The following is a 72,089-nucleotide window of genomic DNA, read 5'->3' as shown; positions in this document are numbered from 1 at the left end:
GACACAGACCCCGGATGCTGTCACAGGCATATGTGACTGGTAGATCCTGTGAACCTAGAAAAATAGACACTTGAATGCGAAGAGATTCACATGAGTAATCACAAAAGCACCCACTATAACTTTTCACTTAATACTCATAAAGTTTAGCAATTCTCCCTCCACATTCATTTTCATTCCTTAGCTGTTGGACAAATTATCTGAATTACATAATTACAAAAGTAAATACAATATATGTTGGTCACTGTCCCATCTTCTGTACCCAAAGCAATGGCTACCATAGATTAGAGGACCAAGCCATCTTTGTTGGACAAAAGAGTGAAGAATAAATAGATACAGTAACCAGTATTCTCAAAAGGCACACAGCTCAATTAGTTATAGCAGGTCTTCATGAACTTAATAACTTTGGGCTTTTATAATGCCATGGGCATCTATCCTATTATTTTATAGTGGAGAATTTTTGGTCACTTGAGATAGTTGATTAAGGGAAGGTTAGTTAATAATACATAAAAGAAGATTTGTAAAGACTGTGTGTGTGTGTGTGTATGTGTGTGCATGTGTGTGTTTATATGTGTGTGTTGTCCTGGTGATTGAACCCAGAAGCTTCACACATGCTCAGTCATCACTCTGCCACAGAATTACACCCCAACCCAAATTTGTAAGGATTTTTATCTCATTTTTTTCCTAAAATAAGTTTAGATATGAGTCTACAACATTTTCACAACTACATCAGACCTGCTTAAGACTATAATTAAATTTGTTTCAGAACTTTATATTTTGATGTTAAAAAAATTATTGGTTCTTGGAGAATTTCATAAAATATATTTTGATCATATTCACTCCCTCTGCCGTATTCCCCAAACATCTCCCATTTTCTATCCATAAAATCTATGCCCCTTTTAACTCATCAAACCCAATTTGTGCTGCTCCTATACTATTGTGTTGTTGGTTGTTTTGGCTCTTTTGTGGGGGCCCGCCACCCAGATCCCAAATAAATCCCACATGGAGGCTTATTCTTAATCATAAATGCTTGGCCTTAGCTTGGCTTGTTTCTTGCCAACTTTTCTTAACTTAAACTTAACCAGTCTGTCTTTTGCCTCTGAGCTTTTCCCGTTCTTATTTCTGTAAATCTTACTCTTACTCCATGGCTTGCTGTGTAGCTGGGTGGCTGGCCCCTGGAATCCTCCTCCTTCTCTGACTACTTCTTCGCCCAGATTTCTCCTTCTATATATTCTCTCTGCCTGCTAGTCCCGCCTATCCTTTCTCCTGCCTTGCTATTGGCCGTTCAGTTCTTTATTAAACCATCAGGTGTTTTATACAGCTCCACAGAGTTAAACAAATGCAACATAAACAAAAGTAACACACCTTAAAATAATATTCTACAACACTGTTGGATGTGTGCCTGTCCACTAGAGCTTGGTTGACCTACCAGAGAGTCCCACCCCAAAGAAAGCTGACTTCTCCATCTCTCCCAGCAGCTATCAGCTGCCAACAGCTAAGGGTGGAACTTCATTCCCTCTTCCCTTTTCACTGTGATGTTTTGTCTGGCTTGAGCTTATGCGGGAGTTGTACATGCTGTCATGACTGCTATGAGTTCATATGAGCAACTGCCCTGCTGTGTCCTGAAAATACTGTCACAATGTAGTCATCCAACACATCTGGCTCTTACAATCTGTCTGTGCCCTCTTCAGCAATGATCTATGAGACTTGGGAAGGGAGGGTGTTAAATAGAGGTCCTAGTTAGGTATTTGGAGATCAAAAACTTTTCTAAAATATATTCTGTATTTCCTTGTTTCTTTAATAGCATTTCACCTTTTCTTGATGACTCAAGGTTATGAAAAGGACTTACTATTGTGGGACTCAGAATAATTCCTGTCTGTAAGTACGAAGCATGGGAGTCATCAGCTTGTGTGCAGAATGTCTAGACTGCACTGCAGTGGCAGTGGTCTGTAATGTGCCATCTTCTAGCAGTAGATTTTTTTCCTACTGAGGAAGGAGACGGAAGATAAATTTTATTGAGATTTGCCCACAGTGTTTCTATGAAAACGAGCAATTCATTTTATTTATTGTTACATTTTCAGACTATATTATCATTATTATTTCTAGCTCCCTTACCGGAATTTGAGTTGAAGGAGGTGAAGCAATGGTTACATTTGATTTCCTTTGTGTCCCTTCTCCACAAACATAATGTTCTGGTCCACGGTAAATACTCAGTTACTATTTATGGAATTAATTCCATATAATTCTTAAAAAGCAGGTATTAGCCACTTGTTTTAAAGGAAGAAAGTGGGATTCAAAGAAGTAAAAATAACCACACACAGTGAGTGGCCGGCTTGTATTTGATAAGGTTTTTGGTCTCGATTTGATGCCCATGTTCTCTTTGGGTACAGAATCACAGTTACCTATAGTGGAGGGTACTTCAGAACCACATTAACCCCTGTAATGCCGTGGTCCTCAAACAGTGTGACAGTGGAGACCAGGATCTCCAAAAAGAGGAAGGCCCTGCATTGTCAGATGAACAGCTGTCTCCAGCTTAGCCCTTACTTCTGAGCACAACACAACCTCCACTAATGCCAACATGACCTGATTCACAGCCTTTGCAGGACACTCATGAGCATCACATGGTAGGTCCTCGGGGTAGGTGTCGTTGCTGCCCACCTCGTGTGCCTCTGTGCCCTGGGAGGATTTTGTACCATTTGGAGTTCAGCACATTCAGGTTGACAAACCTAGAAATGAGTTCTCTGTGGCTGGTGGGAACAGCCCCAAGTCACAGAATTTGAATGCCAAATTTGGAAGGAGTTTTAGCAATCATTTAGTTTAAATTCCTTTTGTTTTGTTATTTTGTTTTCATATAGAAACTGAGACCAGAACAGCTAAGTGACTTGGCTGAGCTCTCCGAGAACCCCGATCATGAGAGATATGATGCCATAGATGATGATGGATGGGGAGGGAGAGGAAGGGTAGGGGATAAAGCAGGCCGGAGGCAGTGGTGGGAGATCAGGGTTGGAGAAGATTGGCGAGTAAGGCTGCAGCAATTCTGAGGACACTGTCCACCCAATCAAGCCAAAATAGGAGGCTCGGGCCGAGTTGGCTAGAGCTCTGGCAGGATACCCTGGCCGCCAAAGAACAGGCTGCCTGGCATCCAAGCTTGGACACTTGCAAAAATGAGGCTTGGTTAAGAGAGTACAGTGGCTTCCACACTACCAAGCTAGGCAGCAGACATCTGCCTTCACTGCAGATTTGGGCAAATTCCCTGTAGGAGAGACATTCTGCTGCTTGCAGAAAGCCAGACCTCTGAGGACTTTGGCCACCCCATCCCAGAACGTTAGAGAGGAAGCAGGAAGATGCCCCAATGCTCTCCCATCCTTGCACCTTCTTGCCCACACACCCCATACTGTAACCTCCTCTAGCTGAAAAGCCTGACTGAGGGGTACCTGCAGAAAAGTGGATCGGACAGGCTGCCATATGGCTTTCAGGGTAGGGATATAAAAATACAAGGGTAGTCATTCAGAAACACGTATATGAATCTGAACTATGAAAGCTAGTTAGAAAGGAAGGAAGGAAGGAAGGAAGCACTTTAGTGATACATTTAGGAGAGAGATCAGAGATCAAGGTCAGGTGGGTCTGAGAGTCGTTCAATCATTTGCTGCTTTGGCAAAGTTGGCTGATGAGAACCTGTGTCCTGGTGCTACAACAGGGAATAGAGGGTATTATCAGGACAGATGAGCAGTTCCCGCCTTGGAGACATTCAACACCCAGGGTTTTTGCATATGCATGTGCATGGGGTTGGGGATGCAATGCAACAGATGCTCCTGGTGGCCGATAAATGTCTTCCTTGGCTCTTGCTTCTTCAACACATGTCCGTGGGCCATGCTGAGCTTATCTGCAATTCTCTGCAGTCATCTATTCAAAGCACAGCTCAGACCAGACCCCCAGGGTCCACTCTGTGCTTTCAAAAACAGCCCTTAGTCCCAGCCCTCACCATTAACAGAGCTGCAGTGCACTCCTTAGCTGGTCCTTCCCAGGCTAGCCTAACTCTGCATGACTTCTCATCAGGGTCCTGCCTGATAAACAGATCATAGCATGACACACATCAGTTCTCTGCATTTCTCTAGCATCTATCTACTTCCCTACCTGGAGTCACTCTCAAGAAACTGCCTTAGCTCAAGGTTGATTCTTGGGTGGAGAGGGGTGTTCCACCCCAAGCCACAACCACTGGGAAGTGGGAATGTGAACTCATTTAAAGGATTGAAATGGAAGAAAAGCAGGAAGAAGGTGTTGTTAGGTTGGCCATGCTGGGCATGTTAGGCAAAGGGATCTGTGTCCAGAAAAGCAAGAGAGACTCTCCCTGGTGCAGGAGAGAACATAAAGGGCCCGGGCATGGGTGGATGCGAGTGAGTGCAGCAGGTTGTGGGAAGGGTGTGAAGGGAGGGGGCCTATCTCCTATCCTTGGAGGCCTCCCTACAGAGCTTTGCATTTCTCTTGAAAGCTGATGCAAGGCTTGGTGTCAAATGGGGCATAAGAACAATAGGATCTGCAGAGTAAATCCCTTCAATCCAATTTACTGGCATGAAGATTGCAATGAATGAAAATAAATGTTGACTCCCCTCTCTTAAATTCACTGGGAGACAACCCAGATTTTCCAAAGCTGAGCCGAAGTGAACACTTCCCCAAGAATAGTTCATTTCCATTCCAATTCTCTTCTCTTTTACCTAGAGGAGTCTTAGCATTAGCCCCCAAACAGCCTCTTAATGTTTAATGTTTTGCTAATATAACTCACCCGGAACTACCTAAGAGCTATCTGGAATAGGAAAAAAAAAATGTTCTATTTTTAAAACACCATGAAAAAAGACCCTCGCATAGAAGCTGCTCCCATCCAATATCTGAGAGAGCTACAGTCGGTATGAATAATTCAGAAACAGCTTCAGACAAATGATCCTGGGATTATATGGAAATATAAAAATCCCTCCAGAGTCTGCCGCTCCTTTTATTAAAGCTCGGCTCACATTGAACACTGTTTTCTCTGGGGTCATTTCTGGTACAAATGAGCAGTCAATACTGTGGGATCTGCTCACGATCGCACCCACATGAGAGCAGGCAGAGAAGGCATTTGGAGTTCTAAGTCATTTGTATCTCGTAAATTATTAACCATTGTGGGCTGGGTAAAAATTAAATGTAAGGAAATTAGTCTTCATTTGTTTATCTAATTATTTACTGGACTCCCAAACTTCATTATGAAACATGTGATGCTTATTAAATGTGTGTGTTATAGGTGCACAGATGTGACATAATTAAGCAGTGATAAAAGTGTCATCTAAAAGGCAACTATAAGAGCCTCGTCAGTCACCCTGCTGATGTGGCAGGCAGGATGCTCCCTCCTGACTTTGTTCATTAAGGTATCTTTGCAAGGTGAGCCAGACTAGAGCCCTCTAAGAGAGTGGATGCTGGGAGCTAGACTTCCCCTGAAATTCCATGTGACCTTTGGCATCACCCTCCCTAAATGATGGCACCTTTAAGAACAATTCTTCGTTGGCAATCACATCTGGCATCCAGTGTGTTGATAAAGCCACTAGGTGGGCATGATTTTGCAACGTCAAAAGGAATGACTTTGATGGTGAGGGAATCCTGGAGGCCAATTTCAGTGCAATGAGGGAAAGATGCTGTCTGTGAGGGGCAGAAAGCTTCTTGGTTTCAATGTATGTAAGCTAATGGATCACTTTGTACCAGGAAGAGGTCAGGATGAGGGTGCTATCAGACCAAATGAGCTCAGCTATTTAAACCTATGTCTTATACAGTCTCTTGAGAGCATCTCATCTCAAGTGAAAATTTGACTTTGCACACAAAATGAACAAGCTGAGAACTAGTGCCGGGAAATAGTATTAGGGATTTCGTTTATTTCCCACGCCAATGAACACATTTGTTTATCTGATGCATCATCTTTCCACGGCAAAAATAATTGCATGGAAGAAATTGAAGCAAAGGTAAGATAAAGGTGAGAAAGAGAGAGACCCAGGAAGGCAGGCCCAAGATGGTGAACAAAGCTTCACGCCTGTGTAATTCCTAGCAGTCAAAAATAAAGAGAGGGAGATCCACCGTCTCCATAGGAACCATGATGAACAAAGATGCACAATATAGCCAAGATATCTACTTTCCTAAAGCTAGGTGCTGATCTAAATTCAGTGGGCAAAGATAGCAAATATTCACTTATGCCATGAATTGCTGTTTCTCAAGCCATAGGTTGCATTGATAGGCCTACTAAGAAAAGGATGGCCATTAGGGGCTTACTCTCAATGTAATTCAATTCTAATTTAGTGTATGTATGTTTGCGAGATGTATACAGGGGTCCAAAATAGCCAGAAGTGAGCCATCCCACATGGGTTCTGGGAACTGAACTCAGGTCCTCTGGAAGAGCAGTAAGTGCTCTTTACTGCTGATCCATCTCTCCTGACCCTTCTTTTTATTTATCATCATCATTATCAGCATTATCAGTAGTATTTATTATTATTATCATTATTATTATTATTATTGTTTATGTGTGTATGAGCACACAAGCACATGATGTGCATGTGTGGGCACACACCATGGCAGTCAGAGGACAACTTTGTGGAATTACTTCTCTTCTTCCCCCTTTCTGTGGGTTCCAGGAATCAAACTCAGGTCGCCAGACCTGTGCAGCAAGTGCCTCCACCTGCTGAGCGTTCTCTCTGGCCCTAATCTGCATTTTCTGCATCTCAGATACTGTTAATGCTCCTGGTCTAAGGGATGGGCTTTGAAAACTACTAGCATAAACGGGTCTAGCAGAATATCTAACAAACAAATTCTTATACCACAGTTCTCTCACTATGGTAAACATCCTTAGAAATGATACTATGTCATCAGTCATATGTTTCAGGGACCAGTTCAGATGTACAAATTATGTAGACAAGCCAACCACAAAGACTGTGCATATTAGTCATCTGAGTATAAACCGAGACAATTATCATGACTTGAACAACAGTCGTTATTTTGTTAAACATGTTTTTTGTTTTGTTTTGTTTTTCAAGACAGGGTTTCTCTGTGTAATAGCCCTAGATGTCCTGGAACTCGCTCTATAGACCAGGCTGACCTAGAACTTACAGAAACCCACCTGCCTCTGCCTCCCAAGTGCTGGGATTAAAGGCATGCACCACCAATAACAGTCATTATTTTGAAACAGTGGTTTCCAGCTACTTCCCTCCCTTCCAGCTTTCCTCCCCCAATCAGTTCACTCGAAAGAAAGAAGAGCTGAAGGTTTATCTGAGGCCACAGGCAGTTTGCTGGATGGTTCAGGATCTGGTTAGTGAGGTCAGTCCCCTGTTACCAGCAGGAAGTTCTGAGAAATCAGATGCCCCAGACATGTCAGGACTTTGTCTCTGAGGGCCTTATGTTTGCTGCCTTGATGTGAGAACAGACCTATTATTCTATCCCAAGATGCACAGCTTGGAAAGAGGAGGTGCCAAGGCTGTGATTGAAAAGCCATGTGCTGGTCAATATCTTCCAGCCTGGTGAGAATGAGAGCCCCTACACCAGGACTTTAAGCTCAGTCCCGACTCCAGGAGAAAATTTAACGCAGTACTTCCCTTTGCACTGAAACAATGTCTCTGCTCTCGGCCTTTCCATAAGGAGCTCAAAGAGAGCCTCATTCTGATATGAAGGCCTTACTTCATCAAAATTAGCATAAATTCTGCACTGACACAGTAAAAAAGAAATCACACTAATGTGAAAAATGAATCTAATGTTCTCAAGGCTAAATTCTAGAACTGAATGGAGTGTGACTCTATAGGTGAGGGAAATACCATATGAAAACCAGGAATAGAGCCTTTTTAATTTATTTTAATAACTGACAATGATTTTAATTACTTGTGAAAATCACTCAAAGTATATTTTGAACATTAATGAAGGCTGAGGAAGCTGAGCCCACTAGACAGCCCTTGACAACTTAATCTTGGCTGGAAAACGCGATAGAACCTCAACATTCTTGGCAAGAATGTCCCATCTCATGAACTAGTAAAGTTCAAATTATTCTATGTAATTACTTTATGCCTGAGGCTCTTATTTACATATTTGAAAACAAATTTAAACCACTATAGTCCTTCTCAACTATACTATGATGCTTTTATGGAATGCTCTGGCTTTAAGTATGTTTTATCCTGGTATGAGAATTCTAAGGTCCCTAGAAATTAAATGCTTTGTTGACAATTAAACACAGAATCATGTCAAGGTTAGACTTAAGGTATAAGGGTACCCCCAATTCCTGTCCAGCAGGGTACTAGTCCTATGGGAAGGCAGGTGAAGGGGAGGCTGTATTAGAAGTTTGGTGCTTAACAACCCTCTCCTAATTTCTTAATATGTGAAAGAAATCTTCAGAGATCATGGACAGAGAAGGTCTGTCCCTTGCTTGGTATTCCTTTTAGTCACATTTCACTGCCTCCTCCTCCTCCTCCTCCTCCTCCTCCTCCTCCTCCTTTTGTCCTTTGATTTTGAGCAGCAACAGGTTATTTATGAAAACTCCTTCTCCCCTTTCCCTCCACCTGAACCAGTGGGATCTGCTTGCCATGCCTTCAGCTGGGGCTAACTAGCTGATATTTCTACAAATACCACCAACATCACGGAACCCTGTGTTATCTCCTTCCAATCACAATTTCATGCTTTTCCTGTGGATTCCCTTTCTCTTATCCTACTTCAGTGTGGGGATCAAAACCCTACTCACCCCAATTTCCATCCCCACGACTCCTGTGTGGCCTTCTCTAACACAGACATGGCTTTGCAGTGGCTCTGGTAACTAAGATGGGTGACACCAACTCATCTCTAAGTGACTGTGGATCTAAACTTTCTGCCTGTTTTTACTCCTTGCAGCTGCATACCACTGCGATCTACCTGTTGCCTTGAATGCAGGTGGGCCTCAAGAATCATTTGCTAACTGCTAGTATTTATTAAACTTGCTATTACATATCTAGAGCCAGAGAATTTTGTTGAGTTGAAAGGGTGGGTGGAAAATTGGAGAAACTAATAACTGATAGAATACATAAAGAATGACAGGTAACATGAAAATGAGTTGGTTATACATGTTTTCTTCAGACAAGTTATTTTCCTAGTATTTCAGAAAATATATTTAATAAACACAGTCAAGAAAACTATTTCAAGACTCAAAATGCATCTGGTCACAAAAAAATCATTGAAAATTAATTTTTGTTATCCCAATAATTTTTTTGGAAATTTTAAAGCCACTTGCAATTTTACTCATATGAGGAAAACATTATTTCCTAAAATTAAAATGGATTGTTTGTGCTTGCCACAGAGGAACTTCTAGAAAGCCCAGAAGATGCTCAATTCCACCCACAGGCATGTGGCCAAGAATGCCTTCCACAGCCCACAAACCCTTCACTGTTCCAACTCCTTCCCCATCATTCTCAACAGGCTCCTTTCCCATCTCCGTGTTCTGTCTATATAGGCAGAGAATCACCATAGCAACAATCTGAAGTAAATCAATTCGGCTCCTGCTTTCTGGATGGTACAGCCTTGTTCAGGGGTCAGATTTCAAAAGAAAGCAAAGGACTGAAGCTCCTGACAGATGAAAGAGGCAGAATTTCCTGCTAACAAAGACAGCTCCGATGAAAGGAAGCAGAAGATGATCTCATCATCATTACAGGGCCAGAGTGAGAAAGAGAGAAAGACTCAGTTTTTTTGTAAGGAAACTTTTCGGCATCCCTGAAGCAACATGGAAACCATTTTAGCGAAGAAAAAGAGTACACGTGGTTTCTTTATTTGAAACGAGGCTATTTCTTCATAGCCAATTCTTTATGGAAATTCCCTTTAAAACATTCATCTATTTCTTCTGAAGTTACCAAGATTGTCTTTCCTACCCAAAGTACCAAGAGCTAACAACATCTGACCCATTTCACTAGTGTGACTTTAAATGTAATAGTGTTCTGCGTGCGTGCTAGTATGTGCAAGTGCGTGAGTGTGTGAGTGAGTGTGTGTGTGTGTGTGTGTGTGTGTGTGTGTGTAATATAAGACTGAAAAGCACACCAGAAGTCAAGGGGTCTAGGAATTAGCCACAGCTCAATTGTTTACACAGAAATGTGACCTGAACAGGTTGCTGCACATCTTTGCATCTCTTATCCTGTATACTCCACCAGTAGAACAGGCTAATCGTGTCTGTGAACCTACCTCACAGGATTATTTTTCTTGAGGATTTGTGTAGATAAAAAAAAAAAAAACCTCCGTCAATCAATCGTATCTCTGTTTCACTGAGGGTCAATAGCAGAAATCTTGGTGACTCTTAAAACATGCCCAGGTATTCGAGGCATTCTGTGCCTTTACACCCAACCAAGTCTTGTGCGCTAGCAAAGCTATCTTTAGATAACTAAGGGAAAAGGATCATGAGCTAAAGAGAAGATTAAGAGGCTTAGAGTCAATCCTAGATCTGCAAGTGAACAACAGCCCCAGCTTGTAAAGTCACCTGCTCTGGCACAGTTTCCCTCTCTGACTTGTGCTGTGCTTTGCTTGTATTGAATGCTTGTGTCCCCTCTGGAAATGACACTGAGGACTCCCAATAGATTTGTAGCTAGTAACTAGGCCTTTGGGGGAATGATTAAGTCATGGAGCAGAGACATCATGAGTGGGTTACTACTGCCTAACTAAGGGCTCAGACACACAGCACTAGTTCCTGCCTTTGTGTTCCCGTCTCCTGGTGGGGACGTTTCCACCAACCTTGTGGAGATCAGCACCCAAGCTACCAACTTAGAAAGCCATCCTCATCAGACACCAAGCCGACCTTACCTCAATTTGATTTTTTTTTAATGCCCAGCTTCCAAAACTGCAGCAAACAATTATTTCTTTATAAGTGATCCAGCCTCAGGCATTTTGTTATATTATATAAATATAGTAAGTTCCCGAAGTTGATAGCTTTCCCTGCTGATTTTGGAGAATGTTATTGATGTGAAGTTTCACCATCTGGTCTTTCTTCAACTTGTCAAGACCACCACCCAGTGGTCTTTCTGCTTCTTTGAGAATAACGACAAATGTTCTAGGTTTGGGAGTAAAAGAGGAGTGTCCATGGATCATTTGTGGTGAGTGGGGAGCACAACATGAAAACTACAGATTTGGGCCATTGTTTCCCAATACATTTGCCCTAAATAAAAGACCCAGCTCTCTCAGGACATGGCTTTAAATGAGACCTGATTACCTTCATCAATAGGTCAACAATCCAGCTTTTTCGCCGACAGCCCCCAAGGCCTGCATGCCTGCTGTGATGAGCACAAGACCTCGTGTTTCCACAGGACACAAACAACAAGCACTCTTACTTCAGTTCAGCCTGAACCCTCAGGAAACGAGTTAAGCCATGATCAGTGCCGGACACAGGGACAGAGAGGTTTGTAACAGTGACTACAGAGTGAAACACAATGAATCAGACCTTCTCCTTCAAAGGAACTGGGAGGCCTGGTGTTCAAGTGGAGCAATCGAGCAGTAATGCAATTAGCACAAAGGCAGAACCCATGAGGCTGCTGCAAAGATGTAAGGTAGATCATCCTTCTGTGCCTTACATTGTCAAACCACCTGGAGAACACTGATTTTCACTGTTACTCCCTTTGCTACAAAGGGGTTTGTATCCAGGGCACTGATTCAACTGTGTGTACAGCAATGAAGGGACAATAGAGCATGTGCTGATGTGCTCACATGGAGAGCTTCGTTCCCTGAAAGTGGCTGAGTTTGTGGCTTACTGCAATTAAAGCCCACGTGTGGGAACGATTCTAGCAGAACCCATCAGAGCTCCTTGCACACAGGGAATGTTTAGATGATTTGGAAGAAAATATGGCTTTGGATGGAACACTCCTCCTGGAGCTGTGTCAGGACCCCTAAAAACCCCTAATTCTGGTTCAAACTATTTCTTTCACATTGCATGGTTTTTGATCCTTAATGAAACTGGTCTAAACATTTCACAGTGTGGATTAGAATGTAATTTTTTTAATTAAAATTCTCACCCAATGTATTTTGATCATGTTTTTTCCCCTTCGCCAACTCTTCCTAGGTCCTCTCCAGTTCCCTACTCACCTGATTTTATGTTTTCGCTCTCTCCTCCAAAACTAAAAACAATTAACAAAAAAAAAAAACAAAACAAAACCCCACGAAAAACAAACATGAAAATCAAAACAGACAAGCCAAGGATAATAAGACAACAACAACAAAAAAGTAAAACAAAAATCCACAAAAATACCTTGAATTAATTTTGTGTTGGCCAACTACTCCTGGGCATGGACCCTGCCCTGCAGTGTGGTTGATAGACCTAGTGAGACTTTATTGGAGAAAACTTACTTTCTTTTGCCAGAGGGGTCAGTTAGTTAGTGTCTTGGTTAAAGATAAAGGACCCTGTGTTCACGTCCCCATCCCAGCGCTGGGACACTGGTATCTAGCTGAACCTGTGCAGACCCTGTGTTTACGTCCCCATCCCAGCACTGGGACACCAGTATCTAGCTGAACCTGTGCAGTCTTTATGCATGCTGACACATCACACAAATTTTAAATCGAGATGTTTTACAACTGGCACTACTCAAGCTATAGAAGGTACCAGAGGCTTTCAACAAGCCTAGTGTGACCCACAGAAACATTAACACAGCTCCTCACTGGTCCATCCACATTGGCTTATCTCTGGTTTCTTCTCCTTCTCCCAGGCTTTCTGGGCAGTAGATCTGAAGTCAGAAGGTAATTTTTACAGTGATCTAAAACAGTGTCACTATGCATTTTTCTAAACCCAAACTACACCATACCATGTGAACCCTAATGCAAACTGAGACTTTCAGTGCACACAAGGCACCAATGTGAATTCATCAGCTGCAGTAAAGGTTGGCAGAGAGAGCCTCTCTTTGTCCAGTGACATACTCCCGTATTTTGGGGCATATTGAACACAGTACTTCCTGCTCCCTTTTGCTGTGTCCCTAAGGTTGCTAGAATGTAAGCTATTCAATTTCTGCCCCACCAGTGGCTGGTGCTCAGGTTCCCTCTTGGCCCTGTTGATCACCTGATCACCGGATGTGCAACTTCAGTCAGTGTGTCTTCGCTGTATTGTATCTTTGTGAGGTAAATGGGCCTGACGCGAAGTCCCTGATCCAATCCTCCCCGAATATGTGATACAATTCTAGACCAGGAAAGGAGACTACAAGACTAGTTTTAAATATACCTTTGTGCAAGGCCCATCTCAGTGTCCGTGCTTCCAGCAGGGGGCGTGGCAAGGAGAGACTCTTCTCTAGCAGCTTCCAAGCAGGGAATCCAGCCCACTGCTGGGAGTAGGGGTGGGGGTGGGGGTCCCAAGCTCCGTGGTGAACTCTGGGAAAGCAGTTAGTCTGGTTTTTCACAGCAGCAGCCTCAACAGATGGAAAGTGCTATTTCCCAGTTGCTGGGCATTGGCAGACCAGCCAGGCAGGGCTCTGGTAAATGGAGTTCAGACCCAGGGAAAGTGTGTCCACCCAATCTCGTAAAAGCAAACCATTTGGCCATTTGACTGCCAAGAGATGCATAAATCATACCAAAAAGAAGAAAGCAACCATGACACCGTGTGAAAATTGGGCCTCGTTCAGTCAGAGTCACGGTGAAAGTTGTAATGATATGCCACCACACAAATGTGGGTGTTTTAAAAAGTAAACTTGTTTGCAGACATAGCTCTCCGTGAAAGGAAATGAACACAAACATAATGAATTCGCTTCCTTTCCCCCTTTCGACTTCAGGACCGGTGTTGACGGAGTGATTGGTGTCCATTTCCCCGTGAATATGTCAGTGGACAGAGGTAAATGAAAATCCAAAAGAAAAGCACTCCCAATATGCAAAACCAAGGAAGAAAAATATTTCTTATGTTGCATCTTTTTTTTCTTCAGGAAAATACACTTTATAGAGATATGGACCAGAATGTATGTCCTTACCTAAATATTGGTTTGACTTCTTAAGGACATAAAGCTATCTGTTCCAAAGCATCAGTGAAAATGTAATTGTTCATTTCTAGGAAAAGGGAAAACCACTCATCAATTTTGTCTCTAGGATCCCATTAGTAGGAAGCAGGTAACTGCTTTTCATAGACAAGTCCATTTGAGGCATAATCCTAAAATTGGTTCTTATCAAAGTTCTACCAGTAAATATGCACACAGAATTATACCAAATTACAATTACCAGGTTGAAAGGATCATCCCTATGCAAAGGGGATGAAGTGATAAGAAGGAGCTGCAGCATACCTTCCAGGTGAGCTCAGATGCAGGCAGGAAAGAGTAGAGTTCAAACTAAATACACCATCCCCCACCAGTCATACAAAACACACACAAGCACACATGAGTCTTCCTCTCCCAAGTCCAAGGCCCATCCTAACCCACATCAGACACTGTGATAACCCCACACCAGAGACAGTAATAACCTACACCAACTGCCATACTAAACCTCATCGTTACTGTAACTGAGTTTAAAATCACCACATGAATGCATATATGGGTGTGTCTATGAGGGTGTTCCCAGAAAAGTTTAACTGAGGTGAGAAGAACTGTCGCTGGAGTTTTCACCAGCCCTGTCTGGGCCTACAGCCACTCAGACCCAAATAAACACACAGAGGCTTATATTAATTAAAACTGTATGGTCTAATGGCTCAGGCTTCTTGTTAGCTAGATCTTACATCTTAAATTAACCCATTTCTATAAATCTATACCTTGCCACGTGGCTTGTGGCTTACTGGTATCTTTACATCGTGCTTCCTCTGTGTCTGGCTGGCAACTCCTGACTCAGCCTTCCTGTACCCAGAATTCTCCTCTCTCTTTGTCCCGTCTATACTTCCTGCCTAGCTACTGGCCAATCAGCACTTAAATTATTAACCAATCAGAGCAACACATTCACAGCATACAGAGCGATATCCACAGCAAAGAACCACCTTGGATATGGGCGGCATCATCCCATATGGCAGGGACCTAAAAGGGAGAGAGTGAGCTGAGAACCAACATTCCTTTTTCTCTGCTTCCTGACTGTGGATGCCGTGTGACCAGACATTTCATGCTCCTACCATCATGCCTTCCCTCCCACAATAGATGAGATCTCTTCCCAAACCATAATCCAAACAAAACCTTCCTCCCTTAAGTTGCTTCGTGTCAAGGATTTGGTCACAGCAAGGAGAAAAGTAAATAATACAGACTGCTTATGTAAGATTCACTCTTTTAGCTGGAGCAGTGTTTCAGCTAGTTGGTAGATGAGCTGTACACAGAAGTTTTAGTTTGAAAGAAACAGGAAAAGCACAAGATTTCAACTTAGGGTTTGAATTCCAGCTCCTTAGTACTACCCATGTTCCTTTGGGAAACATAATCTTTCTAATTTTATGCCTTTTCACCAATAAAACATAATAACATGGACTGTTAGGAGAATGAAAATCTTTTGGCTTTTCTATGAGAAGGGCCAAATGCTCAGCAGATTTCCAGGAACACGTGAAGGCCCTCTTGTCTTCTGCTGATTCTGAGGACCTCCAATGGAAATTGTCAAAAGAACGTTTGGGCTGCAGAAGGAGGCAGGGAAACTCAGATCTCCAGTTCTTAAAAAAAGCATGGGCCTCAAGCTACTCCGTGTGCCCTGCACCACATAAATGTGTTGTTCAGTACCGTGCTTAGAATGTAACTGAACATGTTTATTACGTCCACCTCCCAGAGATGCTTATGAAATTAGCCTCTTAATCCTGCAGCACTCTAATGTGTGATTTTTTTCTAATCACACATGATTTTTGTTATTATACATGAAAGACTAAAGGGAATCATACAAGATAAAGTACTATGCTGGGGTGACTTAGAAAATATTATGCTGTGTGCTTTGCTTTTGAATTGTTAAAAACATTTCAAGTTTAGCAAATCTTTGTTTTTATTTTAGAGATTTATGTTATGAATATAAATAATGAGCTGTAGAAATACTGTTCTGTTTTTGTTTTGTTCTTAAAGACACCACTGTGCTATGATAACACTGATGCAGGTCTGAAAATCCAAGGCAGAAGTTTAGAAGACTGATCCTTATATTATTTTTTCCTAGATCGATCCAAGAATCATAGAGGTCAGTGCCCTGGCTGGGAAATCATCTTTAATATTCTTTGTAACTCCCTTCATAAAGGAGTGTGAAGGTCACGTCAATAGCGCTGGGTATTATTTTTCAACAGTAAGCAAACCTGAACTGTGTGAAGGATTTACTAAAGCTCCCCGTCTTTCTTGACACCAGTAGCTGCTGGCTTCACCTGACACAGAAACACATTTTGAACCTGTGGAGCCAATTGATGCCACACTTAAGGCCCCATGACAGCTAGTGGTCTGAGGTGACAGCATCTGCGATTTATTCATAGCTCCGTCCTGCCCTCCTCGGATTAGGTAAGGGACTGCCATCTCAATGTTGAATGTTGTTCCTTCAAAGTTTATGCATGGAAGCCCTGACCAGTACAGTGATGGTCTGAGGAGGAGGGCCATGGAAAGCGATTAGAAGGTGGAGCTGTTCTGAGTGTTCGGTGTCCTTACAGAAGAGACCCCAGATAACTTTTACTCATGTATCACATGAATCTCTACCTGCTGTAGAAGCCTGGGAGGCTCTTTTTAGAAGTCACCCAGTCTACGACACTTTGTTACCAGCTCAAGCTGACTAAGATGCAAGTCCTCGGCCTCAGGCAAAGCATTCTGAGTTTTGCCCATAAAACAGCATCAACATAGACTCTGCTGGGAACACCCTCAACTTCCCAACAAAACCCACAGGAGGCTATGGAGAGGTCTGAGTATAATTCAAAGTGTAAGTCTTCCCACATGAGCATAGGGATTATTACCCGTGGTTGTGTGATGTGGGACATTCTGCAAACATTGGTGGATGGCGCTGTGTAATCTACAAAGAATAGTAATGTCTTTCCTGGTTGAGGATGCAGCTCAATGATAGATCTCTTGTGAGGCATACACGGGACTTTTGTTTAACCCCCGGCACCACAGAGAGAAGGGAAGTAGCTTTCCTTTTCTGGAGAGGCTTGCTAAGACACCCAATTCCCTCGCAGATAAGAATATCTTTTCTGGCCAGGCAGTGGTGGCGCACGCCTTTAATCCCAGCACTCAGGAGGCAGAGGCAGGAGGATCTTGGTGAGTTCAAGGCCAGCCTGGTCTACAGGAAAGGTGCAAAGCTACACAGAGAGAAACCCAGTCTCGAAAAACCAAAAAAAAAAAAAAAAAAAAAAAGAGTATCTTTTCTGATGTGTTACCAATCACATGAAGTTAAGGAGTTTTATAGCATTGTCAGAAAACACTGACTATGAAATCAGGATGTCTGCTTTCAAATCCTCCCTCCACCACCTACTGTCCTGTTATCTTGAGGAATCTTCCCACCACCGTGTGTTTCAGCTTCCCATCTGTAAATACAGGTAACAGTACCTAGTCCTTTAGGATATATATCTTTAATGTAGGTATCATTTTAACAATGATTTATGGCAGCATGTGGAACACACAAAGTTCTACACAAATATTTAGTGAATAAATCATTGGGCATTGGCTTTCTCCCTGAAGATGTTACCCAGTATGCTGGCTCACTGGGAATATGAATACAGCTTCATGGTTGTCAAAGGTTCTGTGTGGCAAAAATAGATGATGGTTATGTTTTCTCTTCTCCCTGGCGACATAGACTATGTATCCCAGACTCGTTTGTACTCAGTCATGGTCAGCAAAGGTGAGAAATGATTAGTACCATGCCAGGGTGAGTCTACATTATCCTACATGTAGTCTCTCAGAATCTTTCTTCCCTAACAGCTTGCTACAGATAAACATACCAACAGGAGAAGCATGTGTTGGAGAAAGGAACTTGAGTGTCAGCTCACTGTATCTATGGGAGAGAGAGGCTGGACCTGAGCCCCTGGCCTGGCCTACTGGGTCACTAAGGAATAAATTAATCCTATGGTAAGCTATGCCCTCACGAAAGCACAGTCATTCACGTTAATCACATACCCCAGCGTTCACTGTTGGGACTGTACACTAGAGTGGAGGTAGAGTTAGTGCCGATTGGGTTGAGCTGAGGTTAGATGCCAGGAGAGCATGGTGATACTGAAAAAGACACATCTAGAAAGGAGTTCAGAGCGGTAGGTCAGCCAATGACAGGTGCAAGTGAGCCTCCCAGGAAGTGTCAGATTCAACTCATAAGCACAAGACTCTCAGAGTAAACATGAGTTGAATGATGGCCGCTGTCAGCACAGCTGCCCGAAGCTCGGGGACACACACTAGTCAGCTGGCTCCAAACAATTTATTGAAAACAAACTCCTTTTGGCCACTAGCCTTCCTGAAGCAGGCTTTCTCAGATCACCAGCCCCCAAACCATGACACGAAGACTTATTATTAATTACGAATGCTCGGCCTTACCTTATGCTTGTCTTACTAGCTAAATTTAACCTGTTTCTCTTCATTTACGTTTTGCCTGGGGGCTTTTCACCTTTCTTTCATTCTGTACGACCCTACTTTCCTTCCCCCCTCCCCCCCCCCCCTGTCTGTCTGTCTGGCACTTCCTCTGACACACTCCATATAAAGTATAGGTGTTTCACTAGTGTGTGTGTGTGTGTGTGTGTGTGTGTGTGTGTGTGTGCACGCGCGCACGTGTGTGTTTGTGCATGTGCAAATGTCTATGTAGAGGCCTGTATAAATATGGACGTATTAGCTAGTTTTAAGGCTACTTGATACAAGGTAGAGCCATTTTGGAAGAGGGAACCTCAGTTGAAAAACCGCTCCCATCAGAGTGGCCTGTGGTGCATTTTCTTGATTGATGATTGATGTGTGGGGCAGGGGTGGGGTCCAGCTCACTGTGGGTGGTGCCACCACTGGGCTGGTTATCCTGAATGCTATAAGAAAGCAGGCTGAGTATGCCATAGGAGAAATCTAGTAAGCAGCATACTTCTATGGTTTCTGTTCTCATTTTTGCCTCCCTTACTCCCTAAGCTGCCCATGGTCATGGTATTATAACACAGCAATAGACGCCCTAAGTAAGACAGTGGGTACACACATATGCGTGTGGACATGTATGCAGAGGTCTATATCAGGTGTCTTTCTCAGTTACTCTCTTCCTTATTTTCTTCTATTTTTTTTTACATTCATTTATTTATTTGTGTGTGTGCACACCCATGCATGTGTACATGCATGCATGCACACATGCATGGAGAAGTTGGAGGACAACCTGCAGGAATTGGTTTTCTCCTTCCACTAAGTGGGTCCTGGTGATTAAGATTGTCAGGCTTGGTGGCAAGCACTTTATACACTAAACCATCACTCTCTCCTTGTCAGCTCGCTGGTTCACCTAGAGTAGCTGGATACTAAGTTCCTGGGATCTGCCAGTCTCCAGCATTTTGGCACTATGGTGCAGCGATACTCCTGCAGTGCTGGGGTTGAATCAGGTCCTCATGCGTATAAGCGTGCTACTGGCTAAGCCATCTTCCTGGCCATCCTCATTGCTGCTTTTGTTTCTTTTTATTTTTTGGTACTGCATGTGTATCCTTGCATGTAGGGTGTACATGCTCTAAAATGAGCTGTACCTCTAGGCCCTGCACACATTTAAAGTCCCTCAGAGACTGCGTATGGTTTGCTTTTAGAGACCTCATTTCACATATCATAGGGACTATCATTTGTAACCGTATCACATATTAAGTATAAATTTCTCTGCAGGAAAAGTAAAGCGAGAAAAATTATTTACAGTTTTGCCTTGGAAATTAGTTGGCTGAAACCCTGCTTTAACTAAGAATGTCAAAGATTTCTTGGCAATTTTCATGATAGTTGGAAATTTGTGTAAGAGGAGCCTCTAACCTTCAAATGTTTTCCAAGATCATGAAATTTTCATAAATACTAAATGGAACAATTAATGAAGCTGGCATAATGTTAGTTTAGGAGATGCTTAATTAAATATTTATTAATTTCATTTCTGAAGGGTTCTCTAAGAATTTTGGAACTGATAAATTCTTATTCAGACTTCAATCTGCTCTGTTTTCTCCTGAGAGCCTCATGTGTCCTGGGCTCTATGCCAATAACATATGATAAATAAAAGAGGCCTTCTTTCTATTTTCTTTTTACACAGCTCTTTCCTTTCTTACAGAATTGATAATTGCTCACACACATGAATGTCATACATAGGTCAAAGATAGCCACACTCTTAAAGAAAATTAAAAGAATGCAGAAAGAAAACTGAAACCAAAGGCTGAATAACTAAAAACAGAAACTAAACATATGCACACACCAGGGTTATTTACTATTTTCCCTGGAAAATACTCACCTCTGGATTTTCTTAATTCCAAACTAGGGAGTATAGAGGGCTAGGCTTCTCAGCCTTGTTTCTCTTTCCAAAGGAGTCAGGGGAAATCTCTTTCTCATCTTCCCCAGGTCAATAGCAACTCTTATGCTTTTGAATTTGTCATCCCTAAAAACCAGAAAGTGGGTATCCTTCCAAATAACCAAATCAGTGCCTAACTTTGAGCCTTTGCTATTAGGGGTGATTAGTGGGTGATCAATAAAGTTTCTTTCATCTCTGAAATCCTTGGAGTCCCTGTGCTCATGTACAGGAATTAGTCTTGAACTAGACCTAGAATATCAGCAATTGTATTTGTTTCTGGTCATGCAACTTCATAGCGCTGATCTTTCTCATGGAAATTGCGCAATAAAACAATTTATGAATACCAAAGCAGATGTAAAGCTATGCTCTCTCAACCATTTAAAAGAAGAAAAACCTAACCAGAAGGGTCTTCAAATGACAGCATCTTAAGCCATGCATGGGTGTCATGAACATGGATCATGAGAGCATGGATCTCTCTACAAATACTTCTTGTTTTGTTTTGTTGTTTTGTTTGGGGGGAGTGTCTCTTGCATCTCAGGCTGGTCTAGAACTCACCATCATGCCAGTGATGGCCTTACGCTCTGATCCTCCTGCCTCCGCTTCAGAGATTGCAGGCATTCATTACCACAACCCTATTTATGTAGTACTAGAACCGAACCTACAACTTCTTGCATGCGCGGCAAGTACTTTACCAGCTGAGCTATGTCCCTTGTCCTCAAATCATATTCCATAATTGCCTTGGGCTTGAAAGGGCTAGATTATGTACTAAAGAGAAGTTAAAGAGCATGATCCGGAGGTAACCTCGAACTATAGTCCTGTCTTAAAAACAGCAGCAGAAATTTCTCAGCTGAAAACAAGGCTATAAGATTTCTAGGAGAAGCTGTTAATTAGCACAAGATCTTTGGTATTTAATATAAAAACACAAGTTTACAAACAGAGGGGTAGGTCTGTGTGTTGGCTGGAAGGCTGGCACAGCAGAACCACAGTTTGCTTGGGTGGGGGTGGGGTGGGCTTACTGTAAAGAGGGTGGGTTTGGTGCAAGGCGTGAGTAATAAAAAGAGGTTGCCCTCCCCACAAAAGGAGAGCAAAGCCTTGTAGGCAAATGAGAGCTGGAGACTCTTGTCTATTAATACTGTTTGCCAGATCCTGGAGTAAGTAATGTGCCTTTATATTTAAATTAATCCTTCCCACCTTCACCAGTAGGGATCTGAGCAGGAATAACCACACAGTGGCTTCCAAGAAAAGATCCTAAGAAGAGCAGAGCATGTAGAGAGAGCTAAAGGCAGAAGTGAGGGGCAGTGGAGGCGCTCAGAGCCTAGCCTGAGGGCACTCCCATCAACCCTTAGGAAATGCAGTGCAGTGAGAATTGCACCGTGTGTAGAAGGGGCCACAATCCTTGCCAGAGCCTAGACACCAAGGCAGGGAGAAGGCCAAGAGCCCCAGCTCCCCTCTCCCAACGTCTTCTGATCCTCAGTGCCTCCCCTGGCCAATCTCAACTGGCTAGATAGTTGGATGATGCGTTCATAGAGATCAGACACACTCAGACCACGAGCAAAGAAGAAGTGACGGAGGGAATGGAGGAACGAGGGGGAGCGATCAGAATACAACTCTGACAGACACAGAAAGCAGGTGTAATTGCGTTGCTCCTTCCAGGTTACAGAACCCGCACAAGTGGCTGAAGTCAGGACTTCCACCCCAAGTGTGTACTCATTCCTCAATGCCAGCCTCACAGCACTGTGCCTCTCACTTGCAAAGCCTTTCCTGTTTACCAGTTCTTCCCCTAGAAATAACCTGGTGGGGTAAGAGGGTTAGATTTCAGTTCTATTTTACAGATGAAGCAGCTAAGGCTCAAAGAAGTAATTAACACTCTTCTTCTAAAAGGTAGGTGATAATTAACGACTTTGATCCGCTGAATGGAGCCTGCCTACTACCTAAGTTAGCAAAATAGAAGAGATTAAGCAAGGATTTGATGATATTTAAGTTTTTAAATGAGAAAGGCACTAACGAGTATTTATTATGGTAATCCTTATTAAGTTTGCAAATATCTTTCATCATTAGTCTAAATTTTATTTTCCCTAAGAACTTATAAACAAAGAATTAGCATCCGGTTAATTAAGTGTTTCGAGCTTCTAAGACAATTGCCTGTAAAGCGGGTTGTGTGGCAAAGGTGGATGTCCCTTTACTCCAGTCCTACAAGAGCATAGACTTGCAGTCTTCGCTATGGAAAAGATGGCTAATTTGGAACAAAAGGGACATAATTTTAATTCATATATAAAAAACATTAACCAAAAGTATGATCACTCAAATATGTTTCCATGCAGAAATAATCAGACTAGACAACTCGATTTCAGCTTCTGTCTGCCTCTGCAATCAGATTGCACTAATCGAAAGTGGGTGTTTCAAAGAGTGAGCTACCTCTGCTGACCCTTTGTATTTGACCCTGGTTCTTCTTGGCATATAGTAGATGTTGGTGAAATGAATCTATGCCCATGGGGCTACTGTGGTTCCAGGCAAGGTGCACATGTGTGTCATTTCATCCTCCCCTCAACCCATAAGCCTGACATCCCATTTCAGACAAGAATGTTAAATTTGTACCACTCCCCAGGGTGTGGCCAGAGATCACATCTCTGATCATTCTGCTTCTTCTTCAACAGCCATCTAATATGATGCCACCTGTATCCCATTGGCCCTTGGAAAAATCTAGAACTAGATTTGAAGCAAGGCATGAGAAATAAAAGGAAATTACTCTCATGGGGGTCAGAGAGATGGCTTCATGGTTAAAGTGTCTGCCGCACAACATGAGGACTTGAGTGCAGATCCCCAGCACACCACGAAAAACAGGGCATAGTCACACCATCTGTAACTCTAACACTGAGGATGGAGACAAGAGGGTCCCTAGAGTTCCCTGGCCAGCCGGTCTTGCCAATCAGTGAGCACTGGCTTCAGTGGGATATTCTGTCTCAAAAGTAAAAAGTGATAGTGATGGATGCCCAACATCCACAAGCACAATCACACATGTGCACATACATATATACTACATATAAACATGCACACACACATACACACACACATATACACACACACACACATACACACACACACACACACACACACACACACACACACAGAAGTTACTCTGGACACACAGAAAGGCAAAGCCCTGTAGACAGATGGAAGCCCAAGAACCCTGTTTATCACTATTTACCAGACCCAGGAGTAAATAAAGTGTGCCTTTATATTTAAATTAATCCCTCCCCAGCTATACCAGTTAGGATCTCAGCAGGAATAATCAGGATAGATGCTTCCAAGAAAAGGCCTTTGGTAGAACTGAGATGTCTAAAGAGGGCTAAGGCAGAAGTCAGAGATGGTGCAAGCACTCAGAGACTAGTAATAAAGGTCTGTTACTAGCCAGAGAAAACATAAGTGCTAGCAAAGCACGTAAGAACTACACCTGCGTAGGTGAACTGGACCTGTCAGAAGCTGCCTTCAAGGAGGGGTGCAAAGCTAGGAACAGGGGGCCTCGGTGGCCTTTGAAGGTCAAAGCTCTCCCTAAAACTTCTGTCTATTCCCAAGAACGTGCCTCCTGTCACATACAGGCTTTGAGCTATCCATCCACAAGAGGCAATTGTGTACACATGTGTAGGGACACACACATCCTTGTGCACACATGCACAGGAGTGGGTGTAAATCTGGTAAAATGTGGACAAAGTGCATGGTGTCACCGTCAATACCTGGTATGACAGTGAACTACACTGGGTCAAGATGTTGTGAGACTGAGAGAAGGCTACATGAGCTCTTCGTTTCCTTTCTTAAAATTTCATCTAAGTCTAAAATTACCTCAGAATGCAACATTTTACATTGTTTTCACATTTAAAAACAGCTTTCTTTGCTGAGATCTGCTTTTATACCACAGCCCTCTCTTCCGTGTTCTCCCTCTTGACTCCTCCCCTTCCCTGAGTGATTCTTCTGAGAACTGTGTCCCTTCTGTTAGAGAAAATGGCCCTTGCCCTGTTCCTATGACCAAAGTAGCAAAGCTACAAACTGGAAATCTTAACAATTACGTCAGAAACTTGTGGGTTTTTTTTTTTTCTTCACATTTTACCCCAAGTTGGTAATGTAGTTAGTGATTTTTTTTTTTAGTTAGTAAAAAGAAAATGTATCTTCCTTGTTGATAAACGTATGATGAGTTCATATATAAGGCTATTTTCAGTGATGAGTAGAAGTTAATAGTTAGAAATGAAGATAAGACAGAAAGAATGTTCTAGGCTCTAGAAACAGGCTGAGCAAAGGCATATGCAGAAAGCCAGGGACATGTGCACACCCACCTACCCACACACACACACACACACACACACACAAATGAGTTTGCCTATATAATGGCTGGAGAGAAATTTGTTTTTTAAGCATTGTGGGGAGGTGGGGAATGTGTCCCAACGGATAAAATGCAGGTGCAGCACAACCCTCTCCAAATCCCTAGAACCCATGGAGAAGCCAGGAACCAAGCATCTGTGACCCAGGACTCCTAGAGAACTCCCAGAAACCTGTGGGCCAGTTAGTCTGGAGTTTGCAGTGGAAACATAACAAGAAGAAAACAAGATGGAAGGCAAGAAACACCCAAGGTTGTCCTCTGACTTCTCTACATGTGCTGTGACACATGTGGATCCACATTCACAGCCATAAACACACACACACACACACACACACACACACACACACACACACACACACACCAGACAAATGAGCATTGGAAAGAAGAGGGGCATTTTCTGACTGTTTGGGTAGAAGAAAGGAAAGCCTGTGTTTGCCACAGACCCCAGGGAAGGTTCTCTTGCCTATGGTGGCAGGAGGGACTGGCATGTGTGTGCTTGGAAGATGAGGACAACATCTCCTACCAGGGCCTGTAAGCACAGCATGACAAGATCTGGAGTTTAAGTCCAGAAACCAGGAGACACGTGTGACAACATTGTAAAGACTAGAATCCACAGGGGAGACATCAAAAGGAATTCCAACAGACATTTCTAGAAAAATAGACGAATGCTGATGTATGTATGTACCAGACAAGAGAGGGAAAATGTATTTCTCACTTCCATTCCATTATCACATACGGAGTTATCACACAGGTGAGACTATACTTGCTTCTGTAGGTGAAACCCAGTGCCAATCTGAAATTAATTCTTCATGTCTGGATTTCTGTCCATTCTTTGGATTCTTGCGTAAGCATATTCACAACCGATTGTAATCTCAGTTGTTACTATTTTACAGCCCTAAAAATTCACCTCAAGTTAACTGCCTCTCTAATTTCTTCTATAAATATGCTCTTTGGTAATCTCCCCCATTGTTTCCTGAATTTTAGCATGCACCTGACAATAAAACCTAATCATCTCTCTAGATTGTGGTATATCCAACCAAAAAGAAATGAAAATAAATCTGAGTAGCATTAGAGGTTTGTGGAGACAGTAAACAGTAACCAGGAAACAAAAATTTAATTTTTTTCTTTGTAGCCTTTCAAAAATAATAGAATAAAAATGATCTGGGTCTCTTTTTAAATAGCCAGCAATAATAACTTACAAAAGATCAATGACAATCGTTTATCACCTAAATAAACACTGGAGTTCCAGAAAGTCAGACTAAAGCAGAAGCATTCATTACACTTCTGCAACACAGCAAAATCTTCTGCATCTAATGGAAAGCCAAAGGCATCCCCACTGGTTTTTAATTAAGTGTCATTCCCACTGAGTTAATAAGCACGCTATCAATAATGCAACTTTCGCTTAAAGTTTTGATAATTGCTCAAGCTGCATTTTACAATTACTGATAATAGCTTGGATGAAATTCTCTAATTCCCACCCTCTTCTCAACACACATGACTAGATGTATTTTGCCTCCTGTGCTCAGGAACAATCCAGCTCTCCGTTCCTCAAGCTTTAATAAGAGCGAGTCATGAGAAATCGATGTTCACCCCGAGAATAACATACAACTGGGAAGTTCATTCTTGAAACACAAACAGATTGCTTTATGGCTAAAAGAATAAGTACTGCCAAGATTAAAAACAACTTCAGTTCCTGAGCTCTTATTTTGTACCAGGGCTGTGCTAGCCCTGAGATTTTATGGGCATTTCATGAGCATTCACTGCAAATAACAATCAGTACAATATACAGAGGCCTAAGGGAGGCAGAGGTTAGAAACCTGGTCCAGATCCCACAACTGGTCAGTGGAGAAAGAATACCAGAACATGTGCCATTTCCATAAGCCTCCAGTTTTCTCTGTCTGATGGATGTTCCCCCACTCCTATGAGAAATGAAGTTGTAATAGATTCCAGAAGAACCGTAGCAGAGATAATATCATGTCTACTTGGCCATCATGATGGAATGAGAGCAGATGTTGGGAGCTCAAAGCTACTACAGTGATAGTGGTGGAGAGAAAGTAGCCTTTTCCAGATAGGCTTGTTGAAATGAGCAGCAAGGCTCTGGAACACCTGGGAGCAAGCTGTAAAGGAGATGAGGGAGCCAGAACTATGGGGGACCATGCTGCTTTTTGTCCTGGGGCATTAAATTGCAGACAAAAGTTAGACAACATCATAAGACAGGCCTGAGGCACAGGATCCTCTCAAAAGAGGTTGAAGACCAGGTGGTAAAGGTGCCTGAAGACCACAGAAGGAGCTTGGACCTCCTACATTAGAACCTAGGAAGGCGAACAGTGGAAGCAAAATGGTCCCTAATATTCTCATGGCCGACAAGAAGAACTGGGGTGGGGTTCCTAATTTCGTACATCTTTAAGTTATTCTCTCCCACTAAGTCAGTATCAGGCAAGCTCTTTCTTTAGTTCCTCTAGTTCCTCTAGTTCCTCAGCTCCTTCAAGGTCTCTAAACAGCCTACATCTGGAAGGTTAAAATATCAAATTCAAGGGCTATTAAGAGTTTTAGTACTTGAATAAAGACGAGCAGAAAGAGCCAGCCTCTGGCTCATGGCTCCTAAGTCCTAGTCTACTTAGGCATTCTGTTTCCACCTAAGGACCCATCCAGAGGACTAAATACGGGTACATGGAAACCTGAGCACAGCCAACAACTAACTTAAATACCCATCATTTCTACCCAGAAGAAGCAGCTATCCCTTTGGCCTCCCGCACCCAGATCTTAGCAGCTGATGAAGAAGAAGCATCCAGGGACGTAAGCATCTGTAGTGAGATCTACAGGAAGTGCATATAGGTATTTTTGAGTGAGACAAAGGTCACTAAAAGTATGATGGGGCAGAAGAAAGATTTACTTACACCCAAAAATATCCCTTTTCATACTTATTTCATTTTAATTGCATTTTCCACTAACAACATTGTAGTATTCTGGAACATGACTTTTTTACTGCCTGTCATATTTAAAACTTGCTATTTGGGAAGAAGGGGGAAATCTAGTGCTCCTACTTTCCAAGTTCAGTGACTGACTGAGATAAAGATGGCCTTCCTCTAAAATTTCAAATAAAGAAGAACGGTTGCCATAATAAACACCATCACCGTTCATCTTGATAGTAATCACCCATTCATGCCAACCCCTCTCAAGATTTAAGCTCTAGTTAAAATGCAGGAAGATGAACAGATTGAAGAGTGAAGCTTATTTATTTACTTCCCAAGTGAGAGCGCCACGCTGCCACCCAAAGTCTTCAAGACAAATCTGACAGCCCAAATTCCTCCCACCTCAGGAGATGGCTGTGGTGGAATAAGACGTTAATACACAATCTGGAGTTGTCTCTTTTATGCTTGCCTTATTTATTTGTCAGTTCCATTTCATCCATATTTCAAAAGTCAGTTTACTGTAAAAGTCCATCCTCTAGACGATGGTTAAAAGCAAAGCTATGAAAAAGATATCAACACCTTTTTTAAAAAAGAGAAAACAGGAAATAATTTTATCAAGAATCCAAAGTAAGACATTATTCACGTGAGCACCAACTTGGCTCCAAGTTTCCTGGAATCCAAGACAAAAGCAAAGAAAAGATGGAAGAAGGTCATGTATTTCTAGACTACCACTAAGGAGTATACATTGTCCCCCATTACCACTCTTAGGTCAAACAGTGACTGCAGGCGACAAGGTTTAGAGTTAGGAAATTTTCTTCATCATTTTCTGTGTCTGTAATCTGCTGGAAATCATTTGGGAGTCACCCTGTGCAAATTCACGTATTGAAAGTCTGTCCCTGAATGTGATGTTATTTGCCTTCATGAATGAAATCCATGTCTTTGTAACAGGAATCCAGAGAGCTCTTTGTTTTTCTTTTTATGGTGTAAAGATGCTGTTCCAAATCAACAGCCTATGATGCAAAAGGGTTCCTCACTAGAGCATGCTTGTGATGGAGCCTGACACTGGACTTCTAGCCTCCCTCCCAAACCAAGAAACATAAAACTATTGTTTCTAAGCCTTCCAGTCTAAGATGATTTGTTATAGTACCCTGTTCTGACTAAGACACAATCCTAGTTGTCTATCAAGTTTATGGGGGACTGCTTGGGTTGAGAACACTCTTCTGAAAGAAACATTTGAAGGATTCCATTCAATGATGTGCAATGCAGAAGACAGAGAGCCAGTACGTCTCTTCTCCTCTATCAAGTGTCAATTTCTTTAGGACTATGGTAACCAACAAATGTCAAGATTCATGTCAAAAGACTGTTTATATCTTTTTATCATTGTTATCTAAGAGAAGATGTTCATACAAAAACTTCAGCTTTAAAGAAACTATGGCTCAATTTATAATTCCAGGTGTGTGTGTGTGTGTGTGTGTGTGTGTGTGTGTGTGTGTGTGTATTTGTGTGTTTGCATTTCTCTATGTGTGCATATGTGTTGAGTGGCATGCATGGGGAGGCCAGAGCCATGCTGGATGTCTCTCTCCATCAATCTCCACCATATTTTTGAAGATGGTCTCTCACTGAAAATGAAGCTTGCTGATTAGGCTACATTAGCTGGCCATTAAGATCCAGGGATCTGTCTCCACCTCCCCAGTGTTCAGATTACATAAATACTTTTCCTCCCCACTACCTGCCTCAAACCCAGTTTTTTTTTTTTTTTTTTTTTTTTCAGCTTGCACACTGAGGATAAAATTCAGGTCTATATAATGGTGTGGTGAGCACTTTCCAGCTGACCCATCACGCTGACCCCCATAGTACCAGTTGTAAGAGATGCCAGCAGCCAACTGAAGCTCGAACAAAATAATAGAAGAGCATACGCATCAACCTCCTCTCACCAGACCAGGGTTATGTGTGATGGAATATTGACTATATCTGGACCGTATTTTCCCTTTTGTCTAAGTAACAGATCCTCTAAGTCATTCAGCTTGGCATGCACACTTTTAAATGGTCAGATCCCAGACACCCTTTCTACAGTGACTGGGTACATTGTCCTTGAGATGTACTGTGGTTGGGGATATAGAAGAGGAAGGCTATCAGAAAGGACTCTGAGGGTCCTTGTTCAATGGCTCTTGGGTGATCCCCGCTTTCAGGTGAAAGGGTACCTCCCTGTTGCTGAAGATACCATGCGCTTCAGACACAGGACCCAGAGGACCTGAGCTGAATCTAGACTGAACCCCGTCTTCCTGAGGACTAGCTTTTCTGGTACCACAAGGTAGATGGCATGCAAGCTTCCAAAGAAGGAAAGCAACCTATAATCCTACCCAGCTGTGACACCTATATGTCATAACAATTAGCATGGCATAATAACCCTAAGGGTGCAATAATGGTATGCACACCTTGGCAGTAACTAACAACTCTAATTAGATTTTAGAACTGCTCAGCTAGAGGGAAATCATCCTATTACTGGAAGCCTCATCAACTACCTGGGGATACTAAAGTCAAGGATCTTGGAAGAGAACCTACAACTGCCACTGTATTAAACCAGCCAAATCCCTAACTTCACTATAAATATGTATCTTTATACCCACAGATTAGTATAGTTTTCAGTGTGCCCCAAGGAAACTTCTCCTTTCAACGGACAGAGATGGTTACAGAAAACTGTAACTGACCAAAATGCAAACTTGTGGAAGCCAGTTCCAACTGAATCATCTACAACACAACTCCTGCACCTAAGGCTTATGGGTAATTGTGGAAAGGGGGACAGAAAGATTGTCCAAGCCAGAGAAACAGAAAGTTTACTGGGGGATTGTGTCTCCTTGAAATGTCCGAGAAGCTACACCCAAGTAGTCTGACAACATGGGTTACTAAGCATGATCCAAACAAGGACCACACCAAGAGACACGCTAACATGGAAGAGGGAAAGCTCATGAGGCCTCGAGCCTAGACGAAGAACTACAAGCTGAGAGTAGGTGAAATAATTTTTCCTAGGGAAGAACATGTCAATTGGTTGTCCAATACCACATGGTCAGCCCTGAAAACATACGTACAAGCAACAGTACATGGCCTGAGCAGGTTATATTTTTATATTTAAGAACACACACAAATATGTAACAAAAACTAAAGAAAAACAAGGCATGAGTTTGAAAGAGAGCAAGAGCTACATGAGAGGATTGGATAGGAGAGTAGGGGAGAGGGCAAATGATGAAATCATATTATAATCTCAAAAAATAAAAAATGTAATTAAAAAGAATGTGTGTGGGTGGCACACAGCGGATAGTAGTGACCCACAGTATTTCATAGACACCACAAAGCACCACGCTTTGTTTTTCAATTAGTTGTTGAACTATCCACGTTTAACGCCTACCTTCTCTGGCAGACTATGCGCTCTCTGAAGGCACGAGCTGTTTTGTTTCTTTTGCTTGGGTCTGTATTTCTGAGCTTAGCATGTTGTATATCAAATAGTAGACACTCAATAACTATTTGTTGAAAGACCTGCCAAGCAAGTTACTGATACTGTACAATTCATAACCAGAAGATCCATAACAGAAGCCGTAGTCTGGAGCGCTTTTTACTCTGTACCACGAGTCTTTAATTTCACTTCACAAGACTTTAGCCACTTTGGGATGTTGCCAGGTTCTTAGCAGACAGTATCCTTTGGACATAAAGAAGATTCGGTTTTTAGTTTGTTACATAAATTAGAGAATGAACTAAGCAGAAAATAAGGGGAAAATTAGGCAGGGAATGGGGGAATCACAGAGCTAGAGCCTGGAAGAGGTCCTGGGCCAGTGCATGCTGCAGTCTTTCCCTGACACATCGATTCTCTGCATAAGATCATAACTGGTTGCGAGCTTTCTTTTTAAATACCTTCAGCAACAGAGATGACTTGGTAGAACATGGATAGAGCAAAAGAGAAGTTCAAACATCCGCAGGTTAAAAAAAACCTAGGGGTTCACTGACTAGGGTCCATTAGTGACATTTGTGGGCATTTCAATTAAGGGTAGACTGAAGGTTGAGGTTAGCTGTGCATCCTTAATGAAAGCTAGGCAGGAGGAAAAGGTAGCAAGTGTGGACTGTGCTTTCCAGGTGCTCTACAGACAGGCACTAGGGCAAACTTTGAAGTGATTAACAAGAAGCAACTATTAAATGTTAACTAAAGGAGTTGCATAGTCAACTTCTATCCTTGTTTCCACAAGTTCCTGGGGCCTCCAGTTCCTACTAATCCTTTCCCCAGGGTTATTCGCAAACAATGATCCTCCCTGGAATATCTTCACTCAAACAGAGAGCTGAAGATATGCCCTCTGCTAAGGAGAAGCGCTCAGCTTCTATCTCTCCCACAGACCTTTAAAGGGAGACAGTACTGGAAAAAGCAGACAAAGCCTTCAGTATTTCTCTAAGCCAATCCCAGTGTGAGCTCTGAAAGATGCTTTCTTATGGGAGCCCTGGATACAGGTAATGGCAGTAGACAAGCATTGCTCACAGGAGGATGGATTGTAAAAGACCTAAGGCAAAACCTCACCACACTGAGCAGACAAGGACAGTGCACACGTTTGTCACCATGACTTCCAATTGCTCCTAATCCCCTTCATCAGAATGAACCACACAAATGCCAAATTTCACTCTCTGTGGCATGGAAAATGTCACCTGTTCACTACAGCTTGTATCCATCTAGGGTTCACAGCTAGTCTCCCATTTTCCCCTGCAGTTAGACGGAGCCTCCAAGAGACAATTTGCCCATGGAAATTGAGCAGAAATTATGCATTCCACTCGGAACACTTGCCTCAAAACTCACTCGTGCGGTCCTTTGTGCTCACTCTGTTTTTTGCCATCCTTCTGCTAGCTGGGGAGGATGAGACCCAGACAATGACAGAGCCTCACAGGAAAAGAGGCCTTCATTCCCGAACACCCACAGGAAGCAGATCCCCTCTCTTTCGCAGCTGCAAAGCAGACAGCAGCAGGCAAGAAATGATTTTTTTTTTTCTTTCCAGAAACTGCTAAGCTATGGGAGTTGCTTGTCAACTAGCATGCTGACCCAGGAAGGCAGCTGAAAACACTTCTTTTTTTCAGGAGTAGAATAGAACCACAGAACGTGCTTTCCAGCTGAGGCAGTAGGGACATAGAAAATCTGTAGGCCTTATACGCAACTTATAGTATGTTCACTTATGGGCTGTTTTAGTATGATTTACACACTAAACCTTAAGGAACAAAGTTCCAGGAGACCTGATCACTTGAATTTGCTTGGTTTTGTTGCTGACTCGCTCCATTTTTACCTAAGTTATTGGGGCAGACAGGTAGAGAGGAAAGAACACAAATATCAAAGTTAAGAAAAAGGGGTGTGGTTTCTGAAAAAAACAGGAAGATTTCAGGTGCAAGGCTTCTTCTCACACAGACACACTAACCCCCGTGAGCCCCCTCACTTGTTTCCCTGCACTGTTTTCATAGGTTGAGGGTGTAAAGGATCTCAGAACTTAGCCAAAGAAACTATTTAAAACCGCTTAGAAATAAGAAGTCTTGCGTGAAATTAAACCTACGTTGTTGATAAGTATAAAATACAAAAGCATTGCTCACATACCACAGACCTCCCCAAAATACAGTATTCTATTTCCACAGAGACTAGTCACGTACCTCACACATGTAGAGAACATGGGGTCTGTTAGCTACACTCTTCACTCTGAGAAATGGGGTGAGCAACTTAACCAGCATCAATTTTGCATAACACCCTGACTAGTTTCCTCTTTTTCTTTGCGGTGGAGAGAAGAAGATAATAACAGAATTATCCCCGGCAGATGAGAACAGAGCTGAAAAGAAGAATCAGCTGGAATTATTACCTGACTTTCCATTGTTTCTAGCAAGCTTACGCCACCCAATATCTGCATTGTTCTTAAACCACCCCTGCCTCTTAATTTCCCAATGCATAAAAAGAAATATTTGGATGCCTTTCTTCCCATTATGGCATCATTTGTCTTATTCACTACTTCAGGCTCCATAGAGTCGGTACAATTTATATGGTCAGAGATCACTGAATAAGCAGCAGTTAATTAGAATTGTGAGTCTTCCATTTCTAAGTGCCTTCCCATCCAGCTCCTCTGCTCTCCCAATTGGTTTTTGACAGGTACCGATGATGTAATTACTGTCTCAGCCCATTGTACCGAGGTGCCAAGAATATCACTTCCTATTGTGAGTGTTGTGAGGGTAGAGCTATCTTTAAACTCAATGTTGCTTATTAAATGAACATAAAGCAGCTCAGAGGACAATAAAAGGCAATTCTTTCAATGGAACGTCCCTGTAAGAATATCCACTTGCTTCTCCATGACAGATGCCGTTACAGGGATCATATGTAACTTCTTTTCCTTTTCCTCCCCTTGGATATGGTTGCTGTCCTGGTGATAAATCTGCTGTGTGCGCTGAGCAGAAGAATAACAGCCAGGGCTCTTCTGTATGCCAAGGCTGAGGGTCACATCTATCATCCCTTCACCTCTATTTTCCTGTTAATGATCACACTTCAGTCAGAAATTTGACTTCAAATCACAAGCCTAAGGAGAAACTATATTTAATTTACAGAAGCTCCATTAAATATTTTTGTTCTAAGACAATATTTCATAATAGAGTTGGATGTCTCAAGGCTCTTTAAACCAAATGGCAACTATAAACATTTTTCTTGACATTTTCTTTTTCTTTTTCTTTTCTTTTTTTTTTTTTTTTTTTTTTGGCTTCAAATCTAACCTGAGTTCATCTACTACTGTCAACCAGAAAGTTGTTGTAAGAGTATATGTGTATATTCTCCCTTTCTAATCTGCTGCCTAGCACGCAGTAACTTGAATCAATCACACATTAAAGGGGACTTTTCTTAAATGGGTCACATCTTTAGCAACTTCTGAGGTTGATTTGGGCTCTCTTTGAGGCTAGTTGATCATTTCAGAGAAGTGTTTCTTCTTTCTCAATGTCTGTCCATGTCTGCAGGCCCTAAACAAGCCCATAATCTGGGCCCACGATGTGGCCGCTCAAACAAACTCACACATTCATTCAGCTCAGGGGTTGTATTGAAGTGCCACAGCGTGTGTCTCCCAGTGCAAGGGCCTTCAGACTGCAAAGCAAGCTCCCAGGTCTGTCACACTCTCAGGGAGATTTCACACCAATTAAGAGTTCTGATCGCCTCAGGATCAGAGGCAGGGAGGGGCCGATCCTATTCTTCAGCTTTGGCCAGCCATCTTTGTTGGAGATATTAAAGCCTTTTCCAGAGGGATTTATTAGTCCTACATGTCTAAAGGTCTGGGTTAAGTGATTTCCTTTTATTTTATTTTATTTTTTCTCTTTCAAGGAGGGAAAAGGCTTTCAACTTCCAACAAGGAAGGTGAGTCCATGTTTCAAGAAAACTGATTGAATGAACTCAAACGTGGCATTGTAGTTGCTAGTGTCTGAGAACCTGAAAAAAAATCCAATTTTATGGGTCAGGCTAGGCGACAGCATGAGGTCCCAAACTAAATGAATGGCAGGAGTCTCTAGCGTTTATAGACTCAATGTTAGAGGCAGAAGGATGCTTAAAGCCCATCACTATTTCAGTCAGAGAGCTCGCACAAATTGGTCACAGAATTAGTACAAAACCAAGGATTCTCCTCAGTTGGCCAAGCCCGTGTTGTGTGCCTTTTGCTTACAGGGCACCATGTAAAGGACACTTGCTAACTGAGAAACTTTTCCAGAAAAAAAATAGCCCTGTAAATAGAATCCGTTGCAGTCTTTTACAACATGAACTATTACATTATTTGCTTTCAAATAATTGAGGGGAAAAAATCAAGACACAAAGTTACATTAAAAATTATAGAGTTAAGCCGGGCGGTGGTGGCTTAGCCGGGCGGTGGTGGCTCACGCCTTTAATCCCAGCACTCGGGAGGCAGAGGCAGGCAAATCTCTGTGAGTTCGAGGCCAGCCTGGTCTCCAAAGCGATTTCCAGGAAAGGCGCAAAGCTACACAGGGAAACCCTGTCTTGAAAAACCAAAAAAAAAAAAATTATAGTTATTTAAATATGCATATATGTAAAACTAAACCCTGTATGATTATTGTTCTTTTAAGAGACTATTAAACCAGAACAAATTTTTAAATTGAATGCAAATAAAACCACAAAGCTAAAAAGATCCAATTAATAGCATTACTTCAATGTGACAAATCTAAAAACTTCTACTGAAACAGAATGAGGTCTGGGTGCTAGGACCCAAGTTCTACAAGGTTGAAGAGTCCTATCCCATTGTATAAAGTGATGGGTTGTTTCTTTGGTTGGTTTGGTTTGGTTTGTCTTTCGTTTTTTTAAATAGCAAAAGCAATTTCTTCTTTCTAACTTTTTTATTGATTTATTGGGAATTTCACATCGGTCACACCAATCTAACCCATCTCCCAGTCCCTCCACATCTGACCCTCACCTTTGTAGTGTCCCCGCACACTACCACAAGGAAAACAAAAAAGAAATAATAAGAACAAGATAAAGATAAGGGAATAAGATGTTAATGGGGCAGTCCGTTATTTCAGTCTGGTCTTTTCCTCTGAAAGGACATCATTATGACACCATTGTGTGCAGAATGAAGTCCCAGTGCTGAAAAGATGGTCTAGAAATGTTCAGGTTAATTTTCAAACTATCACTGTCTCAGTTATGGTTCTATTACTGTGAAGAGACACCAGGACCAAAGTACCACGAACTTTTAGAAAAGAAAGCATTTAATTAGGGGCTTGCTTAGAGTTTTGGGGGATGAGTATGTCATAATAGGAAGTGTGGTAGCAGGCAAGCAGGCATGGAGCTAGAACAGTAGCTCAGAGTGTCCTGGGCCAGGCATGGACTTTTGAAACCTTACAGTCCAATCCCAGTGACTCACCTTTTCCAAAAAGGCCACATACTTAACCCTTATAAACAATCCACTAATTGGGAACCACACATTCAAATATATGAGCCTATGGGGGCCATTAACATTCAAACCACCATAATCACAAAAACAAAACCCCTTGCTTTTAAGATTCTCAAAGAATATACACACAGCCCCAAGAATATAGACCAAAACCAGACTAAGAGATACTGTATTTTTATCGCTTAAAGGTTTAGATTGTTGTACATTTGTAACTCCACAACCAAAGAGCAGAAAACTAGATTAAATAGCAATACATTCAATATAATCTAAAATCTTTTGCAATGTTTTACATCATTCCAAATTAGAGCACTTTTTAAATATTTGAATTCCAACCTCTACCACAAACGGACTCTATTTGGGGGTCAGAGATTAGGGGATAGACACTCTCTATTTATACAGGCTTTACTCTAGAGTGAAGAATACTAGAATTACAAATGGAAGACACAACGATGGCGGTTATATAAAGGTTCCGGTGAGAGCCTCAATGTGGAGTCAGGAACATCAATAGCACCAAGGTGACAGCCAAACCATCACACCCCACACAAAGCACTCAAGAAGGTGACTTGCAAAGAAAGCCACATCAGTAAGTTTAGTTGTGTGTTACATTATCTTGAAGAACTAGTCATTTTCTAATGTAAGTAATTTTTTAAACTCCATTGTGTACAATGTCAGCATAAAATTCCTTTAATCAGAATTTCAGCATGGAGCTTTCTTTTGGTTGATGGCAGATGTCTGTTTGATGTCACAGTGGAGAGAAAGACATGATTCTTATTTAACAACTCACACTTCCACTGCCTTTGGGTCCCTTTGCAATAGGTACAGCCCAGACTGTGCTGCCTATTAAACCAACATTGGATATCTAAAATCATGCTTGATTGGATGAAGCTGCACTTCCTCAGCTGCTCGATGCTCCACTCCTTCTTGAGAAAAAATATAAGATGTTCTAAAGTGATTTAAGCTATTGAGATTTTTCTGGTCATGGCATTTTAAATTATTAAGTTTTTATTATTTTGCAAATTCTTGAAGACAGTTCTAAAACACTAAGTCCAATATTGATTATAATCTACTATTGTCACATGTATGTTTATTTATAAAAAACCCTGTCTGATAAGAAGAAAGAGAGAGAGAGAGAGAGAGAGAGAGAGAGAGAGAGAGAGAGAGAGAGAGAGAGAGAGAAGAAATCCAGCTGAGAAGCACCCAGAGCACCCAGAGCATGGGGAGAGATACAGTGCTAAGACAGGCTAGCTCTGCAGAACAATCCAGACTACACAGGAAGGACCTCCCTGGAAACAGGCATTGTGGTGGTCTAGTAATGCCACAGGTCAAGTGAATGGGGAGGAAGAGGCACTGGAAGGGTGAGTGCTGGGTCTGGGCTGGATAGGAGTAAAGTGACCTTCTTTTAAAATATGGGAAGGTGTTTTCTGGAAAGAAGACCAAGTAGGAAAAGATGCAGAGGAGACACATGCGAAGGCACAGAAGCCTAAGTGTGTAACAGAGTGACGACAAGGAGAATCTGAACAGCCATTGTCACAGAGTACTGTGACAACCACTTTGGTGCATTATTTCATGTAAGCATCACAACACAGCTGCCCCATTCTATTGCTAAGAAATTTGAGTCTTAAGGAGATCAATCTGCCCAAGATCCGACAGCTAATAAGCGGCATGGCTCAGGTCAAAGCTGGAGCAAGGTCTTCACAGCTGCTTTTTCCACCTCTCCACTCTGCTGCACAGAGCTATAAATAGCCTGCTATTGCTAAAGCATGAAGCCAAAAGAAGAGAAAAAATCACATCTGGTTGCTAGAATACCACATCGGGCTTGCATGTGTGACTACGAAGTCATGTGGCTCCATTAGGAGAGCTGCTACACCCCCAGTCCATACTACCAACCTTTTAGAGACTCTTGCTATGCCAGTTCTTTATTTCACTCTTGTCAGGAATGGTAGAGAACTGGTCTGCCTATTGTTTTAAATTCCAAAGTGGTTATGATGAGTATCTTCAGAAAATGTTCACCTTTATTACAAAAGGACAAATCCTAACACAAACAATGGGGTAGATACAGTTTCTATCAACCTCAGTAAGCTCTGTGTGTCTGAGACTCAATAGGCCCTACTTCCAATGCTAGTTCTACCACACAGCTCAAAGTTGAGGCTGTGAGACTGGTGATCCCATGTGGAAGCTTGGGGTCTACCTCTCAGAGCTGTTGAAGGGATTAAATTAGCTTATTTGTACAGTGTCTTGCACAGTCCTGGGTCCAAAAGCTACTCAATATGAACTGATCCCACACACAGCGGCACACAAACCCAGCCCCATTCGTTCCGTGTGGTAGATAGTGCTGGTTTTCATTGCAATAGTTTCAGCTATCTGAAGACAAACTACACCCCCCCCAAAAAAAAAACAGAAATGAGAAAATACTTATAGCAAAATCATTTGATGTTTGGAGACTTGAACTAGATGTTCCTGTGACCAAATAGTGGGTGTATGAAAGTATCAAGACATGGGGTTTCACTGCTGAGCTCCAAATTAGGGAATGAAAGTCCCCAATAAATTATTCCTGTAGTTTCTTAACTAATCCAGCTATGTGAATTACTGATGGAGAGGTTTTTTTTCTGTTTGTTTGTTTAATAGACTCAATCTATTAAGCAATCAAGAGTATAACAGTTTCCAGACAAGCCTCCTTCTTCCCCTGACTGCACCCAATAGCTCCAACCCTTTCCTTTCCTTTCCTCACAACCTGTCTGTACAGGAAGAACACACTCAACACCTAAGAGGCCAAAGCATCGTACTTACCTTCAAATAAGCAAGAACTATTATACATTTAAGGATTTATATCTTCTGGTGTAACTGCCATCTTTAAAGTGTTTTATTCTACAAGGTGAGAATATAGACAGGTTGATACAAAACAAGTAACTAACAAAATATACTCAAGTCAAGTAATTAATTTTAACCAGATTTTCAGTGTCCTCATTGCCGGCAGAAAAAGGGAATGAGGAAATTTTAATCTCAATTTGTCAATATCTACAATTGTTAAATAAAGCTATAATCACAATCACAGTTTTTTAGGACTCCTCGCAGGCTATTTATGCTGTTAAAGTTTTGTTTGCTTATGCAACCTCGAAATTAATGTCCTCTAAAATCCTCCTTATGCAGATTGATTGTTCTCTACAAAGTTTTTTGAAAACTCCAGATGCAACATCCTAGGTGTTCGTCCACACAGCTATGTTGGGGGAGCCCTGTGAGCAAGAGTTGGGTTTCAGGGAGTTGCTGGGGTTCAGGAGCTGCCTGTTATCCTCAGTACCTGACACATTCAGAGTACTCCATGAGTGTATGAACGTATAGACAATCTTCAAGAATAAAGCTCATACTTGGGGACCTAGGCCTTTCTCCAACTCCATGTCTCATGTTTGGTATTGTGTCTTTTCTGCTCATAGGCTGTGAGGATCCAATGAAGTAGTAAATGGAGCACTCTTAGAGGGATCCCAGAGCATTGCTTTGACAAACAAATGATTACTATCACTGTCACACTCAGTCTATTTAAGCTACCAGTAGCAGACAGATGGTCACTTCTGGGGGAAAAGGGCTTTAATCACTCTCTCTATAGCTCCTCCTACCCCACCACTTCCTTCCCACCTTCTACTTTTCTTGCTAGTCCACCTTATTGTGGTTTTTTGTTTGTTTGTTTTGTTTTGTTTGGCTGGCTACCCTATATATATGTATATGTGAGTTCTAAGCATTGTGTCCTTTGGAGCTAAGCCCTTTACTCTCAACTTCAACTTCCTTCTGTGCCCTTCCCTTTCATCTGTGGACAAGCTCCTCAAGGATCTTGGCTTTAGCACAATCCACATACAGATGACTATCATGTATGTGTGTATATATATATATATATATATATATATATATATATATATATATATATATTCCAAGATCTAGCCTCTCCTCTGAGCCTTGGGCTGTTATTCTAATTCCCTGCTTAGCAAGGTCCCTGAATGTCTAGAAGATACCTCGAATGAATCAGGTCCAAGACAGACCTTGTGGCTCTCTACCTGACACAGATTCTACACTCAATCTTTACCATCTCGGTTAATGGCTGCGTCGTTCCTGGAAGCTCTGCACATCTTCCTTCCTCTCACTCTCCAACCTCATCTATCACATTTCCGCCATATAAATGCACCAATTAGCAAATTGTATTTGCTCTACTTTTAAACCATATCCAGACCAACCTGATCATTTCTCATCATTCCATGGCTACTACCTTGAGGTATTGCTACATTTTCCTAACTGATATCTCTTCTCTCACTCTTTTTTTTTTCTACTATAATGACCAAAATGATCTTTTAAAACACAAGTCAATAACTCCATGGCTTAAACTTCCAAATAACTCCCTGTCATATCCACAATTCCCAGCTCTTCATCATGTCCTGTAAGGCTCTATGAGATGTGTGAAGAACCCGTCCAGCTACCTCATCTCTTCCACTCTCTCACTTCTTTATCAAGCTGCATTCACATGGTCCTTCTTGTCATTTGTCAAGTCACTGTGTTTGTCCTGTACCCAACCATCAGCTATGGCTCTGGATTGCTCTTACCTTGGCTTTTCCCATGGCTTCCTCCTTTTCATTCACTTCTTTGTTCAAATGTCCTGATCCACCAACGTGAATTACCTTCTATCACCAGAAGCTCATTCCAAATTCCCTTAACACCACCCCAAACTATGCCTTCATTATTTTGATTGTGTTCATCATGAGAATGCTAACTCCACTGGGACAGAGTCTTGCCTGTTAACGCCAGTAATGTTTGTGTTCAGATTCTCCAAGACAACACTCAGAATGTGGTAGGTACACCAATGAAAATATTTTAATGATTCAATCCGTTATGTTCCTCCACAACCTGCACCTTCAGAAGAGGTGGGATAAATATGCCATATGATAGTAGTGATTGTAGCTAAATTATCAAAAGGCTTCTAAATCTACAATACTACCTCACAGAGTCAAATGAAAATTTCTTTAAGACCCCTTTCCTTAATTCATCTGGGTGTGACATTAACAAGTCATTTCATCTTCTTGAGCTTCAGTTACAACCTCAGTGAGATGAACATGTTGTTACTTACTGGCTGGGTTATTTGAATGCATTAAGAACTTCTTAGATTCAGTGCAGAGGTCTTGCACATGTTTATTCAACTACAACACATTTTTAAAATAAGAATCTACTGCACTGTAGATTAGACAATTTCCTGAGAAGTCAGCCACTCAAGAGAGAAGGAAGCAGACATGAACTAGACCCTTGGCTGTTGAAAGGCACAGCAGCATAATAAAGTATGATCCTGGCATCACCTGGAAGGACAGGTTCCAATGGGCACAGAACAGAGCGGGGAAGAGACGTTCATGGTTTGCTAATCAGAGTCCAGTGAACTAAGGAGGAGGTTGTCTCAGCTCTGAGTATCTGATCCACAGGGAAGGAACAGCAGAATGACATAATGGGTGAGGTGGAAGAAAGGCCAGAGTTCTGATGGTCAGGAATCTGAAGAAAGAACATGCCAGGCACTTTAGAAGAAGAGGAAATGGAGGAAATGGGCCTGCACAGGTTTTCTTTTCCCCTGTGACCAGTCCACATTTCATTTTGTTTGCTTCTGTGTTTTCTGCAATGCTGGGTATTGAACCCGGAGCCTTGTGCATGCTGGTCAAGTACACTATCACTGACTGCATCCCATCCTCTTTGCTCCTTTCTGAACTCATGAGGAAACATTAGGTTTAGACTAACTTGTAAGTATTTGCTCAGAATATTCATGAGCAAAATAGATTTTTCTCAATGATGAAAATGACAAATACATCAGAAATAACATTAATTCACAGTACCCTGATGCCTGGTACAAAAATAAATGAAAAGACTAGTACTACAGCGAATATAAGATTTATGGAGGATTGGAAATGCACTTGGACTTGGAACAAAACTGCAGAGAAAATCCTGTGGCAATAGAAAATGATTTTTATGCAATGTTTCCATAAATGAAGTTGGATCAATGCAGGGTGGTCATGTCGGGAATAGGGAACTCAGCTTTGCTGCCAATGGGAGGCAAGAGAGGAGGGAAGAAGTTAGGAAGGGAGGGAAGTGGAAGGGGGAAGTTAAGGAAGGGAAGGGAAAAGGAAGAAAGGAAGGGAGGGAGGGAGGGAAAGAGAGAAAGAGAGACAGAGGGAGGAGGGAGATGCCCCTCATAGAAGGCAAGGATTTTATAACTCACGAGGAATTTCACTTGTTCCTCTACAATGAAATAAGGAAAGAAAAATACTTCTCTTTATCAAAAACTGAACCACAACTAGTGTTTTCAGCAAAGGGAATTCAAAGATTATGGCTCTGCTTAAGCACATCATGAAACACTCGGGTTAGCCAACACTTTCCCCATCTGGACATATGTGGTCAGTACCGGACATTTCAGTGGAAAAAATCATCATCTCTCCCAATCACAGCCTAAATAGAAGCCTAATTCGTGAATTAATGGCTATTCTTTCCTGCTATGCATATTAGTTGCTATTCATTCCCAGGCTCTTATCGTACCTGCTCAATTTCTACAACTATTTTTTCTTGAAGTTCTGAATAGATTTGGCTTTTATCATTCCTCTCCCTGAGTGCTTAGAAGGATAAATACTGTTATGGAGGTGTGTCACAAAAGTGAGTACATTTTAATAGGATTATGATAACAGAATCTTTATCCAAGGACTGCCACAAGGAGCAGAGAAGGAGACTTCTGTTTTCAGATTAGAGCTCAGGCTTTGAAACGAAAAGTGGATTATCTTATTAGCTTGGAAGCCGATGTATAGCACTCCAAGTCTTGTTTCGTGTTTGTAAAAGGAACCGTTTCAGGTGAACATGCTGTTGGCTGGCTACTGCTAGGACATGCATTCCACAAAGCAGCGAGAGAAACCACAAAGGCGGCCATTCTGCGCCTCTCATACCAGCTGTGATGACTTTTTTCTGAATCTCAAAAGCAATCAAACCCCTCAGTAGCTCAAACCTGCGCAGCTGCTGTGTGTAAATAGTAGCTGAATCAAACTATAGAGAAGCATGCTCTCACGGAGACTTGAATAGAAATATTTTCACTTCGACTGCAAAATAGTCCACTGAGTCTAGCCTTTGCTAGGCTTAAGAAAAACTGTGCTCAACTGAACATGAAAGAGGAACAAGGAGTCTTGTCGTTAATAAATTACTGATCCCAAAAGATGTGAGGCTGCAGCTGGTGATACTCAGTAAGGAAGGTCCGAGTGTGGCGGTGGTAAAGGGGTCTGAGGGTGCATTATGGGAGTCAGCGAAGGTCAGCTTTGTTGCCCTCTTCACAGCTGTTGCGCTGTTGGCTGTGGTGAAATCCAAGTAAGTCACCAACAGGAGACCCCTTCGGGATGGTAGGCGACACTCTTCAAACGTTTCCTCCACCCTACGGAGTAGCATTACTCTCAACAGGACAAAGTAACAGTGTGTACAGAATACCCCAGCACCCCAGCCTTCACTGTACACGCTTCCCTCCAAGTTCGCCTCTTGACTGATGCTCTCTGTACTCCCAAGACGAGCACCTGCTGCGTCGAGCACTCAGCCATAAGGACACTACCGTGTTCATATGCATGTATTACCTGCTTTTCTTGTCATAACAAAAGTACTTGACAAAAGTAACTTGAGAAGGGAACGGTTTACTTGGGCTCACATTTTGAGGGGATACAGTCCACCATGGCCGGAAGGTGTGGCCACAGGATTGGGAGGCAGCTGGTCGCAATGTCTCTGCAGTCAGGAAGCAGAAAGATGAACTCTGGCACTCAGCTCACTTTCTCCTTTTATTCAGTCCAGGACATCAGTTTGTCAGTGGTACCTCTCATATTCAGGAGGATGGATGCTTGTCCTCCATCAGCTAAATTTCATGTGGATATTCTCATAGATACACTTTAGAACTGTGTTTCCATAGTGATTCTACATCAAGTTGAGCTGATAAAGAATATTAACTATCTTAACCCATTTTGACAATTTTAAGTGGAAAATACTAAGATTTCATGTTTTTGTCTGATACTGTGGTTTTGAAAGGTAACATTAGATGTCAGTGTGCCAAGCTCTAGGGCATAACATTATTTTTGAACGAACTGTGTGATTTACTAGCAAAAAGATTAGAAATGATATAATAACTGGGAAAAGGGAGTTCAAAATATGTAATGGTTTCCTCCCTGTGCCAATTGCTTAGCATCCAGATTTGGGGTAGGAATACTGGAGGACTTTTTAGAGAAGATACTGACAGAGCGGAGCTGAGGCCTCTCAAAGTGGTGGCTGTTACCAGTGATGAGGGATAATTTCATATTCCAACTACTAGTATGAGTGTGGGCTAGTTAAATATTAACTTGGTTATGATGAAAATAGCGTTATGACAACCAACTCTAGATAACCAAGATCACTTTAAAATGTCATTTGACCCATTCAAGGTCAAATTCTGTTTCCCAGAGTATAATTCCATGAAGTTCATATCTAGTAGCTGTCCATGTCTTTCACTTCATCTCTCTGTTCTAATAAGGATCTAAGGGACTCGGGGGGTTCCTGTCTTTCTGTGTTCCTCGGTATACCAGCTCAGGATGACACATCGGACTATCTCCATTTTTGTAGATGTGCACACAGCAACAGTGAAGGAGAAGTAGCATAATGTGAGCTCTGATAACTCCTCTCAGCTTTTCTCAGGGTCTGCACTTGGTTCTAGAAGCAAAAGAATTACCAGGGAGGCATGCTGTCGCTAGTAATGATGGTTAGCCTAGCAAAATCTAGAATTACCAAGACTGTATGCCTCTGGCCATGTCTGGGAGGGAATTTCAACATTGGGTTAAATAAGATGGAAAGACCCACGCTAGCTGTGAGCAACACTGTTTCATGGGCAGAGGTTCTGAATTGTGTAAAAGAAAAAGCAAGCTAAACACGGTGTTCATCTCTTCTGCTTCGTGATTGTGAAGTAACCACCTGTCACAAGCTCCTGCCATCATGACTTTCCAGACACGTTGAATCGTACATACCCTTGGAAGTGGGAGCCCAAGTAAACCCTTCCTTCCTGAAGTCACTTTTGTCAAAACACTGTGTTAGAACAGCCAGGATACCAACTAGCAACGTGTTTCCTGGACTCTTTGCTTGTACTTAAGTAAAATTATATTTTTATTAATTCTTTGAGGATTTTATTCAATATACTTTGATCAAATTCATCTCCCTACTCCAGTGCCTCCTAGATTTCTTCCACCTCCACCTCTTCATGTCTTCTTTTTCTGCTTTAAGCCCATGTAATACAGTGTGTGTTGTTCAAATATTCTTTGATTTGCCCCCCCTTTGTAGTATGATCTACCTACAAGAGGCTACACCCTTAAAGAAAACTGACTCTCCCTCTCTCAGAAGCTATAATACACCAATATCTCCTCACCTTGGAGTGGGACTTCACATCACATCCTCCACCTGTGGTGGGATTTTATCTGCCCTGAGCTTTAGTGGGTCTTGTACACACTGTCCCAATCACTGACATATTTACAACTGCCCTGTTGTGTCCTGAAAACACTGTTTCCTTGTAATCACTCACCACCTCTGGTTCTTGTAATCTTTCTTTCCCTCAATGATTCCTGACCCTTGAGGGGAAGAATATGATTTTGATGCCCCATTTATGGCAAAGTACTTTATAGTCTCCTACTCACTGCATATTGACTGGTTGTGGGTTTCTATGTTAATTTCCACCTAGTAGGGGGAAAAAGCTTCTCTGATGAGGGTTGAGAAATGTACTAATCTATGGATATAGTGATTAATCACTAGGAGTCAGTTTAATGTTCTATCAATTTAGCAAAGAATAGTATGTTCTTCCATAGAGTGTATGATTTGTCTAGCCACAGGTTCTTGGCCCCAATAATGGTACTGTGTATGAGTTGCATCTTGTGGAGCAAATCTTAAACCCAAATCAGAAAGTGCTTGGCCATTCCCATAATATCTGTGCCACTCTTGCACAACTGGGCATATCTTGTCAGAACAGCCATTATTGTAACTCGTAGGCTTCACAGACAGATATGATTGATGATTACTTTTCTCTTCTGGTAGTGTGCATGCACCCCCCAGCACTACAAGAGCTAGCCACTAGGTGTGAAACTACAAGGTCAATACTAGTTTGATTTTCCATGTCTTATGACTCAAGTATATGGTATCTTCAGCAATAGGCTCTAACCACTAGATTCTGTAGGGTAAACAAGAGCAGTGGTGATAGTCAGCGAAGTTTTTTTTTTTTTAAGGGGTTGGGGAACGGCAATAGTCTGTGAAGTTTGTGGGGGAGGTCTATGTTCTAACCTATACTTGTGGTTGTGATGTAAATGGGAATGTTGAAGGACACCAGAGGCTGATGCAAATTCAGGCATTTGCTTCATCTTTGTGGAGGAAGCATGATGTGTGTAAAAAGCAATCAAGAAGCAGTTAAATGTAAGAGACAAAATTTGGTCCGCCACAGAGAGATTTTAAATAAACTTCGGAACTTTAGGAATAAGGAAAGTCTAAATAAGCAAAGAATAAATTAAAGGTGTTAGGCAACTGTGCAAGATTTTAAACCCTCAGAAACATCATTATTTGGAGGTACATTGTAGAGATGATGACCCTGTCCCTCTAAATACTTTCAGGGTGTATCTCCTGAGTTTAAGGGCATTCCTTTACATAATCATAATACACTATCCAGCTAAGAAAAATCAATTAAATTAATAATATCTCAGACACTCAAGGAATGATTTGTCTCCTATTTCCTCTAGGCTGTTTCCTACGGTCTTTGTCATAGTGAAGGTAAAAGAAGAATCTGGATCCAGTTAAGAGCCACAGGATGTATTTTGATGTTCATCTCCTCTCTCTCTCTCTCTCCTGCCCTCCACCGTCTCTTTCTGGTTCCTCTATAGCTGGAATAGCATCATTGCCTTTGGCTTGTCATGTCTCATGGCTTTGACTTCCACAATGATACCAGTTACTTGTCTTATAAAATGTCTGACAGTTTGAGTTTATCTGATTATTGGCTGATGATCACATTCTGGTTTGACATTTTTGTCAAGAGCGCTATAGAGATGATGTTGTTCCCATATTCCTGGAACACATTAAAAAGTAGATAACCTCCACTCTTGATGACACTAAGTTGAGTAATGTAATGTTCTCAATATCTTTCCATTTTGGAGACACAGATTTCCCTAGAAATAACCTATATCAACAGACTTGGAGAGTAGGAGAGCCATTGGAATTCATGACATGATTTTAGTGTCCACTGATAATCTTTGCCATCACAGTTTACATGTATTAATTGATACTGTATGAAGAATAGCTTTCTGCATCCCTCTTCCCCCTTTTCTTTCTTTTAGTTTCAGTATCTCCTTCCTGGGGAATGGTATCACCCACAGCACAAAGGTCTTTCATCCTCTATTAAGGAATCAAGATGAGGCTGGACAGATTGGCCCACAGGCCAACCTGATCTGGACAACCTCTCATTAAGACTCTTTTCGCAGGTGATTCTAGATTGTGTCAATTTGACTATTAAAGCTAACCATCCTTCAGCCTAAGCAGACCAAAACACTTTTTCTGACATTTTCTCTGTACACACAATCAGCCACCTCTTACAAGAGTATTATACCCAATCAATGTTATAGCAATTATGGATGAATTGATAAATTATAAATGACATCTAGCCCTAGACCTCATGGGATGGGAGGTCAGTGAAAGCTCAGCTCTAGAATCATCTCGTTTTATCTACTCAAAGCTGACCTGCATTTTCTCCAACCATTTCCCTCTTCCTAAATCCTCCAATATGACACCCTTGTAACATGTCTCCCACTTCCCGAGCCCAACAAGTCTAACCTCCCTTCTTTGCTACTGATTTCATGAATGATGGGTCATGGATCAGCCTCAGCCACTAGTTACCTGAGCAGCATACTTACAAGTAGCACCTCCCTTCCTCCTACAACCTTGTGACCATGGAATCTATACACTTCCCCTGAAAACAAGTCACTGGTCTGCAATAAAAACCTCAAGCTAAAAGACAAGAGTAAGACTTCATTGAACCTCATAATATAGAAATTGAGTCTAAACTAGGGGTAGCTTCTCCTCTTGATTTCATGAGCTTCTCTTTCCCTGCCCAAACTTTAAATGAATGAAAGGAACCTGTGCGTTCATTCACTCCTGTGCTTTTGTTCTGGTCTCTCTAGTGCTGGAGGCAAGGCAGCCTCTGGAGGTCATAGGCTAGCACCTCTGATTACGAGCTGTGTAGCAAATTTATTTATCATTTCTAGTATTTCTTTCCTCACCCATATAACATGTTCAATAATATCAATGGTATCATAGACCTGTTATGAAGATATAATGAAAACCCCGCTAAAGACATCTCACATCTGGTATTTCATTAGTCAATGATATGCATCCATCTTGTTATTAATAGTATGACTTTACTCTCCCTGAGCAAGCTCAAAAAAGACTGACCTAACTATTTTCATGGGAATAGCCTGCTTTTCCAATATTCTTCATCTCAACATCTATTCTTACATCCTAGAAACACTCTACTAGACTGTTCCAGCTTCTCAGAATCAAACACGTTCACACTGCGTTTCCCATCTCTATGATATTCATCTTTATTTGCAAACATTTTTTAAAGATTTGTTTATTATATATAGTGTTCTGCCTGCATATAGCCTGCACGCCAGAAGAGGGCACCAGATGTCATTACAAATGGTTGTGAGCCACCATGTAGTTACTGGGAATTGAACTCAGGACTTCTGAAAGAGCAGCCAGTGCCCTTAACCTCTGAGTCATCTCTCCAGCCTCTTTCCCTCACATTTTTTTTAACGTTTTAAAAAAATTTGGAAAGTTGAAGATTCACAAACAGTTGTTAAACACACACACACACACACACACACACACACACACACACACACACACAAGGAAATCCTACTGTATACTGTTCACTGAGTTGTTTTACATAGCTACAGTATAAAACCATAACCAGGAAACCAACACTGATATAATCCTCCAACCTTAATCAGATTTCTTCAGGAACCATGTCATTTAGTTCTGTGTAATTTTATCAGTTGTATAGGTTCAATAGAGTCACGGTCACAGCCAAGATATAGAAACTTTCCATCAGGGGAATCCCTCATACTCCCCTTCATAGCATCCTCTGTCTCCCTCTCCTACTCAGCTCCTGGCAGCCACTGATTTATTCATTATCTCTGTAATTGTGGCGCTCCATTATACTTATAAGAATGGAGTCACAAAATTAAGTTTTGATATCTCCTTTTTTTTAAACTCATTATGATTCCCTAGAAATAGTCAAAAGTGTCGGAACATGGTCAAAAGATTGGCCCATGGTGAACAATGCCTTGGGGAACTGTCAGAAAGGCTTTGTTAAGATCAACCATGTGAGTCTATTTAATGGGTAATAGGAATGTATTAAGATATAATTTGAAGAAATACACTCACGAATACAGAACCGAGTAAACAGCTGAAATCATCCTCTGTTCTGACCAGAGCGAATCCACCTGGCACTCCGATCATGTCAGAAAGCAGGAAGAAGGGACCTCAGGACCCCTCTCCCTTTCCTTATAAGAGGTCACATATGATGACAAGAAGCACCTCAGGCTGTATAGCCCAAGGTCATGAGCAGAGCAAATACCACGGCAAGGCTCCAAGGAAAAAGGCAGAGGGCCTTTTACCTCAGGTGCGCTTTGTTCCCTGGGTTGTTCTTGGATGTGATTTCTTGCCTCCTATAACAAACATTTCCATTTAATTTATAAATGTTTATTCTTGTTGGATGTCGGAGCACAGCTGTAGAACCCAATCTGGTCAGTGTGCACTAAATCTGGATATGGCCTTCTGCCTTGCTTCTGTGTTTTCCCAGATACGATCTATAATTCATGCCAGGCAATTGTGTTTAAATTGGTCTGTCCTGAGAAAGTTCTGGGAAAGGGCTTTTCTGATCGTGTATTTCTGAACTCAAACAACCTTCCTTGGATCACTGCTCTCTTTTTTACATTCATATATGAAAGTACCTTGAAACTGAAGTAAGATGTCTACAGCATTAGACTGTAGTTGCCTCATTCTTTCAGGTCCTCAGATCCCAGGCCCAGTAGACAAGATCTGCACAGGTGGGCTGAAAAACTGACAAAGGTCGTGAGCATCAATGGTTCTTTATTTCTCACTGCTGAGTAGAGCACCATGATCTGATGGACCACAAATAGGCTAACCAGCCACACCTTTAAGTTTATTTAAATAGCTTTCAGGTTGTGTATGTTGTGAAGAAAGCTGACATGAGTATTTGCTTTTTTGTTTCAATGAGATAAATATGTAACGGCGCAAAAGCTGTGGTGGGTGATGAGCACACATTTAGTTTTGCAAATTGATCTATTTTACTTAAGAGTGACTATTCCGTATTGCATTCACACCGGAAATATGGGAGTGATCCAGTGTCTCTGCATAGTTCTCAGTGTTTTGGTGTTATCACTAACTCCTACAGTAACCATTTTGATCCGTGTATAGTGATAGCTCTTTCATTTAAATGTGCATTTGCACCAATAGCTCATGGGTGTACTACATTTTCACAAGCTTTTTTATAATCCCTAAACCTCTTCAGTGAAAGACTTGTTTTTGTAGATTTTTTTTTTCATTTTCCAATTGGGTTATTTGAGTCATATATTGCTGGCTTCTAGGATTTTAAATATATTCTAGGCACAAGTTCTTCTGTTAAATGTGTGACTTGCAAACACTACACCCCAAACTGCAGCATGCCTTTTCTTCCAAAGTCTTTCACAGAGTAAGCATTAATGAACCCTGCTTGCTAATTTTCTTCTTTTTGTGGATTGTGCTTTTTGAGCATCAACTCTTCCCTTAGCCTTAGGTCTCAAGGATTTTCTCCTAAGATGTTTCCCTAAACTACTCTTAGTGTTGTATTTTACATTTAAGTTTCCAGTTCATTATGAGAGGTTTTTCATAAGACTTGTGGGCAAGTGGAGGGGCATGAGACTCACCACACAGGGTCCAGACAACCTACCAGGTCTCCTCAGCTTCTCTTCCCACCGATGTCCACAGTGCTTTACCCACACAAGACAACTTTGTGGGTGCCATTGTCCCCACTGTGAAACTAGTTTTTCTTGGCCCTTCCCCTCAACTCAGATTAGAAAGCCACCTTCTCTGTGCTTCCCCCATAACATTGTCCCTCCTCTTCCTCAGACAAAACTATCTGCACCCCTTTCTGCGTACCCCTGAGATTCTTGTCCTCCCTATTGCATCCAACTTTCCCCCTACAAAATGGAAATCACATGTGAAGTAGAACAAAAGTTGACCTAGACCACAACCAGTTCTCAATGTATTAATCATTGCTGTTGAATTTACAATTGTAATAATGTCTTTGGCATATCCCATGTGATAATTTATTATAGATGTTTGTTCTGTATTGATTATTTACTCCTCGTCTTCATCAATTGCATAACCCTTTCTATAGTACATCTTATTTATCCATTACAGTAGGACAGTACAGGCTCTGAAAAACACTCGTTGAACTGAATTGCATGTTTTATTTCAATTACAATGCCATCAAAAACCAAGCAACTAATTTCTACCTCTAATCAACAGATTGTTAAATTGAACTAATTATTTTGACAATCGATGAATAGCCCTCGTCTTCAATTGTTTTGTGGTACTGCAATTTTGAAAGTTAAATGGCTCACAGAAAGAAAGGACAATCATGTTACTTAATAGAGACGGAAGAGTAGGCAGCAGCAGTGGCGGGTGCCGCTGCTCCGACACCTCCTTCTCAACATCTTCTCCCCCCTTTTCTTCTTCTTCCTCCTCCTTTTCCTTTGCTGCTGCTTCTGCTTCATGATCCCCAATACAACAGTATTATTATTATTAAGAACAAAACCAATTTTATGCCAACTTTATTAGACAGATACTACTAAGTCCATTTTCACGTTCCATCACACCTGACTTTCCCCACATTTTTGGAAGAAGGGTTAGTGAAAAAGAATTAGCTGAACAGTGTGGTGAAGGATGAAAATGCAGAATTCTAGAAGATAAAGCTGATGCAAATGGAAAAGATTTGACAGACCACACTGAAAAAAATGGCAAATTCATTTGTAGAAAGTGGTTATATAAAAATAAAATTTCCAGAAAAGCATCAGCGTCTTTTATGTCACCGAGAAGCCTCAGAATATAGATGTAATGAACTACAAAAGGAGAGCTCAAAATGTTTGGGTACAAAGTTAAAGCTGGGTGGGAGGAATAAGTTCTGGTGTTCTGCTGCACAGTGGGGTGTCTATAATTAACACAGTGGAACATGTACTTCAACATAGATAGAAGAGAGGATTCTGAGTGTTTCGCCATAGAGAAATGATAAATATTTATGGAGACGGGTACCCAAATTGTCTGATTTGATCATCATACAATCCACATCTGCATGAAAGCACTACACCGTGCTGCACAGCTTTACAACTATACATCACAGAAAGTAAAATAAAACGTAAAGTAACCTCCAAATCTCTCAAAAAGCTGTGTGCAAGAATTTGGGTTGCCACTTGCTGCCGCAAAGCTGGCTTTGCCTTCAAGATGCACCATCTCCAGCCCAAGGGAGTAAATCTTGGCTCCGCTGTCCCCAGTGCCAATATTTGGTTTTGGGGAGAGGCACACGGCACATTCTGGACAATGAGGTATGAAGGAGGGTCCACTGAGAAGTCTGTCGTGTCCTTAGAATGAACAAATGTGAGAAAGGAACCGTTCAACTCCCTGTCTTTATGAAGATGCTCTGAGCTCTTGAAGTCATCACACGACCATAAAGACACCTACAAGCCCACACAGGGCGGAAGACTAGAGAACTTGAAAGGACAAGGATGCCTGATGAACGGACACAGCCTCTGAAAAGAAACGAGGACACCTCTAGCTCAGGAGACCTTGTTAGATCCCTAGCCCCTCCTTTCTGGTCAGCTTGGTGCATTTTCTGTTTCTAGTCTACAAAACTGTCTTGACGGACACAGTTTTGGGGTGGGCTCCTGGTGTTACGGTTTGAATATAAAATGTCTCCCCCAGACTCGTGTACTGTAGGTCTGGTCTCCAAATGAGGGTGCTATTTGTGGAGATTGGGGGGTCAATCCCCGGGGGCAAGTCCTTAAGCCTAACGTATCTTTAGGCTTTTCCTGCCTCTCTCTACTTTTGTATGCCATGAGGTAAACTGCTCTGCTCCAATCTCCCTGTCATGATGGACTGAAACTTTCAAAATCATGGGTTAAGTTGCTCTTGTCTCTCTCTCAAGTTGTCCTCTCGGGCAGTTTGGTCACAGTGATATAAAGTCCACCACACTACCACACTGAGTCTGCCTGACGGAGATTTTAAGTAGGAAACCTGCAGTTTAGTTAGCCAAAAGTGTGTTTAGGCTTTCAATTAGTGTTCTAGAAGAGAAACAGCCAGGCTTGCTGTACATACACTGAAAGAGAGAGAGAGAGAGAGAGAGAGAGAGAGAGAGAGAGAGAGAGAGAGAGAGAGAGAGAGAGAGATAAAGAGCACAGACACAAGACACAGGAGGCCTGGGTTCAAAACCCACTTCGGTACCTCACCAACTATGTAGCCCTGGGCGAGATGCTTTGTTTGCCAGAACTTCTGATCGTTTATTGTAAAATGCCCACAGCCATGCTTACCCTCTAGGTTGATGCAGAGTATTAAATGCAATCATGCAATAATAAAAGGCCTGTCAAATAGGAAACAGAATAAATGTTAGTTTCTTCTCCCCTAATTAATCCTCTGCTAAGATGAAACACTAACTCAGTTTATTAGACCGTTAATTCAGATGCTGTCTTTCCAGCAGGAATTACTCTGACAGCGGGGCTGTGTCATCAAGAGTAATTTCTGCTGAAAATCTTCCAATCTTAACGCTTCTCCCGTGAAGCCTGATGTGTTACAGAGGGCTCAGGCTGGGTTACTTCCAGCCCTGAAGAAAATTGATGTGAGGATCCACAGTCGAAGTGTTTCTACACACTTGATTGTTTTATTCTCACACCTTCCAGAGGGTATGTGGGTGGAAATAACGGACAACAGAAAATATGCTTATAGGAACTCTCCCTTCAAGTTATTTCCACACTTTCTGTGACATTGCACCAAAAGCTAATCATCTCCTGATAATTATCACCAACCTCCTGAATACAATTAATTAACTACTATCTTAAGGGTGTATTGTGTCTGGAACACAGAAACAAAAGAAGGGCTTGGTTTTAACAAGGAGTATCCTTTAATACTGTCTTAGAGATATAGGCTATTGTGAAGGTATGTCAACTTTTATGATAAATAAAGAGAAGTCATATTTACTTACTTACTAATCTACTTGCGTGCTACACAATAACAGGGCTAATCTTGGTTAAAATGTAACTGGAAGTTAATTGGATATCAAAAGTCTTAAAGGTGCATTTACACTTTGACCTAGAAGCTTCACTTCCAGGAATTTATTTTAAAGAAAGAATGGAGTGTTTATACAATAATTATTTATTTTTGTTCTATGTGTATGGGCATTTTGCCTGCATACATGAGTGTGCATGTGCACTGCACTTGTGTCTGGAGTCCACAGGGACCAGGTGACAGTGCTGGATCCTCTGGAACCAGGGTTAGGACAGGTGTTGGTCACCACATGGAAGTTAGGAGCTGATCCTGGGTCCTCTGCAAGAGCAGCAAGTGTTCTTAACCCCTGAGGCATCTCTCCAGACAGTGATTTTTTTCAAAGAAATATTATTACAAGAAGAAAACAGTCTAATAATTTAGGCTTAGAGGATTCAAGAGAGTTTCAGAATGTCTACACAGTGGAATACAATATAACTGCTGAAAATGAAATTATAGAAACAAAGATCTTTATTAGCATGCAAAGATTTGCATGGCAGTTGTTGGATTTTGAGAGCTTATATGCTATGTGCAGTGTATTATCATTTAATTAAATTAATGTATTTATGTATAAAACTCTCAATATTGTAAACCAAATAAATATGAACACTAATCCTATTATCTTCCATTTGATTTATTGTGTTTTTTGTAGTAAGTGAGAAGAAATTGTATAAAAAAGAAAAGTAATATTTAAAAACTCAAAATAAAAAAATAGTACTTTTGTTTTAAACAGCAGAGAGAGTTTGTATTATTCTTCAAGCACATTGTTCTCATTTGCTTTCTGTCACTGTGATAGAACATTCTGACCAAAAGCAACTTTGGGAGGAAACTTTTGGTTGGCTTACACTTCCATATCACAGTTTATCACTGAGGGAACTAGAGGCAGGAACTGGAAGCAGGAACTGGAGGCAGGAACTGATGCAGATACCACAGAGCCTACTGGCTTACTAGTCATGGCTTGCTCAGTTTTCTCTTTTTAATACAACCCAGGACCATTTGCCCAGGGGTGACATCTTCCACCATGGGCTAGACCCTCCTGCATCAATCAAGAAAACAAGCCACAGACTTGCCCATAGGCCAATCTGATGGAGGCATTTTTTTTTCCCAGTGGAGGTTTCCTCTTCCCAGATGACTCTAGCTTGCATAAGTTGACAAAAACTGACCAGCACATTGAATCTCAACTTTAGCTTCTTAGATTTCCTCCATGGTCTGACTTAGGAGACTCCAGACATAGGAGAGTGAGGATAAGAGGTGTTAGGCCTGTTTTCTTAGGGGATGGACCTCCTCTGAGGTTAAAAGTCCTGGGTGATGTGTCTCTTCCTTCTCACTCATCCTACTGCTAGCCATGAACTAGACACTAATGCACTGCCTCATCAAGACATCTGACCATGAGCAATGCTCCAGATCCTCCACTGATGATAGGGGAAGCAGCAGGGAGGCTGTTCCTGCATTTGGTTGGTTCTTTGTGTTTTCCTGGTGACTTCATTCATTAGGACAAAACCTGATTTGTATCCACTATGGGAAGTAGCTCCTGACTGTCACTTCCAAGTAGGCTCTAGCAGAGCCCTGCCTACTGACCTAGATTCAGATTTATTTATAATATTAGTAATTGTTATTGTCACCAGGTTTTACCCACACTGCTATTTACTCTGTCAAGTCCTTCCAAACATATTTCACCAAAACTCTTAACAACAATGTTGGAAGATTAAAGTGTAATTATTCATTTTATAGATGAAGGGTAATGTTGCCCAAGATTATATAGGTAGTAAGATACAGAGTCAAAATGAGAAGTTGGTTCTACTTGGATCTGCTTAGAGACCTTGTAATTCAGCGGTCTGCAACCTGTGGGTCTAGATCCCATTGGAGTCACATCTCAGATATCCCAAATATCAGATATTTACATCACAATTTATAACAGTAGCAAAAACACAGTTATGAAGTAACAACAAAATAATTTTATGGTTGAGGGTCACCACATCATGTATTAGAGGATCACACCATTAGGAAGATTGAGAACCACTGTTAAATATAATTGTTTAAATAATAACATTTAAATGATTTTAGTGATCATCTTTGTGGAGAGAGTTCAGGTGGCCACTGGTGGGTGTTCCTAACACTGAAAACATGATTCCAAGAAAATAATATCAAATTGCTTCCCAGCCACAGAAGTAATTTGCTACAAGTCAGTATTCTTGGCTGCTGGTAGCAAGGATGCCCAAGACATACCCAAAGGCCCTGTATGTTCAGCCCCACGCTGGCTGGCTACCTCTCAACCTCTGCAAACCTCAGAACCCAGTGTAGAAAACAATCATAATAGTTGTCCTAAATATCTCATCTGTAAGTATCAAATGAGACAGTGTATGTGTAAGCATTTCCGGTGTACAAAGGTCAAGAAGTCCTGAGTATGCCTATATGCCAACCGCTTCTCTCAAACCCCAGGCAATGTAACTTTTATGCAACGTTTTACAAACGACTGAGTATGGGGTTTTAGAGATATGGAAAAACCTTGATGTGAAGAAGTCCCACGGGTAGTTTTTCCCCAGGTTTACCATTATCAAGTCCTGAGGAAAGCTCTTGGCTCAGTGTTCCCATCTCTCACCTAATGCCTTTAATGTAATGTTTCCATGCGAGGTGCAGAAGGTCTTTGCCACAGGACTTAAGACTCTCCTGTGAGTTGGTGTGAGAAATTCTCCTTACTCATTTTGGTTTCTGCTCCCTAGGAGCAAATTAGAGCTTTGGCAGAGAGTTGATAGGCACTTTGTTTTAACTTCATGGGAGAGTAGGCACAATTATTCAAGATAGCATAACAAGGTTTAGGATTATAGTAGCATTCGGGCTACTCTTAAACCAAAACAAAAACCTAGTATCAGGGTTGGGGGAAGCAAGAGAGTTTTCTTGACTATATTTCAAAATTAGCTTAAGTTATAAAAGTGATATATGGTCATGTGTAAAAATGTAAATGGTCCACAGGAGGCAAAAGGCAGAAATCTCATAATACAATGTCCACTTCCCATTGACGATTTCTCATATGGTCTTTGAATGTCTTCTACAATTACACAAACAAATAACTATAAATATTGATTTTAATACAGTGCCACTCTTGTAGACTGCTCTTGGAAGTGCTTTTTTTCTCGTGAAAGCTTGATCTTACAATTTTCATATCCATATGCATGGCTGGAACCATTTTAAACTTTCCTCCAGTATCTCATTACATGGATATGCCATAAATTACTTAAGTGTTTTTCTCTGCATTGAGATTTGATTATTTATATTTTTTTTTAGTATCATAAACAATGCTACAGGCAATCTTACCACATCTTCATTCGATTATGTGAGTATATCAAGGAGTTTTCATGTGTGTGTTGTCTATGTGTGTGCACGTTTGCTGCACACATGTGAGTACGTGTGAGCATGTGCCCCTGTGTGTATACATGGAGGCCAGAGCAAGACTTCAGTTGTTTCCCTCTATTGCTCTTTTCCTTAATACCTTATTACTTGGAGAGAGGGTTTCTCACTGAACTAGAAGCTTGACCTTTCAGCTAGACCGGCTGAACAGCCCCTCTTAGGAACTGCCTGAGTCCTCTCCAATGCTGGGCTTACAGACACATTCAGCTATGCCTGGCTCTTTTTTGTGGGTTCTGGGGTTTCAAATCAGGTCCTCAGGTCCTTATACTTGAAGACCAAGTGTCTGACACATCGAGACATCTCTCCCGCCCTTTGCAGGGAATTTCTCAGAAGTAAAATCAGTAAGTCAAAAGTCCCAAAGCTGGATATGGTGGTTCAGGACTGCAACCCCAGCAGAAGGAGACTGAGGCAGGGGGATCTCTGCTAGTTTGATGGCAACTTATGCTACATGAGTCCCAAGTCACCCTGCACTGTAAAGTGAGATCCTAACTCAAATCACCAAATGCCATGCATTCAAATATTGACAGGTATGTCAAAGTACCTTCTCCTGGTATTTGCATTATTTGCTCTTCCTCCAACACGGGAATGTGAGAACTTTATATGCAGATATAGGTGGTATATGGAGCTGGACCACTAAACTGAGGTGCATGATATCAATGACTCAGTGGACACTGGATTAAACACCAATAGGCCTTGATAGTGAGAAGTGGTAAATGCTTGACTTCAGGTAAACTGGGAATCACTAAGACTTTGACATTGGAAACAATGTTGAATAGAACTGAATTTCATAAAGAGATTAACAGTCATGGGATGTTTTCTGTGTGCTAAAAATTGTGCTGCCCATGTGAAGTCATCACCCATTCCTTCTGACACCCCCACAGGGAAGATGCTGTTATAGTTACAGATTAGAAAAACACAGCATAGAAAACTTAAGTAAATCTCCCAAGGTCACCCAGCTGGTAAGTGGCAGAGCTCACTTGGAACCTAGAAAGCTTAGTCCCAGAATCAGATACTTTAAACATTGTACAATATGCCTCTCTCCTCTTACGATATGCTAGTCACATTTATGAAAAACCCAATCTGTGCCAAGAATAGCAGAAACACAAAGACGAAAATGTCCTTCCCACCCCAGTCATGGAAAGTGACTTTCTAACACTACATTCACCCTCATCAGAACTCCACTAAGACAACAGTATGCTCACACTCACATCGGTGTCATCGTATATAACATATAGTGGCAATTTGCATTTTTCCCATAAAGTTCAAGGTCACTGTGTTCCTTTGGCCTTGGGGCAGGGATGCTAAGAGCCATTGTCTTCGGGACATGACATGGTTGCTGTACACATAAACTCATGGTTACTTTGCAAGGCCTTTACAAGATCAAGCCAGTTAAAAACTCAAGCACGACTAGAGAAGGAGCTACAGAGCCCCTACCATTGCTGAGGGGCTATTGGCAGCTGACGGCTGCTGGGAGAGGAGGAGTCACTGTCCTTTGTAGGGGTAGCTACTGCTTAGTTGCCCATGCAACAGTGGATGCTCCATATCCATGCACATATGAGCAATACTAATTGGACTCTGTGAGCAAAAGGAAAGTGTGAGCTCAAATCGTCCAGTGTTGACTAAAACTTAATGTCTTCAGAAGTTGACAGAATTAACATCTTCAAATTCTAAATATTAACAATTCCACCTTGACAAGAAAGCTTGGGGATGAGGGAAAATTCACTCTATTACAGAAACACGTATCGTTCAAGTACAATAGCAACCTCAGTAAGCATAGCCTTTATCCATCCACAAGTCTAGAGTTTCCAACCATGTGTCTCTCATAGCAGGGGTGAGAGCAGCAGGAGGAGGAAGAAAAGCCTTTGAGGAGAGTCTCTCTGACAGGACATCTTCTCACCATTCTTCCACTGGTTCACAGCCTCAGAGCTCAGAACTGGGTTCAAATCCATTTTGCTACTCCTCCACTGTGTGGACTTAACATCTCTAGCCTCATCTCTAAGACAAGTGGTAATCTAGCGGACCAGCCTCATCAGTCTCTCATGAAAACTCTCAAATCTCTGCACATCTCTACCCTAAAGTTAGTGGATAAGAATAACTGTGTTTAAACTCCCCACTGAAAGATGCCCCACCCCATCCATGATCCCTCCTTCCCCATGTTTTATTCCTTTTTCTTTTGATGAAGAAAGAAAACCATGATATCCTATAGCTAGATCTAGAACCCAAAAGAGGCTTAGCTTGTGAAAGCTCCAAGCTTTGGTGGCCAGAGTGGCTGGTACTGTCTTTTTGTGCCAGGCATCCCTAGTTATGAATGACCATCAGAGCTACGTTATCATCCTACCAAGCCAATTAGCAAACAACACATCACCCGGTGGTCGTTTTTATCATCACAGCTTATTAGGCACAAGTCAGTGCACATGGTTATTTAGAAGGTTTTGAAAGTTAATTTGTTTTATCTCTTTAAAGGTTTTTTTCTGTGTTTTAATTATTTTCTGCTGCTGTGGGAAGAACTCACAGTCTTGTGAGGTACATTCTCAGCCAGAAAAGTTTTCTTTTTTGTACACTCTGATGGTAGCGTAATGTTACTTCAAGGCTTTTCCTGCATTGTACAATAAACATGAGTGAATATGCAAATTTGACCACCAGTTTTAAGGACAATTAAATATTGGCTCTGAGCCCCTGGCATTACAGTGCAGATCTTTATGAAACTCGCTCTTCATTTCTGTTCTTACAGTTTGTTTAGCATCCCGCCTTTGCTGTCACTTCTCTCCTGTTGGGTTTTTAATCATATAGTATGTGACTCTTCATTTGAAGAGATGTAGTCTTTTTCTTCTTTGTTTGTGAATTACCTTTGGCCCTTTGTTGGTTAGACAGAGGAGGCAGTGGTTTAGATTCCTCTATGAGATGGTGTCAGCATCTAGGTCAACAATGTGGACCCACGTATCACCCCCACAAAGTGAATGGAGGCCTTCAACTAGATGGGCTAGGCTTTACTGGCATTGCTATTCAGGATCGGGTCTGTATGATGCCAAGACAACTTTGTATAAAATAAAGTATAATGATAACAGTTTACTCACACTACCTGTCAGAAATGTATGGGTTCAAAGAAAGGTGTTTTTACAGTTGAATTTAGAAAAGGAAAAGTATATTTTGTCAGAATGATTGGTGTCTAAAAACATAATCTTTACTCTATGCCTTAATCTTTTATTTAAGAGAATATATGTTTTAAAGTCTCTAAATAGCAGTAAATTTAAAACCAAGCAAAGTTTGAGGAGATGAATAGCAGTGCCTGAGATGTGTTCAGTTGGAGCAGTGGTTCTCAGCTTGTGGGTCTCTAACCCTTTTGGGGTCACATATCAGATACTCTACATATCGAATATTTACATTATGATTCATAACAGTAGCAAAATTACAGTCATAAAGTAGCAACGAAATAATTTTATGGTTGAGGTCACTACAGCATGAGGAACTGTATTAAAGGGTCACAGCATTAGGAAAGTTGAGAACCACTGAATTGGAGGGTCTGGGAACTTGGTAAGACAGTCAAGGTACCTAGAATGCCATGCCATGCTTCAGGAGACACCAGCTCTAAGAAACCAAGGTGCCTTCACTTCAGTATCTAACTCATCTTCCCCTAACTTCATTTGGTGAGCTTTATAGAAACACCACCTTGTCAAACAAAAACGTTATATCACTCCCACCAAAAAACCATTGTTGGCATTGTGTCATAAAAGTGGCAATCAATAAAGACCTAGTCAAGAAACGAATGTCCGTGCCAATATCTCAGAATGATTCAAATTTTGGGGGTCTTACATTGTGGCCTTTGACCCATTATGAGTTTATTTTTGAACAAGGTTAAGACAAGAATCCATTTTTAATTATCTCCTAGTGCATATTGTGTTACCCCAGCATCATATGTTAAAGATTGTCTGTTCTTTAACGTGTTCATATGGCTCTTTTATCAGGAATCAACTGGCTGTAGACACATATATGTGTGTTTTCTATACTAGTGCATCAATCTGTATATGTTTTTATCATAACACCATGATGTTCTTGTTACTATGGCTCTGTAGCTTGTCTTGAAATTAGGTATTAAGTTTGCTAATTACTGCTTTTTTTAGCTCAGGATTGCTTGAGCTCTTTGGGTCTCTTATGTATCAGTATGAGTTTAGGATTTTTTCCCTAGTACTGTGAAGAATGTCATTGATATTTTAATGTGGTTTGCACAAATCTATAGTTTATATTAACTCTCCTATCTCTGACTATTGAAAGTCTTTCCATCGTCTAGTGGCTTTTCAGTCTTTTTCCTTAGTGTCTTATAGTTTTATCACCAAGCTCTTTCATCCATATCACTGCGTTGGATCTTAGGTACATTTTATACTTCCATAAATGAGATTGTTTTGCTGATTTCTTTCTTGGTGAGTTAATTATTGGTGGATAGCAAATCTAGTAAAGTAGTATATTGATTTAGTAACCAGCCACTTTGAAGAACTGGTTTTTCAGTTCCAAGAGTCTTTTGTTGAAATCTGGGAGTTTCCACATACAGGATGATATCATCTGCAAGCAGGGATAATATAGTACAATCAAGAATTGAAATACAGGAATACATCAAATTAAAAAGCTTTATCAAAGCAAAGGAAATGTTTAAGTCCCTTTTGACTATTGCCCTCTCCTTACCCCTTACTTCAATTAATCTCAAAATCTTAGACACATACAAGTGCAAACACACACCCAAATGTACACAAACACACACATAAAGGCATACATTTCTTCATCTTTCCGAGTCTTTACATATCTCCTTCAAGATCTCATTTCTTCTCACTTATAATTAAAATGGTCTTCTAACAGGTGCTCCTGTCTCCCATTAGTCTCCAGTCATTGCAACCTCTATACTAGGGTCACATTCACGAAGACTATTTGATCACATCAAGAAAAGAGATACCATACAGAATGGGAAAAGATCTATGCCAGAGGTTCAATTCCAGAACATACAAAAAACTTAAAAACCTTAACAATAGAACAAATAATTCATTCAGTAGATGGAAAAATAATTTGAGCAGACACTTCTCAAAAGAATAAACACACCCAGTAAATTTGTAGAAAGCACTCAACACTTCAGGATGAGGGGAATCCAACTCAAGACTAAATTCCATCCAACTGCAAACAGAATAAATATTACATTAAAAAAACAACTGCTGGTGGAGATGGAGGGAAAACAGAACCCTTATACATTGATAGTGTGGATCTATATTATTGTATTCACCATGGAAATCATTATGGAAAGTCTCACAAAACTACAAGTAGAGGTATCTTATGGATCCAGCCATACCACACCTGGGCATATACCAAAAAGTAATGATGTATGTATTTAGAAGAAATACTTTAGTACTGAACAAGCTTATTGTGGTGCTATTTACAATAACCAAGCTATAGAGTCTATCGAACATACATCGCTAGATGAATAGATTAAGGAAATAGAATGTGCACACTCAATGGAACATTATTTACCCAAAACAAATAGTAAAACTACATCATTTGCAGGAAAATGGATATAACTAGTGGTTGTCATGTTAAATAAAATAAATCAGATGCAAAAAAACAAGTACTGCATGTTTTCTCTCATATGAAATAACCAGGATCTAGAACAACAACTTTAAAGTGGTAGAGTGATTCCCCAGGAACAGGGAATGAAGGAAATGAGGAGGGAGAGACAAGAACCATGAGAGCACATGTAGGAGGGTGAATACATTGAAAGCATGTAACTTGTATGTACAGAAATGTCACACTGAAACACGTTAATATGTTCACATTAATATGAAATACATTAATAATTATATAAAATATGGTGTATAAAGAAATGCAATTAACTTAGCCTCTAGATGGAGAATGTTCGACTAGACATCAGTTGTTAAACCGAATCCCTTCTCTTCCCTGGAACTAACTGCCCACCAGTGACAGAGCATAGGAGACACACAAGCCCTGAGCATTTCTGCCCAGGATGGGACTCCAATAACACAGTGGGAAACCATTCTCTGCCCAATTTTGTTTCTCCTCTTTCATCTTTATTGTCTATGAACCACTTAGTGTACTAAGGCTCTTCTCATTTCTCCCCAGAGGACCAAAATGACATATCCAGTAAACAACTAGGCATGCCATTTGGTAACTGAAACTAGAGATGAGGAGATGCACTCCAATGATTATGCTATGTGGTGATCAGAAGGCCTAACTCTGGAGTCCAGGTTCAAATTCAAGCTCCTTCACGTATCTATCATAAACTTATACAAGCTCTATGTACTTCTCAGGGTCTCATCTACAGAAAGGGAATATTAACAGTAATTGAAGGCTGTGTGAAATAATTCAGCTAATGTACTTAGCATAGGGGTTGAAGAGAGGACTCAGCAGTTAAGAGCATTTGTTACTTTTGCAGAGGACTCAGGTTCAGTTCCTAGCACCCTCATAGTTGGCCCACAACTGCCTGTCACTCCAGTTCCAGGGACTTTGATGCCCGCTTCTGACCTCTGATCACACTACACAGATATAGTGCATATACGTGCAGTAAGGTTTGCACTCATATACACAAAATAAATAAATAAATATTAAATATAAAACTACTTAGCATAGTGCCTGTCCCACATCTGACAGAAGAACACACTCAATAAATGCTAAAGATCACACATGCACACATGTGCAAGGGCACACACACACACACACACACACACACACACACACACACACACGAGATCCTTTTCAGGAACTTGTTCACTTCCTCAAAGGATTTCCTATAGACTCTATTAAGGCAGATGAAGAGAATGAAAAACAATCTGAAATCATCCTTACCATTTGTTTCTCAATTCCCCTTCCGATCACTTGCAGTGTGGCTCCCCTTTCCCACAATCCCCCACCTTCTTTGTCCACTGTCAACACTGTTTCTTCCCATCTTCCCCTCTTATCCACCCTGAGTGGCCATTCCTTCTCCTTTATGACCTAGTGAGGAGTTCCTTCCCATCCCAACTGCGATGATTCCTCTACCGACAAACTACAGACTGTGTCATTTTGAAACCAAGTAGAACAAATGGAAAATAATGTACGTCTCCAGCTGTGCTGACGTTCTCTGTACCTCCATACACCACTGCTATGGAGAAAAAGTCTCTCTCATTTCTGTAGAAAAAAAAACAAAACAACCTTCCCCCCCCACCTCCCCACCCTTTTGTCCCAGTCCAGGAGACAGTTTTACAGTGTGGTGCTTAGTAAGTGGTTTAAGAATGAATGTTTTCAGTTGAAGATGCGCAGTCAGTCTACTACAAGGTACGTTTTCAACATATTAGATGTGAGCTGTAAAAATGAAATATTTGGTCAAGCAATCTCAATTCTCCAAAGAGGACACTATGGTATAGGAGAAAAACATTTATTTTAATCGTGTGAGTAAGGGAGTCATATAAATGGGTTTTATAAAATAAAGCCTGGGTCTATCGAGCATCTAAAAAGTGAGTGGGAAATCATAATCAGGGACAGATGGCAAATGTGGCATTCTTTCTTTTCACTATTGAGTACTTATGATATTTCCTACTAAATAGCACTTAATACTCACATATTACCACACAACGCTATAAAAGCTCAGAAAAATGAAACCTCTTTTATTACCATAAAACTGACTTCCCACAAAACTGCCAACTTCAGAAGTAGAGCAAAAGTGTTTTGTAATGTGACTGAGTGCAAAAATTGTTTTTACAGTTCTCAATAACATATATTAGCATATTATAATACATGCAAAATTGCTACTATTCTTCGGCTGTCCTAGGCATTTAATTGAAGCCATCATCAAGATATTTATATTCAAAGGCAAGATTCTTACATGGTGTAGAACACAGTCAGATGTATTTATAGAACTGGAAATAAATAGTACCTAAAGTGAAAATCAGTTATGTACAGAGCAATATATGAACAGAACATCAAATGTCTCACACTTGGTTTTAAAGGTTCCTAATACCTGTGCTCTTTCAAGGAACCACCCCTATATACTGAAATCCACTATACTACTTTCAATAATCATTAAATGGACATAGTTGGTAAAAAAAATCACTATTAAAAGTTATTAACTAAAAAAAATCACATGTAGTCCTCTATTGAGTGCACAGCTAAGTTGTAAAATACTAAATTATGAAAAATAAGGAAATGTGGTATTCACACTAACTTTCAGGAGTATTCGTTTTTATTGTTACAACTTCATAAACTGTGTTGCTGGAGTTGACAATCATCTTAAATTCAAATAAAATAAATATATTTTTATTTTATAGTCAATGTCCTGAAGAAACAAATGACTAGTCAGTACAAAATGATGATGCTATTTCCTACCTTGCTTGCGATGTACAAGGAAGTACAAGCCAGTGTAAACACAAACCTAGACTTTCCCACTTACCTGTTTACTATTTAAGAAGCCTCCATTTTCAAATGCCCATGCCCACTTGACATTTCGAAAACTCACTTGTAAAGATGCATTCTGTTTAATTTCTTAGAAAATTGCTTTCCTTTGTGAGTTCTGACTTGCTACATTATTTTCTCATCTTTACAGTGAGTCAACCCTGGTCTCCAAGAGCAAAAGGGCCATGCAAAAAGACAAAGATAAGGGAGTAAGCTGCTGTTACCTTGGTGAGCAAAGCTCAAGACAAGTTGTTTTTCTTTGGCACATTACAGTCATAATTAGCTCACCACCACAATTAGACACTCACATACATGTTCTTGAAAACAAGCCTTTTAAATAAAGTAGTGTAAGCATCTTTGTAGCTTAAGGATTTGAAATAGCAATTAAGCCTGCACCTTAAATCATTTGTCTCTCTAACTAGAGGAGCAAGTCCCGAGGATGTAAATCTCACCCAATGAGACATTCAAGGGCTGCCGAATGCATTATTAATTGCCAAGTAATTTCTTAATTTTAGAATTTAGCTCTCAGCGCTAGAAAATAAGTAATGTGATTTATGGAGCCCACACACTCATGCCGCTTTCTGGGAGTTCAACAACCACAGGCACATCCTGAGTAGACAGCGTCAACAGGATTCCTACAAGCCAAAACCCATAGCCGGGTTCAGCTACGGCAAACCCACTCTGTCTACTTATCACCCGAGCACTAATATTTAGAGTAGCTAAGATGCCTGCCGAACACTGCAGCTCAGCGTCCCCCTGGGCTTACGCCGAAGCACAGCCGCATCTCTTCCCTCAGCGGTTGCTGACTTTTAAGAAGGCAGGTGACACGGGGTGGAAATGCTCTGCAGCAGCCCAGGTAACTCTTTTCTGCAATTCCTCCAGCCCCCCAGCCCCCTCCTCCTACACACACACACACACACACACACACACACACACACACACACACACACCTTTCACGGTTTTTAAGAAAAAAAGGTTTTAAATAGATACCTAAAACCTGCCATCTGCATGGGTTTAAGAATGTATTTTTCTTGTACTTGCCCCTGATATGTAAGATGTTTTCAGATCTGATTAGAAAACCTGGCTGCGCATAAAAAGTACTGCTTTCAACAAGACCCCTTTAGTCAAATCTGCCTGATCAGACATATGTGCACATAAATTACCCATATTCTCTACACATGCCTACATTAACAAGCAGGCATGCACACGCACACCAAGACCTGCAATTAATCCCCTGCTCTATAAGCCCCCTTTCACAAGCTTTTGCATGCATGTTATTCAAAAGAAAGATCTTTAGGAAAAAAAAAAAAAAAAACGGTAAGCAGCTGCATCTAATGCACTCGAAAGCGGCATGTTAGAGAAGCAAATACGTTACCAGTCGCATTTTGAAGTTTCCAGAGCACCTGCAGGTAACAGCAGTCAGAATCAGAGGCTGGCGCGCGGTGTTCCTCGGAAACACAGAGCCCGATGTGACTGTGGGGGAATGTGAGGCGAGTGTGAGGCTGGAAACCTTTGAGTTGAGCTCACTGTAAGCATCAGAGAGCCTCAAAGAGGAGAAAGAAAGAGGCAGCCCACAGACTGCGAGACGACAAACTTCTGGCTCCTCTCCAACTCAGGAATGAATTCTCTGTAATTTGGAGATGGAGAGTTGATGGAAATGAAGAGAAACTTGGATTTCCCAGCGCATTTGCTCAGCCACGCAGAAATGGGCAGGTAACAGACGAGCTCATTTGAAAACAGTCATTCAGGAGTCAGTATCGAATAAAAATATTAACAGAAATTCTTGTTGGAAAAATATTAAAAGGCTACTCTAGCCAGCTTCCCCAGATGCCTTTACAGACTCCAAATGGATCATTCCATCAGCTATTTGCTGCACATTTTATTAATCCCACTGCAGAGGTAAACTGGAAAATCTAATTCCTTTTATGTAGAAAACTAGATTTATTGCTTCTTCTTTATAATGCACTTTACACATATAAATACATAGGTTTACTTACAGAGCTCTCATTTCTCCTGAAAATCCACTACTGTTTAGTTCAGATAAAATGCCAAAAGGCTTATACACAGCTTTTCATGGAGTAGAGAAGAAACTCTTAATACTCAGAAGCTGAACTGAGTGCTGGTATTTAAACACAGAGTTTGAAGCCCAGAGAGTGTAAAGGAGGGACCCAAACCATTAAGTGGCACATCAGAGGTGCACATGCCCTGAGCAGGCAGGTGGCTCACACCTATAAATATATCCATAATTAAGGACAGGAAGGAAAGAGCTTCAGCAAATTACATTCTTAAGGACAGTAGACACGATTTTGTTAGAATGCCGAACAAGCTAATAATTTCTGAGGAGCACACATGGACTTCACCTTGTCTGAAGAACTCAACCCCAGACAGAGAGCAGGGTCGGCAGGCACCGCGCTCTGGCAATCTATATTCAAATGTAATGAGCTAAGGACCATATTACCATGAGGAATGTTGTCATATTACATTGTGCCTGTGTGGCTTAACTACCCATCCAACCTTGCAAATGGCCATTTGGCTGGATTTGATAGCGAATACTCTATTGATGTGAGGGAGGAGGGAGGAGGTGGGAGGCTAGTCTTATTTGTTTTACTACAGGAGCATCTTGGAGAGGCTCGGAGATAAAATGCCCAGGCTGAATGTGGGTGTAATTCTTTCCAAGGCCACACTTACCAGTAATAAATCTATAGGAGAATTAATGATGACCAATTAAGCTATTTATTATTTTAACTCCTGAGGTCAAGGGCAGCTCAGTGTTTATGTTTATTGATAAGGTAGGAGTCTATGGTCAGACTCTAAAGAAAGCTAGATTCACCTTTAAGCATGTTCAATAAATACACATTGCCTAGGGCACTTCTAATTCTCCTCATAGCCCAGTGTCCCTTATTGTCCAGGAGTTTTTAATTCTCTCTCCCCACTGTTCGCTTCAACCTTTCATCCAACAAACATCTAGTGCGTTAGATGTCTTGTGCTGTGCAGAACATGATGACAGGTAGACCTTCCTCCAGAGCTTGTCGCTGTCAGTCTCAGAGCTGACTCTGCAGAGGACATCAGAATTACTCAGGAATGTTGGTGCTTGAAGCCAGCCCTTCCTCCATCTTGGAGTCCCTCTCGGTGGTGGTACGAGATGAGCAGAGAAGCATGTGTGCTTTGGAAATCTCCCTAAATGATTCTGATGGAGCCTCTCCCACCTCCCACAGATGTAACTGCAATTCAAGATGCTGGTGACAAAGCCCACCCGCCATGGAGAGAGGAGCAAAGCTCATAGCATTAAGACTCAGCCAACAGTTACCTGTGCTGACCACTCTTCTGGGTCATTGTGGACCAACCACCCTACCATTGGGAAGTCCGATACTTAATCACTTTGACCCACAGCCTGAATCTGCAAAATTCTGAGTAGATTTGGAAGCCAAAGCTGAAGGCAAAATAAAACGTAAATCCCATGATTCATTGACAGAACCTCTCTGCATCCCTCCCTCTTTTTCCTGTAGAACAAGAGGACAGGCTTCAAGTCTATAATTATTCTGGCAAAACATATAGGCGACCTCCTCCATTGGGCCAATATATGCCCCTTTTGTTCCCACCGAAGGGCAAGCCTGAGGTGCAAATATGGGATTTGTGACTGAGCTGTACCCAGTCCCACCTACTCATTCTGATTGAGGACAACCTTCATCCTGAGAAGTAAAGTTCCCAACACTCACAAGAGTGGCCTACACATTTCTACAAAGGCTCACTGAGGAGTCCATACCATCAACAGTGTTTTATCAGTCAACCCCTACCATCCTTTGCTTCAGCAGCTCCCTCAGCCCCAGTCACAGGGAGCATCCCTGTTAGTGGCAGATCTTAGAACTTCAATTTGGTGGACACACACACATGGCCAGAAGCCAGGCTGCCACATGCCTCCAGTAGATCCTCTTGAAGTAAGTGTAAGGACCTGAGAATGTGGGTTCAATACTCACAGGAGTGTCTTCCCTGGACACTCTTGCTAATTGCTGGAGGTAAGAGATCACTCAGGCCAATCCTCAGAGATGGAAGAAGAGAGTTTGCCATATAGTCTCAGATGGCTAGACTGCCTGCCCCATCTCCTCAAGTCAGACCCTACCCCACCCCCAACTCCACCTTCACACTCACCACCACTACAGTGAGAATAAGGATAATTCAAATCAGAGGGTCCCTTCATCTTCAGCAATGAACATCACTTCATTCCCTTGGGAAGAATCCAACCTTGATGTCTTGATGACAAAGACCATGTGATCAAGTGAGACATAAACCACCTTGTGGTTGAAAAATTGTGCACCCCAGTAAACTTATCTGGGGTGAGAGAACAGAACAGCCACTAGATAGACATAGAGGCCAGAAAATGGTGGCACACATGCCTTTAATTCTGTCATTTGGGAGGCAGAGATCTGTCTGAATCTCTGTGAGTTCAAAGCTACACTAGGAACAGAGCCAGGTGTGGTGGCACACACCTTTAATCTCAGCACTTGAGATCTCATGTCTTGCTTGGGAAAGACACACGCCTTTAATCCCAGGAAGTGATGACAGGAAGCAAAAAGGTATATAAGGCGTGAGGACCAGGTACTAGAGGTTTTTTAATCTTTTAGGCTTTTGAGCAGCAGTTCAGCTGAGATCCATTTGGGTGAGGACTCAGAAGCTTCTAGTCTGAGGATTCATGGAAACAGGATTGGCTGAGAAGTTGGCAAGACCCTTTAGAAATTCACCTACACCACCTCATGTAATAACACTATTAAACAATAGCGATGTCCTCTTTTTTTCTTTTTAGGACATTGGAAAATCTTGAAACAAAAAGACATAACAAAGAGCAGGAATGTTGGATACAGATGTTAGAGACAGACAGGCCTGTGGTAAAAGACTGACTTCTCTATTTAGTTGCCTGGTGCCTCTAGCAAGCCCCAGGCTAGGGATATAGCTCAGTAGAGAGAGCACTTGCCTGTCATGAACAAAACCCTGGTCTAAATGTCAGCACTACATAAACCAGAGTGGTGATGTAGGCATACAGTCCCAGCCTTCAGGAGGTGGATCCATGTTCAAGTCCATCTTTCACTACATAGCAAGTTTGGGGCCAACCCCACAGGATACGGGAGACCCTGTCTCAAAAATAAATAAGCACTAAAGTTCCTCATGTTTCCCGCTTTGTAAAAGCAAACAAGCCTGCCTTAGCAAGTTATTGTGTGACTTAAAATATAAAAGCACCTGACGTATCCTAAGTTACTCAAGAAAGAGAAACTCATAACAAGCCCACTTGCCTCTGATACCTGTTGGCTTGTGGGCTCCTTGAAGGTGGGAACAAAGGTCTCTTCCACATTC

Source organism: Peromyscus eremicus, chromosome 6 (assembly GCF_949786415.1).
Source record: "Peromyscus eremicus chromosome 6, PerEre_H2_v1, whole genome shotgun sequence".
Classification (NCBI taxonomy): domain Eukaryota; kingdom Metazoa; phylum Chordata; class Mammalia; order Rodentia; family Cricetidae; genus Peromyscus; species Peromyscus eremicus.
This window is presented reverse-complemented; position numbering follows the sequence as displayed.